This window comes from Colius striatus, chromosome 12 (genome assembly GCF_028858725.1).
Source record: "Colius striatus isolate bColStr4 chromosome 12, bColStr4.1.hap1, whole genome shotgun sequence".
In the NCBI taxonomy this organism is placed as follows: Eukaryota; Metazoa; Chordata; class Aves; order Coliiformes; family Coliidae; genus Colius; species Colius striatus.
Window position 1 is genome coordinate 16,059,371 of NC_084770.1, and position 63,537 is coordinate 16,122,907.

At 37.1% G+C, this 63,537-nt stretch overlaps 1 protein-coding gene across 3 annotated transcripts; it reads left to right on the forward strand.

Moving 5' to 3' along the window:
- The first annotated feature begins 23,123 nt into the window (after positions 1–23,123).
- On the forward strand, positions 23,124–60,540 carry PEX5L (peroxisomal biogenesis factor 5 like). 3 transcript variants are annotated; one of them, XM_062005503.1, is made up of 14 exons: positions 23,145–23,228; positions 24,662–24,700; positions 36,876–36,987; positions 38,807–39,016; positions 40,147–40,273; positions 41,409–41,505; positions 47,687–47,782; positions 54,202–54,318; positions 55,225–55,368; positions 56,187–56,257; positions 57,421–57,618; positions 58,911–59,076; positions 59,453–59,610; positions 60,336–60,540. In XM_062005503.1, the coding sequence occupies exons 1-14, from the start codon at positions 23,160–23,162 to the stop codon at positions 60,538–60,540; spliced, it is 1,809 nt and encodes a 602-aa protein (XP_061861487.1). In that variant the 5' UTR covers positions 23,145–23,159. The 3 variants fall into 3 exon arrangements, with proteins under 3 accessions (XP_010196013.1, XP_010196014.1, XP_061861487.1); XM_010197711.2 differs by lacking the exon at positions 24,662–24,700 and having other exon boundaries at positions 23,124–23,228; XM_010197712.2 differs by lacking the exons at positions 24,662–24,700; positions 38,807–39,016 and having other exon boundaries at positions 23,124–23,228.
- Positions 60,541–63,537: the final 2,997 nt, after the last annotated feature.

The window sequence follows — 63,537 nt, forward strand, 5'->3', positions numbered from 1 at the left end:
CCTCTAGTGCAAATCTATTATATCAGATGCAGAATAGAGATCAGAATCAGATTATAGCACTTGAGTTAACTGCAAATGATTTTTGTCATTTGTGCCTACAAACTAGGTATTGCATCAATAATATTTGTAAAGTTAGTTATAAACAATTTCAGAGGGAACGTTGTGCCAAGCTGCACACTGATAGAGCTGCCTGGGCCACCTCTTTGGCTGTATTTGCTGCAGATGCACACCAAGTACATTTGGGAAAAAGGAGATCAAAGGGACCAAAGCACCCAGGGACCAAAGCTCTCTCCATGGCAAAGCAGATTTAATAACTGCTTTGAAGAAAGCAGTTGAGGAAGTTAGAGGAGCCGCTAGTGTCTCATAAGTAGTACTTGCAATGACTCAATTCCAGCACCATGCTGTGGTGCCCTTTACTTCCTCCATTTAACACAAAGCCTGAATCACAATATTAGCAGGCAGATAATAGTTACATAAAGTGGGCTTAGACAGAAGGACAGTGAAAAGAAAGAGATTCTTTGTGCTTCTCTTGCTTGCATCAGTACCTAGAGCACTCCAAACTCAGTTCCTCCACAAACGGTATACAAAAGACAGGACTTCAGCTGTACCCAAAATCCAACATGGGCAGCTGATAACAGTGATGAGATTGCCTGGTGGCAGTACAGAATTGTCTTTCAGTGTGACTCATGAACACAGGGGCTGCACACAGCTCTATGCAGCTCAGACTTCAACCTTTCTATCAACAATTAGGTCCCAGTCCTGCTTCTCTATCAATATTGAAGTCCACCTACATTTGCCAAAAGAAGGATATGAGATTTTGCATACTTTGAACTGGTTTAAGAGATACTACAACACAAATACAAGTACATTTTCCTGGCAAAGATATAACAGACACATGGGAGCTACCCGCTCAAAGAAAGGCAGATTAAAAATCACTACCAACTGGGAGGAACAAGGCACCTGCCCTTCCAGGTGTAGCAGATTCCCATGAGACATCCCTTCACACCTTTCTAGAGACTTCTAGAAAGAGCATGCTGAATTTATAACATATTTAAGGCTGAAAGGCCACGCAATATGATGTGCCAAGGCACCCAAATAGTTTCAGAAGGTGCATAGACATAGAAAAAATAACATCAAACCTATTTCTATTTTAATTTATTAGGGTTTTTTCCCCACAAAACAAACTTTAGTCTTAGTCAATAAATGGTCCTCTTTGTTGAGGGTGGTGGGGGAGTTCCTAGAGCAGATTTTTAAATTTCAGGTTTTTGGTATTCTCCTTCAGGGTTTGGTCAGCTGCTAGATTCCATCATGAACAGCTGCTCCCAGTCACAGTACACTTACCCCTGCCAGACTGCACACAAAGCTGGGAATCTACAGTGAGAAGAGTATAGGGTAAAATTCCACAGGCTGCTTTTAAGGCTGATTTAGTACTCTAGAGCTTAATAATTTAATTCCAGTTCTTACTGGAATTTTACAATGTCACTAGAACTTTTGCTTCTGTGTTTGATTATGTGATAAATCATTAGTCTCAAAAAGAAAAGTTGCCTGCTCTGTGCAACTTGTCATTATTTGATATTTTACATATGCAATGGGTAGAATTTGCAAATAAAGTGACTTTTCAGCTGCAAAACCCTATACCTGTTTACATCCTTGTGTACATTCAGGAAAGCATGATGGATAAAAGGATTAATTGCAAATGACTGCATGTTGTTGAAACATGAACATCCAGTAGTTACAAGCTTTAAAACTCTCATACTGTGCTTACACAGTTGCTGAATCATTTTCCTAACTGGTCTTTTCAAAAGATTTCAGCCTAGAAACATTAAATGTCACACTTCGCTGAGTCTTTTCACTAATTTAAGCAGTAAAATAAGATCGCTATACAAGGTATATCACACATGTTTAAAAGCTTAATTCTCTATATTATAACTTTTAAGAGGATCAGCTAATGTATCCCTGCAGAAAACAGCCTCAGAGTACAATGCCTTTTGCAAGCAGTAGCAGGAGACAATAATTTCTAACCACGTGCAGTGCATAGAGATGCAGGGCTATAGCATTACTGCAGGCCATATTTGTACAATATAGTTTTGGAATTTAAGACAATCAAGTTCCACTGTTTACTACCAATTTGAACTTTGTATCTCAAAAGGAAGCCCAGGCTCATTTGTAGTCGAGAAACTGTCAAACACTGGACACAAGATGGTTTTGACCTTTAGCAAATCACAGCAAAGCTTCTGTTGAAAATTAGCTGATGGGAGAACTTGCAAAGATACCTTTAAGCATTCCAGTTCTTGCATGGTCCTGAACAAATATCATCCTTCCTTCCTTTTGAAAAGGTCTAGGGCACTTGGTACATAGCTTCATATAGTTGCATAAGACTGTCAAATATAGGAGATCTACATTCCTGAACACCCAACAACACAATTAGAAAATACCTAAGAAAGACTACAAAAGATAACAGAAAGACTGCGAGATAAAAAATAAAGCAGATAAGCATATGACAGTTACCAGCCCACTTTAATAGAATTACTACTTATTATTATGAAACATAACAGGGAAACATTACCAGGGAAACAGAAGCACTAATGCCAGCTACACATGTAACAACTCCAAAGCCAGCCAGCTCTATTTTACTTTCCCTCAAAATAAGTACACAGGACAAGCTGCAAGTGTAAGATGGTACAGGTCAAGCAACATGCTATGTTGGTATTTAGATTTCAAAACTGCAGTAAGACTGCTCTAATTTGAATGAAATGTCAGTTCTTACCTATAAATTATTATAAATAATAGTGAAAGTGCATTGTCATGATGAATTACTTATAACACAGCTATAGTTCTGAGCTTCACTTGCTGTAGCTCTTGACTGCTCCCATGCATTTCAAGCTCTCTGTGCTACAAATTCTGTGATAGACTCTTTGGAAAGATCAGGCTGTCAGAGTCCATGAGAAAACTATTTCTTTCCCTCTGAGCGTTTAATCACCAGCACACTCTAAAAAGTTCAGTGCTACAGACATGTGGGTGTATAAGAGAAACTTTAAATGTATAGTGTATGCTTATAATCTCACTCCATCATGTCTTACATGGCCTCTTATAAGTCCTTGCTTGAGTTTATCCCCTGGAATACTTTATGAGAGTTGATGACCTCATCAGCCTTTTCCTTCTCTTTACTTCTGACATTTTTCATTAACTATGTTCTCTCTCCTATCTGACCTCAGCACTTTTCACCTCAACAGCTGTCTTTATTCTCCTGAAACCAGCATCTCTCTATAAGTGTACTTAATCCCTGATGGCATTTCAAACAGGGAAATGTGGTGAAAATGTTAATAGGATTGTCATTTAAAAAAACAAAACAAAAACAATGTCTGCAGAGCCAGCTGATAAGGAGGTATTTACCATTCAGGAGTTCTGTGGCCTGCCTGCAGCTGTGCACATTAACTAGGGCTACCTCCAGGCTCTCCCATTTCATAGAATCATAGAATAGTTTGGGTTGGAAGTGACTTTTAAAGGTCACCAAGTCCAAACACCTTGCAATGAGCAGGGATATCTTCAACTAGATCAGGTTGCTCAGAGACTCATCCAACCTGACCTTGAATGTTTCCAGGGATGGGGCATCTATCACTTCTTCCAGTGTTTCATCATCCTCATTGTAAAAAATTTCTTCCTTATATCTGGTCTAAATCTATCTCCTTTTAGTTTGAAATGTACCCCAAAGTCCTTCTTGGACTGCTCTCTATCCCTTCATCCTCAAGCCTGTATCGATACCAGGACTTTCCTCAACCCAGGTGCAGCACTCTCTACACTTGGCCTTGTGAACCTCACAAGGTTCACACAAGCCCACTTCTCAAGTTTTTCCAGGTCACCATGGATGGCATGCTGTCCCTCAGCCATGTCAACTGCATCACTCAGCTATATGTCTTTTGCAAACTTGCTGATGGTGCACTCAAACCAACTATGTCATTGATGAAGATGTTACACAGTACTGGTCCCAGTGCAGACCCCTGAGGGACACCACTTATCACTAATCTCCATCTGGACATTGAGCCATTGATCAGTAGCAAGTTGGATGCAAACATCCAATTCCTCATTCACCAAATAGTCTGTCTCAAACCAATCTCTCCTACTTAGACAGAAGGATGCCGTGAGGGACCACGTCAAACATCTTACAGAATTCCAACATCTGAAATTTTTCCCTTGTCCACTGACACAGTCACTCCATTTCTGAATATTCAAGACATTGCATCATCATATTTCCCTATCATTCATACAACACAATTCTGAGCTGTCATTTGCTGCTTGAAACCAAGCTTACTCTAAAGCTAGAAATTTCAAATCAGATATGGTTTTATGCTGACTGAATATAAACTTTAGGCTGATTTTCAATGTTTATTTTTAATGGATTCTGAACGCTTCCACTAACTCGGGATGTGAACTGATTACATGAGGAAGATGACTTATTTTGCTAAATGTAATTCCTGCTTAGGGGATTTACTGGGTACCCCTTATAGCTGGAGAAGGCAATGGGATTGGGAGCATTTAACGTCTTACAGGGTCAGGCCATAACTAGTATAAACTAACACCCAGGTTAATGCTCTAAGGGCAGAGAACAAATGCTACACATAGGGCATTATATTTAGTATTCAAATGTGTCAGATTTAGTCTTTATGCATGTTAAAATAGATTGTTATATTTAGAACTTAGACAAGATTTTATCTTAATAAAAGTGTCACATGTAGCTATAACTAGAATTCGGGATACAGTTTCTGGTTTTAGAATTTAATTACTCAGATCTTAATAAAAGTGGAAAGAAATGAAAAACTATGTATTCCTGCTGTGAGCTACCAACAGTTTGGCGTTAAGATATACTTACAGAACACACTGTATTCGTGTTCTCATGGGCTCATAATGTAACAATACCAACATGGATGCGCAGCAGTATAAATCCTTACAAGAAGAGCAAAACCAGTATCACTTTTCAATAGCTTATTTTGTAGCACAAATTCCCAGCAACCTAGACACGTCAAAGCATCTGTATGATTTTTGTTGCTCTTCACTCTTATTGTAATAGTTTTATAGATGAAAGAAGTAAAATACTATAGACATTATTACTGTAAGAAGTGGAAGTCCAGTTTCATCTTCAATTTCACATCAATATTCAAAACTAGCTAAAACTGGACTACAGAAAAATATTTTCTCTTTAAAGTGACAAGGGACAGTTGTGCTTATTTATTAGCATTTGTGCCACAGTCCCTGATTTATTCCGATTTGCCTGTCACACTGCTGTCTTAGCAAGTACGACGCTACACAGCCTCTCGCCTTGGTTCACAATTCTGAACAACTTTTAAGAAGTTAATATTCCTTTATAAAAGTGTTTCTTCATATCCACCAACCCACCAGGACCCCAGGGAGAAAAACATCAAACTCTCAGATGTTGTTCTGTTCTACTGTAGAGATGACAACTGCATTGCAAAGATTTCCTGTTGAGCGCTGAGCCTTGCCATGAAATTCAGAAATTCCTTTACATCCCTTTAGTCCTGCTGGTTTTATTCCACTTGCTGCTAACATCAGGTAGTTTTTACAAAACGAACAACTGAGAAAGGAGATATGATTTTTTTCCGCCTTTGGAACTTATCCATGGAAATAGCAAGACCAACAAAGAAAATAAAAGATACATCTTTCAGTAAACACTGAAATAGCACTGCAAAAAACCCTCAAAAACAACAAAAGATTTAAAAATCCTATTGATTTAACATATATAAATTGGTTTTATATGTCCACATTTCTTTTCACTGAGGTTGAGCAATGTGACTGACAGTGGCATGCATTTTTTTTATAAACATCAAAGAAATGTAGATTTTTTTATCATGAAAAATATGGCAGATCTGGTCTGGCTGGCTAATGATGTCAGCAGTACACATCAAATGAATGTGCAATAAAGGTAGACATCTGAATAAGGTCAGGCCTATCTAGTCATCTTGTTTTCAGAGACATCTGTTCAGTTACACTATGAATTCAGGTATACCTCAGCAAAAAAAGAACAAATAGAATCATGCAGAAGCAGGTTCACCTAGATCAGGTCACATAGGAACATGTCCAAATGGGTCTTGAAGTCTTCCAAGGAAGGAGACTCCATAACCCCTCTGGGCAGCAAATATTGTTACTTATATAACTGTGGCCTGAGGAATAATAAAACATATGCTTTCTGAAGTAAAAAATATTCTTTCTCAAAGAGATTAATACAGCTTAGTTACTCCTGTGTTCAGGTTTTATAGTATTAGAAGTGTCAGCACTAAATTCAAGGAACAGGTAATCTCTCAGAGTACATCTGCCTGCTCTGGCGAGCTTCACCAAGTCACAAACACTATCACCCCATGAAAGCTGTTTTATGAGTTTCTCAAAAAACGTTTTGTCACATGATTTGTATGTGCCATAAAGCAAACTTCCATATTTGTTTTAATATCAAAATTATGTCATGGAAATATTTAGAAGATGAATCAGTAAGAGAATCTTTTCGTAGGTTCCTTCCTAAATCTAAACCAGGAAGTCTGCTGGTTTTGCAACGTGCACGTATCCTGCTGAGAGAGAAAGGAAAACACAGAGCTAAAGTTAAGACGGAATTTCTTAGACAATAAGTCATTCACTGAAGAAAGATGAGTCAGTGGGGTATATTTACCCAATACACAAGAAATCAGTTTCTTAGTTAAAAATTTGTTGAGAATTTTGGATCCTCACTTTGAAATGGCATTCTGTTCAAAACTGACATGAACTTATGGCAAAAATAAAGGTAAAATCCAGGAACATGGGTTCACATGAGTGTTGAGTACCTTACAATAATAATTTTTTTCCCCATTGCCTCTTTTAGACAGCTCTAGAAACTTTTCATTTCCAACCTGAGCCTACTCACTGTTCATCTTTATTCTACTAAAAAGATAACCTTTAATTTTTATAGTTCTTTTAAATAAAAGCTTTCATCTCCCTGACTGGCCCTTTTGTGCAACTTTTGGTGTCGATCAACCCTTCTTAAATGTTATTGCTATGATATTTAGATGAGGACCTAGAAATGTCTGTACAATAGCAAAAAATTCTATCTTGAACTCAAATACATATGAACAATTGACTTGCATAAGATTACTAGTTTGCAGTAGTCCTGACAGATGTTTTTTTCTTACTGATTATTTTCAAAGGCTACACTCCCAGATGACAGCAGAAGTTCCTAGTTATTAGAGGGACATTCATCTTGGTTCTATTATTCTGCTAAGCCTCTGTATTAATGATGACTTCAAGTCCTATATCATCCATAGGTATTTCAGCATCTCCAGCTTTTGGTGCCAGTCTTCCATGAACAATATTTGGAGATACCAGTCCCAGATGTTCAGCTACCGATTTCCTTCTGACCTAATTTTTTTCAGTTATCTCAGTAACTATATAGAAGGTTTGGACTTAATAAATCATTCAATTTGATTAAAAGTTAAACATTTACATAATTTCACACTGCATTTATAGTCACTTTGTTGTGGTTCAAACAAGAAGAACTTTTCCACTGTGATTTTTCCAGTTAGTCAATGAATCCAAGATAACTGCTCACACATCAGATGAGGCAGATGCAATCTGGATACAAACAGAACACTTACAAGGGTATATACACTGCTGCTGATGCTAACTGAGCAGAAGTTTTAGCAGTTCTCCTGCTAAATCTGTTTGGAGACTACTTTATTCAGATCATCTTGTAAGGTGCTCAATATTGCAGACCATTCGCTTCTCTTTTTCTAAATAATGACATTAAATCAATATATAAACAAGTTAGGAGAAATGTCAACATTGTACAATAGCTACTGCAATATAACATGCATTCTTAAGAAGCCACAGCTTAACTTGGCAGTTTCATTAGGGAGTATCTCACAATCTTCTTTACAAACACTTCCACTTGTTTCTAGGTATGATACTCAGGATGACAAACAGAATAGTGTGCAACATACATCAGGACATACCTCCTGTTAGTCAAAAAGTGAAACAAATATCTAAGTTTAGTTCTGCAACAGTGTTTGAGACTCAATGAACGTGTAATTCTCAGAGAATGAATTTCAAGTATTGATATATTTAAAGTAAAATTAAGGGTCAAAAACTAGTCTTCATTATCATTTTATAGATTATTTCCTAGGAAGGTTTATAGAAATCTCAACTTGAAAGGTAGCAGGTAATTATCTTAAATTCAATCATTGCATAAAATAGAACTCTGCTGTGGTAGCAACTTCTCTGCTGTTTTTTGGGCTATATTAGAAAGAATAGGAAAGTAACAGTAAAAAAAAATAGAAAGACCAGGAGAATTCTAAGGCCACTAAGGAGAAATGCAGAACAGGACTGAAAATTTGTGACATCCTTTCTGCACAATATCACACCTGGCCTGAAGCATGGACCCAGGAGAAGAGAAGTATCAGCTTTCCACAATAAAACTTTTCCCTCAAGATCAAGTAATACCACTTGAACAGGCTACTGAAGTCATTAACTGTGGGAGAACTCTGTGCCAGCTGCTCCCACTGGAGAAGTGAAGCACGGACACGATGCAGTGAATGGCAGGATGGTTTTTGTGGATGCATCTCATGAGACAGGAGTAGGGGGCAACTCAGTCTCAATCTGACTCACTTTTTCTCTGAACTGAGAGGTCATGTAGTCAACATGCTGCTCTCACTTAAGAAGAGCACTAGAGAAAAAGAATTCAGAAAAAGAATATTACGAATTCCGTGAATTGACTTAATTGTGAAATATATCTATTGAGGATATTACCTGTGAGATATAAGTGATGTAAAAAACAAAAGAATTTTGTGATATGAGTTATATATGAGTTCAACTACGATAAGCACATGCAATATTATAACCATAAAAGCTAGGAATTTCTACATCATGTGATCTCACACAGTCCAGGAATTTAAAGCTACTTTCTTAATGGTACAAAACCACCTGACTACGAAACCTTGCAAAGAAAGTCCTCCTTTGCTTAGCAACTATAGGATTTGTAACAATCCAGAGTCACCTATAATTTTCTGATCTGGTGGTATCTGTAATATTTCTCATTAGACTTAAATAGCTAACTTGAAATAGTCATAAACAAGTCCTGCTTTCACATGCACAGGAAACCACTTGTGCATATAGCATTTGGTTCACAAGTAAACAAGGAAATGTCAGACCGAAACTTCAAAATGCAGCACAAAATACAAGCACTTGCTTGTATTCATTGCATGGGTCTCTCATCCACACTTACTCTCAAAAAGCTCACTTTTGCACAGAAGATATAATGTCTCATTTTTATTAACAGTTGATTTCCAGCTATCTATCTATCTATATGGAAACTAACATGTGGCACATCTTGAAGACAGTTTCTAAAATCTCATTTATATTCTCTGATATAGTCAGGATGCTAATGGAGTGCAAAAATAAATTTCAAAATCTGTATACAGAAATGATACATAGTAAGTTAATAATATGTTGAGTTCTCACACTTGAAGAGTAAAACAGACAATAAAGAAATAAAAGGTCAGCATTTGACAGAAATGCCAACACAAAAAAAACAACCTTTCGATAAAACAGCCTCAGCAGGCACACAAGGAGTTATTCCTCTACTTGTGAGAGCACTGGGGCATGAAAGAATCAGGGTTTTTTCCAACACTTTCAGGATAACACAGTAACACTTGAAAGGAGGCGGCCTTTCATGTACTAGGAAATAAGAACAAGTTCTCCCGTCTACCTTAGCCAAACCATCTTCAATCATTGACACTGTTGCTGACCAAATAAATTTATTCTATTAATGACATGAGGCAAAATGTGTGACTCCAGTGTAGCTGAGAGGACAGTGCAATGCAGAAAGGAGTGCATGAAAATAGCTCCAAGCTATCCTTTCTACTTCACTGACCATGGATCAGCTGCTTGAATTTTTTATTGGCTGCTAATGACTCCAAGGGCACTTTATGTTAAAGCATAAACAGGAGAAGGAAATAGAAGATCCTGGCCATGCTGTGTATCTTCCTAGTTTAGCCTTTATAGATCAACCACAGCTTGGCAGGGTTTCAAACAGGGCAGCTCCTATGAGGGCCAGGTAACACCCTCCCTTACAGGAAAGCATTGGTATTTTCCAATTCTACCAGGCATCTTACATAATTATAAGTAACCCTTCCTTACCCTGTCCATGCAGCAGCTACACCATGCCAGTACCACAGGCTGCCTCACTCTGGAAATCCTTATTCCCTTGTCCCTGCCATATGGTCTCTGGCACTGATCCCATGGGACCAAACACACACATTTCTCACTTCACTTTTCTACTCACGAAATTCTCTCCATAGGAAGGAATGACTTGGTTCACTCTGTTCACAAATATGCAAGTTTAGGTAGTTAATAAGCATGTGTTACAGCCCGAGATTTTGTCAGTTGCTCTGGTGTGTTATCCTACCTCAGTAACTCCCCTGTAGCAAACTTTGGGTTGAAGTACATGTCACTGGGCCTCTCACTGCTATCACCATCTGCGACGGCTTTTTTCCTCAATTATGCTCATGCTATCGGGGCTGAAAAAAATCCTCCAGTCCTTGCAAGGTCTAAGCATATGCCTATGCATTTATTCAGGTAATTTTTATTGATCCAAGTTGACAATGCCATCTTTCACATCATTTCACTGGGCTCTCATTAACATGAATGGTAAAGAGTCAAGTTTGCATCGACAATTCCTTATTTGCAAGTTTCTCAGAAATGAATCAGCAGTGTGTTTCAGTGAATACAAAATTCAGAGTGCTGCCTGACAGACCTATTGCAGACAACTATTAAAACTATTCTAAACCCACCAGGAGTCAACATAGTGAATTCCTGCTACACTGTATCAATGGCAAGCTAATAACTCAAGTTGCACTCCTCAGTAAGTAGAAAGGAAAGTCAAGATATTTATAGGTACATATATTTGAAACTCCACCATTTATCCTCTGCACTCAGACCTAACACCTATCTCACCCACACTAGATTGCCAGAAACAGCCAGAGTTCCCTCCAAATGTTTGTCAGCTACATCCCTGTCTATTACTCAGTACAAACAGCAAACACGAGCAAGCTGCTGCACACTCTCTGATAATAAACACATTTATTGAGGCTGTCTGCAAGCAGTTCAGAAATGGTTAACTCATCCCTGTTCTTTCACTTGACCAAGATTTATTTTGATGTTCAAGAACAGTCCGTGCAAAATGAATGTGCTCTTGAGGAAGGGGACACAAGCAGCAATAACACTGGGCTACAAGATTAGTGCTGATAATTTTTTTTTACAGAACCTCTGAGGAGAAATATTTCCAATAGATGTCACGCTACTGTTAGGCAACTTGACCTCTGCAGCACAAGGCTACTATGCTCTGAACTACAGGGAAGACTTAGTTTAGCTTTAACCACATAGGACAGACTAGCACTAGATTTGACATCCAAGCTGAAAAGGCAGAATCCACTAATTAGCGAGACAGTACATCCAAAGGACTTTCTGTGTACCAGAAGCCAGTTTTGAAAAACAAGAGATATCAATTACATCCAAAGGAAGTAAGTGCTAAAGAAGCCTCACAGTAAGCATAATTGATGATTTAAGTCTTTGCCATAAAATCTTAATTAAGGTGTTTTGAGGATAAAGAACCTCTCTATAAGAGACATTTACTTCTTTTTACTACCTGGTCACAGATTTCATGCTATAAGTACCACAGAGATTTTATTAAGCAACATGACTACTCTTCTAGCCAATCTAAGCTGGTTTACATTGTTGCTGGAAAAAATGTGGATTCGACACCTTTTTAGTTATACTGTAGACACTTCTCCAAGCCGACAGCAAGTAACTGAATTTTTAAATGCTACTGAATAATAGGAAAAAAAATAAATAGACACTCTGCTTCTCTAATGAGAAATCTGACAACCTAAGCACACGTAGACCACAAAATGTAATGCATTTTATAAACGTTAGTAATGTCTCTTGTTACAGCATAGATTTTAATAGTATCTGCAAACCAAGTAAATAAGCACACTTTTTCTTTAATAGATGCTTCAGTATGCAAAAACAAAGCAGTAAAAAAATAAGTCTATGAAAGACAGTGCTTTTGATTGCTTTGGAGTAACCTATGTGGTAATCTATGTGGTTAAAGCCCCTCTAAACAGAGCAGAGTAAGCTCTGATACCAGAGATGGGCTGGCTATTAGAAACACAGATATTGCTTTCAATCCCTTGTAGAACAGGCCAAACCCTAGTCACTGTCATTGATGTAGAATGAAAGTAAATATACTGCAGCCAAAAAGAATACAGAGTACTTGCAAATATATCCAAAATAGCAGATTTATACAACTGTAACTGATGCAGCACATTATGCTAAAAAATCATCTTGAACATTAAGGACAGAACAAGCTTTTAACTATCCAAGACAGCTGAACTTCTGATAAGATCTGGAGGTAATTATCTGCTACTGCATCTACATTTTTTCATTTTGTAATTACAACATTTTTGTGGTATTACAGTAATACACTCCACATGAACAGTACACAACAAAGAATTAGCAGTATCTTTTAAGAGCACACTTGTAATACCTCAGTTTTAAGAACTTGCTTCCTGAAGGTTTCCAAGCTGTGGGATAAATGAGGGACTAAATGAAGGGATAGTAGTATAATCCTCTCTAAATGGGCTTATATGATGCTGCTAATGCTGCCTTTGTGGCATTAACATACTTCAGTACTTCAGATGAGATCATTCCAAAGCTGAAACTGTGTGCAGAGGCCATCTCTAGGTCAGGGACACAAAGTTATTTTGAAGTCACACTGTTATTCTGCTGCCTCATCTGCTATTGTCTGATAAATGGCAACCTGCTATTTTTATGGAATAAAAATAAGGGGGTAAACATATTCTACTATATTATGTTTAAAATGGAGTTTTATTCTAGCAAGTAAGTACACTAAGATTCAGAAACCTTTGTTACCTAGAACATGTAGCACAAGAGACAGAAAGAATTTTGGGTCAAGGATATAGCATAAAGCCCCTTTATTACCACAGGGCTATAACAGTTCCACTTTAGTCTCCATTGACTGTGGGAAGGACTCAAATCTAAAGACTGTAGAAGAAAAATGACATAATAAATCCAAGAGTATGGGATGTTTATATGATGGTGGGAATTAAATGTTTGTATTACAGAAAGTGCTAAATCTATCTTGGCTGCATTCAGAACAGTGGCTGGAGAGAATCCAAATAGGTCAAGAAAATAAGTCCTAAAATTACTTCTCAGTCATAAACTATCTTGACCTGTTGTTTTCAAATCTGTCATCTAGTACAATATGTTTTCATTTTTTCATATGTACAGGTCTAATCACAGGCCCGATGAGAAAGCGATGACAACTTGCTTCAAAACAAATTCAGATCACAAACTTCCATCTACCCTTTTTTACTTTTTTTGTTCCATTCATCATTTTGATCACATAATCATAGAATCATAGAACAGTAGGGGTTGGAAGGCACCTCTAAAGATCATCCAGTCCAATCCTCCTGCTCAAGAAGGTCAGCATAGATCAAGTCACACAGGAATGTGTCCAGACGGGTTTTGAAAACCTCCAGAGGAGACTCCATACCCTCCCTGGGCAGCCTGGGCTGGGGCTCCCTCATTCTCACAGTAAAGAAATTTTTTGCTTAAGTGGAACTTTTAGTGTTCCAACTTTTGTTCATTACCCTTAGTTATTTAGGTCAGATTTACAGAACTCAAATCCTGAGATTTTCATCCTAACCTTCAATAAGATTTAATACTGATGAGAGTACATTACAAACTGTTTTCTATGTCCGAGCTGCCTTCCTTCAGAAACAAAATCTGAACAATCAAAATAAGTCATTTTAGAAGGAAGTTTAAAATGGTTCTGAAATTAGGCACCATCAAGAGATATATACCAATTTGTTTCTTCAAATATGTATCTTATTATTCAGAACAGTACACAGAATTTTACCTGGCTCTGAAGTAACAGAGCATCTCAACAGTTGCCCTTATTCAATATTATTTCACCTGTACTAAATAATACCACCTTTCTCAAGGGCTTTCAAAACAAGAGTAAAATCACCCCTATGGTGACAATAAGCAACATAGATTTTTAATCCATTAATGTAAAAGGCAGAGGAAACAATAGACAACTGCTATGTCCATCCACCAGTTTTGATTTTAAAAATGTGTTATATTCTATACAGGTGTGCCAGTTCTTTTCTGTGCTGAAAGCTACAGCTTTAGGACTTAAATGATCTTAAGATTCTCACAGAATTGTAACTATAGGGAATGATTGGATTAGTATGCACACAGAGCCTCCTTTTAAGCCTACAAGAGATTTTTTTTTTTTTCTTTTCAATGATATTTGTTTCTTTGCCTCCCTCTTTCTCATTCAAAATGTGATGAGTCTCTGTGCAACCTGGAGAAAGTATTGACAAACAGGAGTGTTGGGCTAATGAGATCTATCTAGTTCCTTTTTTTAGCTACATAGGTCTACAGCTGTGAAGTAAATGGTTTTATAATGATATCTGGAACAAGAAGAACAAAGTACTTAAGCTTGCAAACTCTGGGAAAAAAATACACTTATCTTCTATGTCTAGGCAAGGAGAGCACAGTTTATACCACTTGAACATCAGAATCTGCATCATTTTCATTTTTTTAAAAGAATTGTGTCATATTCCAGGCACAGTTACACTTCTAGTTGTCTTTCACGCATACTTAAACATCTTGTCATGCACTTTTCAGAGTCTCATTGGGCATTGCCTTTTACGTGAGGCCAAAGCACTTCTATGTTGTCACATCTAAGTGTCTTTTGTTTGTTTGTTTTTGGAGAAATTTAGTGATATCAAGTAGGTACAAAAATTTCTGGAAACAGCTGTATCTGTCTTTATTTTAAAATAATTAAACAGGAACACTTAAGCTATGGCATGGCTCACTCCACACTTGGCTCTGATCAACAGTGTCTTTGCTACATTAATATCAATAAGTGAACACTCTGAATCCTCAGGACTCCACACCTGACAGGACAGGAGCCTCTAACAGCCACATAATTAAAGGCAGAGAAAGAACGAAAGCAGGTGCAAGCAAAACCATCAAAATCAAGATTCCAATCATCTATAAATATTTGTGACAAGCATGCAAAAAGTTAAATGCTTGTCTCAAACTCTGTAGCTCAAGCTATTGTATGAGGTTAAATAGGAACAGCTATTACTTGAGTTACCTCACCACTACACCTACAAAACATTTTATATACGACAGGCTCAGAAAGAGCTGTCTTGTAATCATCAATTAGAACAACCTGCTATATTCTGAATTTTCTATGAATTCTACTCTTTACTCCTGCCCTATGCTAAGCCTCTGATGTTTTTCCACACACACACAAAAAAGTATTTCTCAGTTTAATCTACATGTATTTATTTTTCTAACTGTCCTGATTACTCAGCTTACCATCAATCAATTCTGTGTTTACTCCAGCTGTGGCATTACATCTTGAACAGCATTAACACTAATACAAAGTTCTACATGTCCATAGATTACTTATAATCCAAATTTTGTTTCACTGTATTAAATGATTTACTCATCCTTCTGGATTAACACTCCCTGTATCTGGGGGAGAGGGTAAAAGAACAGAAATATAATTTTAAATTTGAGCCTCAAAACTAACAAATTCTAAGTTTTTAAAGTGAAAACTTTTAATAACTAAATAATTCTTAGGCAAACTTTTAAAATCCAATGCTGAAATCTTCACTGTCTGTTTTAAGACAGAACTCTCAACAAATCTTACTGACGACCAGACTTTAGCTCTCACACTCTCAAATCTCTCAGGAAATTAAATTTATCTAAAAGATGGGGGTGGGGGGCTGGGCACAGCAATGCAAATGACAGGCCAACACTTCACGTCTCCACACATTTAATTTTTAAGGCATGTTAAGAAGGGCATGTGGCAGATGGCATACTTCTGTATGCTGATAAGAAATCTTATGGATTTATCACAATTTCTGCCACTTGGTATTTATGGACCACTGACCAAACAGTGTCAGCTGAAACATCTGGGTTTGTCAACCAGCAACAGAATATAAGGAAACTTTGCTATTGTCTTCAATCCTATGCCATGAAAGCAAGCTCTACATTACAGATGAATTATAGCAGATCCTGCCTGCCAGACATCTGTTCCAGGAGCTCTCTGGTCCTAACTTTATCTTTAGTGTTTGCTGCTTCTGTAGCCCTTTACTCAACATGAACTGTATACTGGGAAACTCCACTAAAGATAACACACAAATATGTGCATAAAACTGGAAGCCATACCAGGAGTATTTGTTTCATCAGCTATAAGATGTGTATCAATGCAGCAAGTCCAATTGACTGTATAGCCTTTAATCTTGCTATGTTTGCTGTGGACTGTTAGTCTGAGGTCTCTGACCATTTCATGAAATGAAAGCATTAAAAATTATGTAGCAGCTTTCAAATGTGTGAAACCCCTACCACTTTAAGGAACAATATGTTATGTGCTGGGAGGAAGTGAATGAGCTTACACATCGTGTTTGCAGTAAACACACATTTAAGCAATGGATGGTATGTTAGTCTCCAATTAGTCACCAATCTGTTTTACTTTGAAAGTGATCTGAGCTCCTTGAATTTCCCTTCAACTAGTACTAAAGAAAGGCTTTCTTCGAGTTCAGCACATGCATTATCATCGTAATAAAGTAATTCTGTTATAATGTCTATGTTATGATTGAGAATCATGATATTGAAGTCAACAGAAAATGAACCTAAATTGAAAGAGAAAATACTTTGGTGTTAATTCCTGCTGAAGACTACCAAAAAAATTTGAAATTGCCAATTGGTAGTTCCAGTGATTTCATAGTGTTCCTTGACACAGGCTAAGCAGAAATGAAAGAAATTCTACAGCTATTCCCTGAAAATGTGTTAAATACCATTGTGCAGTCAAAAGATTGCCTCCTTTGATAATACATTTGCAAATTATCAAGAAATCAATCAAAGAAGTGCTAAAAATTGGTTTCTACATATTCACAATGGTCTTATGAAAGAAGTTTACATAGAAAGAAAGAGCTGCAAAAAATCTCATCCAAGTCTCCTATCACAAGCAGCTATATTATATAACTCGACCATAAAAGGACTAGAACCTTAAACAACCTTTAAGTAGTTAGTTCTGTCCCAGACCTCACTCTTCTTACCAGCCTTGCTCTGTATTACAGGCTGGATTCACTATTTACAGTTAGGTCAAAATTGTTTGAACAGAAGAGTTATCTCACTCAAAAGATACACTCCCTATGTATATTCCAAATAAACCTTTTTCACTTAAAAGGAAGAAAATCATCCTAGTTTCATTGCATCTCCCTCTTATTTATCTACAGGAAGCATACTAGTTTATAGAGAATGAGTTAAAATTGCAGAATTGGATTTCCAGTCATAATATGGGTTCAGGTGCACTAAGTGCAATAACTTTGCATAAGTTCTCAAGACTGAAACGAGTCTTGCAGAGCTTTCACCAGAGATGCTTTGGAAGCAGTCCCATTTGGCTTTCAGAATGAATCTGTAGGCATCAAACCAGACAACTTCTAAAGGGAGTACACATAATGCAACAGTTACAGATGGTCAATAAACAGAAAACCTAACAATATCACTTCAATGCAAATACTTCTGAAACTGGAATGCAATTTAATCACAGTATTGGCACTTAAATGGACATAAGACACAACCAATGAAGTTAAATGCAAATGTTTGTGCAGATTACTTCTTATCAGCCACTACCTCTTTCTTCGCCGATTTTCTTGTATGCAGTAAAAAGCCTTCCCATATTAATACTGAAATCTGTTATTCCATCAACATAAGAACAGAAAAAGAAAGGCATGAAAGATGAGTAATACACTTTGAACTCAGACAATATGGCTTTAGCTGCTTTACTGCAAAATACTTTTTAGGCAGCCTTCCTACACCCAGTTGCTTCTCTGTAGCCAACTCTATCTGTATTTCATCATAATTGCATAAGAATGAAGGTCATGAGTCAAGAGAGGTTTGTCCATAACTAAAAGAAAGCTTCATAAGAGGTTTCAAAGGATGCAAGTACAATATGGAAATACTATCTCAGGTACTGAAAGTTGGTCTACCTAGACAATACTGCTTCCAGTTCAGGACATATAGATTGTTCACGTGTCTCCACACCACAGTCAACTGAGCACTGTGTAAAGGAATAATGTTCCCATATGTCTTAGATATATACTTCATTTTGTTAATCTCATAATAAAGCAATACCAGGAGCTTTGATGAAATGGAGTTTTCTGTTTAAATATCCATCCTGTATTGGTTCATAAAACTGCCTCACCATATGGTTTCTCATTATTTTTAATGATACATAAGATGCAAGTTATAACACCATTAGAAAACTGTAGAAAAGCATAGATGATGAAAAGACAGACATATGGAGAAAACATGAAGAGAAAATCCTGATAAGAGAAAAATACAAACTAATAAACACAAATCTCATGTGAAATCAAGAGCTCACGGTCATATTGTGGACACTACAATTCCCATTGCATAGCTCTGTGTGCTCCTTTTGGGAGGTAAAAATATCAGCTCTGCATAATTTTAAACAGTAAAGCCAAGTTGGTCTCCTCATTTTTATTTTTAAATGGCACAAAGCACAGAGTTGTGCATCAAGCCATTGCAAATAGGCTGCTTAATTGGTACTGTAAGTCCAATACATCAGCTACCTGGGGCTCTGGACAGCAGCCAAGCATCCAAAGTTCAACACATACAGTAGCTCTATCTGTTCTTCTCCTAACATTGAAGGACTACAACTACCATAACTTAAAGTTACCATTAATACAGCTTTCATAAAGTTTGCTTCATAAAACTCCTTCCCAACTTACTAAAGATACCAAAAGTGCAAACCAGTACCTCAAGATATTCTGGACTGAAAACTAGTTGGGGTTTTTGTTTTTATACACAATTTAATTCAGTAGTCCAAAGCGAAAAGTTAGGATAGTTGGTCACTTTTTTTGTCACTATACTCATAAATACAATGAGTTGTTACTCTGTTTCTTCTCAACTAGAAAGGAGAGATGCCACATGAAATCAGTGATCATATCGTACGTGTACTAGCAGTGTCTGTATATCACTTTTTCCTGTCAAATTTCTTTACAAGTCAAGCTGTGTTAAAACTTCAGTTTTACAAAAGCTCAAATTGAAACCTGCCCATGTTGAGATGATTTCCAATAGCTTAGTGAATAGCAGTGCATTAGTGTGTCAAGTAAAGCTGAAACAGCTTAGTAAGACCTTTGGAAAATAAACAGAACAGCACAGCTTTACAGAAAGGCACAATTTCTTTCTCCCTGTGTGTGTATATATATTTATATTTAAAAATAATATTAATCAATTTATTTCTATTCACTTTCTCATGAGTGGTATTCATATTCCTGAAAGGTGAATTTGGGACTCAAGTTCCTTAAATATTTGTCACAAGCAAACTTCTAAGGATGTTACAAATTCAGATGAAATCCTTTTATGGCATAGAAGATGACAAAGTTTTTAAATTAAACATTACCATTTAAATACTGTTGTCAAAATGGTCGATATTTACAAGGCACCGGCCTTTGGCTTTTCATAGACAAGAACAAATTTGCAAACAACTATTATGAAGAAAAGAATTGCAGAACTATATAGAACTTCACCAAAAAGTAGTATTTCACGTATGACCACTCATTCCAAGTGATCTTCCAATCGTGACTTGAGGGTGATCCATTAGTCCCATGTATTTAAAGAAGAAAAGCTTTATCACAGATGAGCATCATTACAAAGCTATATGCAGCAGCACTGATATTAAAAAACAACCAGAACAAAATACTGTATGCTGTCCCAGAAATTTAATATGTTAATATGATCTTACAGTTGTTTAAATAATACTCAGTAGTAAGTGCCACATCTAAGAAGTGAGATTTGCAAAAAATGTAATTTAGAACTAGTTGGAAACACCAGTTTAAAAAAAAAAAAGAGACTATTTCCTTCCAAAATCCTGGCAAATCAACATACTGCTTTGGAAATATCAATCACTATCCATTATCTGACCTCAAAGTTTAAGCCTAGAGAAATCATTACTAAGTTTTTAACCCATTTATGTTATAAATATGTAGCATCATAGGAATTTCCTGACCTCTGCTCCTTATTTTGCTCTGGAGACATCACCTAAAGGAACCATTCCATTTTAAGTGTATCAAATAATGAAATACTGGTGTGTTTCTCTTTTTTTTTTTTTTTTTAAAGCAGCACATTCCACAAACAAGTAATATATTTTTCCTTCAACAATTTGTGTTTGTCTTGAATTGCACATAGGTTGTCATGCTCTGCATCACAATTTTTTCCACCTGTGTATTGCAGACAAACACATCAGACAATAACTTGCCTTGCAATTCTGTGCTATCAATAAACTGATCATTTTAAAGACCTGGCAAGTGTAAAATTAGCTGTTACAGAATTACAGGATTTGAGTGATAAGGTATTGTAACAGGTAAATACATACAACAACCCAAAATGATAAGAAACAACACTTAATATTGAAGGAGGACAAATAAATAGCACTTTAAAAAAAAAAGGAGGAGTAATCCTCCAATGGTTATTGTAATAAATATACTAGTAATTATTCTTTCAGCTTCAGTGCACAACAGTAACAGAGTTATCCTGGTCACAGAAAAACTGGTTATATTCCTCTCTAATTCTTGTGTCTAATTTTACAGGCAAGGACTGAATATATAGCATTCACTACAGTGTATTCAGAGATCAAAACTTTCAAGCTTACATACTTTACATTGGATGACAAAATCCATTTCTGGTCACCAGATTTTTCTTTTTTTAAAGGATTTTCCAGTGAATTGATCACTTGTGTATTTCTCCATCAGATTCTGAGATTTTAAGCTATTTCACTGCAGTGTCTTTCTCTTTGGTATGCTGGAAATTGCCTAGTAACTTCTAGTTTCAGAAGAATGTTTTTCACACCACAGGCTGAGTAGCCAGAAGTAAATCAACCTGGCTTACATGTAGCCTTTTAGGAAAGCTAAAAGATGATAAAAAAAGTATCAAACCACTTGCTCTGACTAGCAAATATAAATGCTCTTAAAAATTAGCACAAAGGTATTTATCAGGTTGTTATTCTACATTGTACTCTAGCCACTTTAAACTGATGAGACAGATTTTAGATATGGTACCAACCACATCCAGGGTTTTGCAGAGTTATGTTTATGAAAGGTTAACAGCAGGCACTAATATGAGTATCATGACTCTTTTCAGGCAGTAGGTGAAACCTTGAAGAAAAAGTGGCTCTCTCTTCAAAAAAGTGACCTGACCTTTGCTTTGGTGGGTTTTTACTCTGCAAGAAATAAAAAGCACTGCATGCTTTCAAATGCATCCTTTCTAGATGATAAACTATTTTGTTCTAGCACTCAGCACAAAAAGACTACATTTCATAAAGATCAATAGCATGTTACTGGTGCTACCTAATGATAGCACCATGTGCCATACTAGAAACAAGCTTCATAGGCCTGGGATATGTCATATGAATCACAAATAAATATGGAATTGGCCAAGAACCTTTGATATGCTTACTAATTAGAAGTAATTCTCATTGAATTCGATATATTTAATTTTACAATTACTTTGCAGTTCTTTGGATATCAAAGGCATCACAAATCCAGCATGCTTATCATTTATGACACTTCTGCTCTGAGAATTTCTTGCAGCATGCAAAGAACTCTGTAGGGTAACTGTGATGTGTTGCACAAGCAAGCTAACCTAAGATTGCCCTGATGGTTAAAAAAAAAGCTGTTTAAAAAATGCAATAGTATGTAATGTTTTTATCTGCAACTGGTGAAATGTTCCTGAAAGAACCTGTAGTTCAGTATAAGCAATAGCGGGTTTGTTTTGGACATGGAACACGGTGCTAGTGAAAGCAATTCGATATATGATGTGGTACTAAAGAATCTTTTCTACTAATAAACTTCTAAATATTTAAATATGTTTAAACCTAATGTAAGATACTGCTTTTATGGAGCCAGATCCTGCAGTCTCCGCACAGCTAAAGCTTCCATGGAAATCAATGGAAGCTTTTCAAGTACAATAGTAAGGACGTGCCCAGGGTTACTAGCATAACGCAGTCCTGCTGCTATGCTTTATGTGTACATTCAGATTTTCTCTGTCAATTGCAAGATTATAAGAGATCAAAACACAGAAATCTGTGAGAATTCAAGATGATAAATATCCTTTTCAAATAAAGAGTATGGCTTCAAAGAATGGGTGCCACATAACGGCAGTGCATTTTTTGTTTGGCTAAAATATTGAATAATATTAAATTACTTTACTTTTGTCTTGTATATTTACAACATCTTAAGTGACTTCTAAGAAAAATGAAGCTTAAAAAACTCCTTACAGTAAGTTCAATAACAATGACCACTTTGGGGAGAATTTTAGCAGTGTCTGTGATGGCAGAATTTGGCTCCACTTATTTTGTTGGCAAAAAACCCAAGACTGTTTATATGATGTAAATTGCTTTAAAAAATGTTACTAGAGCTATAAGAAACTGCAGGTGCAGCCCTACAGGTTATATACTAAAAGTTCAGAGAGAGTTTGCCTCAGTGAGCTACAAAAATCTGTGCTTTATTTGAAAACCAGCTTGACACTATTTTTAAGCAAAACACTGCTATTTTAGATGTAACCTTTTGGGCAACTAAAATTATGCCAAGAGGCTGATCCTCCAGACCTTAATCCTATGGAGATCCTGTCCAAACCCTTCTGTTTGCACTGGGCTATTTAAAGACAGTCTCGCACCAGCAAGGCTGTGCCATATTGCCGTTGACTTCATTGGGGCAACTCTAAGAGAGTCGCAGGAATACAGCTAGACCCCAAGTGCATCGGTAACTAAGGGGTTCACACATCATTTACTGTTATTACTGGGGTTTTTTTAAACGGTGTTTATGTTTTCTGCTTTCAACCAAGCTTTGCTTCCAGCCGTAAACGCCGTCAGTTTAATGACTGGATGGTTCTGGGGTGTGTTTTTGGGAAGCGGTTGTTGCCAGGCTCGCTGCTGACTCGCGCCATTGTTGATTTCGCTGTTGTAGGGGAAAGGCTCTAGGGCGGCAGATAAGGCTGTTGCCATGGTGATGAAGGAGATTCCGAGGGAGGAGTCTGCAGAAGAAAAGCCCCTCCTTACTATGACATCACAGGTGGGCGGAGCGCGGGGCTCTGAGGAGGCACGGATGTGGCGCACGGGAGATAGACAAGTCCCACGCGAAACACGGCACATACAGCCCGAGGGGAGCCTCACCCGTGCCCTGGCTTCCCCTCCGAGCAAACTCAGCTGTAGTGCTGCTGGCTGAACCCATCTGCCAGAGCATCTCACACTAGCATCACCACGTTCCCCCACTGACATGAGGTTCCCAAACAGTATGGGGTAAATAACGTAATTGCTGGGGGGTTTAGATGTTTTGGCATGACGACTTAAACATAACCACATTTTTTCCCCAAATAAAGAGATCTGTAGAAAGTGCAGCATATGTCAGTAACCAGAAAGTTATTTAAAACCAATTGGAAATTCCAATTATAATTCATGCCATCAATATTTCACACCACAAATATTAATTTGCAATGTATACACAAAATATTCAATGCATATACAAAACAAGAAACAACCACTTCACAGCAGTATCATTTGCAATATCTCAGATCCTATCCCTAAGCTCCCACTGCGATTTTACCCTTGGTCCAGATCACAACATGTTAGTTTGCATACCTCATTGCTTTCATTTCTACAACTTCAGTTGAAGGAGGGATGAAAGATCGTCATACTGAAGTTTATACCTTCGAGTAGCCATTGAACCTTAGGTAGTTTCTTGAAGAGAGTGATTGTATACTACTGTAAAATACAGTACTTCTATCTCACTGCAAGAATGGATATTATTCCTTCCTGTCAACTCACACACATTAATTCATTCCCCAAGCAAGTATATTTAGTTTACCTTTGATATATAGTGCACACAAGTTGTTCCTCGTCACCAGGATGTTTATTGAGGTAATATCACGATGTAACTGCTCTTATGTGATAGCAAAATCCATACTCCTGTTTAATTCCTTTCACATTTTAGGATACCAGCTACAATACTTCTTTAAAGTATTAAAGATGCACACAGGCACAGCACATACTTCTCTTACAGAGCATCACAGATGCACGTTATAGAAATATCATCCTCTACTTTGGAAACCAGGTCTGGCAATCTCCTCCTCAGCCCCAGTTGAGCACATATATTTTGTTTGTGGTAAACCCTAATGTCTATGAAGTAGTTGCATAAAGGAAAAGGATGCTCACTTTAATATATCATTTCTAGTTTTCCACTAAGCAATTAACAATCAGAAACCAACATAAAATGCTGCCTCCCCCTCTTATCCACTCAGCACTCAAAAAGTGCAAATTTTCTATCGGCTTCAACAGGGCCAGGAGTTCAGCCTGGGTTCATGCAGTGTTTAATGCACCATTTATAGTAGTTGTCTATCAGTCTCCTCAGTAGTAGTCTACAATTTATGAGTCAAATGTTTGTCTCTGTGAGTCAGTGTAATTTCTTACACTAAACACAAATACCTACTTCCCTGTTATGCACCAAAGGGGTGCAGAAGCCAAAAGGAAGCAGAAACAAGTGAAAAAGTGAGTATTTTCCATAGCCATCTCTGCATCATGTATGTGTGACGTGCAGTTATATGATCATACTGCATGCATCATCTGTATCCTGTGTGTCTGGCTGTAATGTTGTTTTGAGATGCTGTCTCTCGAGTGTGCCCATGCAAACCTCTCATTGAGACCATTCATTCAGAATAACACACTGCTATGTTCCGATACACGTTTAGCCATTGCCATCAGTATGTCTCTGCTCTTTACATGGTGAAACAGATGGATGTGGTTCCTGCTCACAGGGTGAAACACTCAAGTTCCAAATTGGCTACAAAACAGTAACTAAGGCCTGGTCTTTCCAAAGTTATCAGCACCTAACCCAGTATGGGCACATGTATATCTTAAGTAGTAATTATTTATTTAGGTACCTACGTTGCTCCATCCCTGCAACTAAGCAAGAAACCGGAAAGTAAAATACAAAGGTCAAGCCCAGACAGAGGAGTACTGGCTTTTCTAAAGGAGTAAGAAAAGATAAATCCTTGACAAATGGTGAATTAATCATGTCTGAGTGTGGAAGCAGCCTCCACAGAAAGCCTAAGTGAAATCTGACGCACAAAGATACTATAAATCCTCATTTTGAGATAGTTAGTTCATTATAATGTACAGAAGCCCCTGAATTTATATTTTAAGGGAGGTCTCTTCTCTGGAAGATGTTAAAAACATATCCAACACAGAACAAGTCAGATAAATGTACACACTTTCTTGTTACGCTCCTAGCAAAGCCCTCCTTGTAAAATATGACACTTATTTGTTGACATAAATACTGAGAGTTAAATTTTAATGACGTTTTCAACTCACAGATTATTTTAAATCATCAGATCTGGAGGCAAATCTTCAAATAACATGAAAGTAAAATGTACTGCAGACTCCAGTGGCGTTATGCCAATATATGGCAATTGGGAATCTTGATCATCATTCCATCAGTATCGAGTATAATACAATAAGCAGAGGAATATTCTTGGCAATTGAATAGGCTTTTTGGTATCTAATTTTTTTAATGATTGTCTCAATTACTTTCATTGAAAGTCACTTTATTGGTGTGAGAAAGCATTCAGTACCTGCAAAATTTAATACTCCAAGCATCAACAGACAGCGAGCTATCAGTACTAATGGAATTTTGTAGAACATAATTCTATACCATGCTGCTGTCTCCATCTTTTTAGAGAGGATCCAGAAGAGACTAGAAAAAATATTTTTTTATATTAATAGAACCTAGAAAAAGTGAAAGCTTTGCTGAAGGTTCAAAGATTAACTGAGAGTTAAGCTATGAACCAATACACTTCTAAGTGAAATCAGAGAAAGAAATCAAAAAATATCATGCTTGAGAGCTTGATTTGAATTCCAAAATAAATTTTTTTGTTTAATCTTTTCACAGCTTCTTTGAATTTGTCAGGAGAAGAAAAAGTTCGCTTCAGAATTACTTTCTAAAGAGAAATCTAAACCTAACTATCCCTCAGAGTCAAAGCTTAATTGTACAGTCAGCTATGAAATTCCCAATTTACTACAGGTCAGAGAACTTCAAAGGATCTGATTCAATAAAGTACTTCGATTCACACTTACGCTTTAAAATCTGATTTACTGCTTTATTGAACAGTAAAAAGGTGCATGCTTAAATGCCTTGTAAGCCTGATTTTAAACAAACAAATCGCACAGTATCACAAAAGTTATTTGTCCCAGATTCATCACAACTAATTTTGGTTCTTCATTAGAGTACAGAAATTGGAAAGCTGGTGATAGTAGGGTCCCTACAAAGACAACAGACAGAAGACAGACCTGCAGGAGGCAGTTCGTATCCAAGACGATTGTGTTGCACGGTCACTCTGTTATTATATAGAACAGAAAATGTAGCCCATGAAAAACTCACCAATGGGAATAAGAAACATCAAGTATATGTTGAAAGCTATGCCCACTTCTGCTTGTAATTCAAAAATATGGCAGCTGCCTACCTAGAATTTACATGGACTACACAGACATTACTCAGAGTACAATTTTAATATTGACTGCGTATCATTTTAAAAGTTAACCTACAGAAAATGTAATTTGAAATGGAAAGGGAAAAAAGTGGAATTTACAGTAAGAAGCACGTTGAAATTCATCCTATCCCATGAAAAATTCAGGCTACAACATACAAGCTGTCAAAAAAGATGTTTCATGACTACATCCCAATTAATTCCACCAGATGCTTAAGACTTTTTATGCTTATAGTCTCTGTATGAGGTACTAGTATTCACAGTGGGAACATTTTAAAATATAAGTGAGCTTCATTTGCATGCCATTAGTTGATCCAAGCATAGTTCTATTTGCTCAAGAGCTTATTAGTAAAATACTCAAAACATTTCCACTGCCTAAATTCCACTGGGGGTTTTTTTTGAGAGGGGGAGGTGTGGGTTATAGAGGCAGTGTGTGTTTGTTTTTCTTTTGGGGTTAGCTTGCTTGGTCACTTGGGGTTTTTGTTTTGTTAGAACTCTGAGACATCTTAAGGATGCTTCTGTTCAATTTGAAAAAAAGAAAACAGAGGAAAGATAGCTAACATTTGGCTCCCAGTGTCATTAGTAGATTTTGGTGTGTATCAAGGACTCACTACATGAATTTAATTACATAATCACAGTTTTCCATATAAAAGTTAACAGTCTGATCTGAATCAATCAAGTTTATTCTAAACTACTTAGACTTGCATTGACTTACAGCCCACTCCATAAATGTTTACTAAATAATATTATAACAGAATGCTGGAAACTTATAATGAATGTAATTAGCTTCTCTTCTCTTTTATACCAATCTAAACCAGAGTTAACTCCACTTTAACTAACTGAGATACATTAACATTTAAAAAAGGCAAAAATCATACTAGTTTTCAATAATGACAATAATTAAGTTTGAACTACAATAATTCACAATCCACTCTCCAAGAACAGTGGTGATTTACTCACTAATCTTAGGAGGACAAGACCCAAGATCATATTTTTATGGTCTTTTTAAGGCATTCACCATAAACTTAGCAGTAGCGGGTTTTGTACAATTCAAACAAGACAGATTTGAGATACTACAAAGTTTCGAGCAGTTTAGCAGGGAATGCTTCTTAAGTCCTACTGGTAACTGCCATCTATTATTAAAAGGGGGTAAATACAATAAGACTAAAGAAGAAATACAAGATGCAGAAATGCCTGCTTAGCGGTACAAATATTAGTTGGTTCTTTACCCCAAAGTTAAATATCATTCAACACTGTTATTGCTCTCAGGGTCGTATGCATAATTTCAGCAGAAATAGTCTCATGGGTATAATAAAGTTGCCTTGACAATATGCTTAAACTCGCTGCCTGCCTAAAGTTATACAGATTTATCTGTCACACAAATTAAATACTTTTTCCCCATGAAGTAATGTTTTTCATTTGAAATTACCATGGGAATTGATGGTGTCATTTTTTCATAAAATACAAAACCCCTATAGTTTCATACATTTTAAAATGTCTTACTACTCCATAAGCACGGAAAGATTTGTACAAACATTTGCTGCAAATAATATGCCAGTTCAACTCACTTTTTAATCTAAATTATTTATATAGGAATTATTTTTCAAACTCTTAGTTCTTCATTCATGAATACTCTAAGTACAACCATACCTGTTAAAGAGTTGCAAGCTGTGTCCTGAGGTTGTTTTATATTTGATTGCTATTTGTACAGTGAAACTGCTCTAAGGATTTGCAAGTCCAAAAAAAATTTCACAACCAGCTTTTGAGTCTCAAGCTTTTCAATCTGCAAATATATGTCAAAGCAAACACACACCATGACAGATCATTACAGGGAAAGGCTGTATAACTTGACAAGAAATTATGACTTGGTTCCTATGACTGTCCACAGGTAATGCATCCAGAACTACAGCTTATTCTGGATATGCCATATATATAGAACGCTGCTTTGAAGAAAAAATCATAGAAAGGACAAGAAAATTCTGTGTGACTTCAAAGTAATTACAACCTGTATGCAAAGGTACAGCAAAAGATGAGCTTTGTTGCACAGGAAATGAACAAAAGACACAACTGAAGATCAGCAGAAATGGCATAAGCTTCAAAAAAATTAGATTGTGTGACAAGCTGTGATATTTCCATTAATAGTTCTCTCATCATCATCTTTATGGTCTTCATACTGCAATAACATGAAGATTTGGTCTTAGAAAAGCAGCAGCTGTGCATCTTTCACCTAAATTAACATTTGATTATGTACCATACTCAGAATACTGCACAAGGCTGTATACAATCCACTACTGCTGAAACTCTTGAACTTGTGTGGGTCACTTGTGGTCCACAATAATTTGTACACTCAGCTCAGCTCCATTTGCTGGCAGTCACCTTTACTTTCAGCTCAGGAAAAAGATTAAATCATTTTCTAATATTTTGTAAGCATGACCATAGTTGCTCCCTGTGATGCTGCAAGAGTACAAATGTAATACCTGCAATGTGAGTGAATCAGGCCTCCTCTAGTTTCTTTCCTCTGCACCTTATTGAAAAGCATTTGAGAACTCTGTTTCTCAATGTCAGACTCTCTTCAGTTGGAGTTAAAATACAAAAAGTAAAAACAATGAATGAATGACACAGAAACCAGAATTAGAGCTACTATTTGTTCCTTGTAGATACTGTCACGACACTTGTGTCTCCTCCCCTAGGTTTCTTCAGAGCTTTCTCAACAAATAACTTCAGATTCTGTAGCTTTCCTGTTCTGCAAGATCTTCCTAACCTACATTTATTTAACTTGCACGTCAAGTTTGTTAATCCTTCAGTTAACAAGCAGGTCATTTTTGGAGTACAGACTAGGTATTTCCATAAACTAACATGAAGAAACCATTTCTTTAAAGGAATATTTTGTAATTTTTTAGTGACTACATTACTACAAGGATCTCTAAACATCTCGGATGAGTTAGTTTTGTCTTTGGTCACCATTGCACATTTTTCCTCCAGTTCAGATGGTTATATGGGGAAAGAGAGAGGCTAAAACATAAATAGCAAGGTAACACCACAAAGACAAGGCACAGCAAAGAGAGGGAATGTAAATAAATCAATCTAACATCCAGGAAAGGGAGGCACTCCATTTTCGTAACCAGCTTCCTCTAAAAGTGCACAGAGCATGCAGTTAATGCAACAGACAGAGTTACAGTAAATCACATTTTTATATGACTAGCAAAGGCCAAATTGTCAGTTACTGTCAAAATATGACAAGAGCAACTTTCCTCCCTTTTTCCCATGGCTCTGATCCAGCAAGACTGTTAAGTGCATGCTTAACCTTGAGTTTTGCAGAACACACTGAATTGCTTTGTTGGAGCGAGGCCAAAATGTAGGAGAAGGATACAACTACAACTCCCATGTTTTGTTTTCTTTAGACAAAGAGGAGCACAGAGAAAGAGATGGCAAACAGCAAAATATTTCTTTCCAGTGTGCAACAATACACCATAACTCATACAGCAGTTAGGAACACAGGATGCTGCTGTGACAGTGATCACAGAAGTGTTATCACCAGGCAATGCAACTGCTGTTTATGAAGACACAGCGTAAGCATGTTATCATTTACCAATGATAACTTAAACCAACACAAGCCAGGGTTTTTAACAACACAACTGGCCTATGAATTTAAATATCCAGCAGTGTGTGTCTAGTAATCCTATCACAGCTTATCTGACTTCACACAAGCCCTCTCTCAGCTGTTTTGCATTGAGTCCCTGAGGGTCACTTAGCTTGTGTGATTTCAGGGAAGATATTATCACCTCTGTTTCAGAGACCGTTCCGCACACTTCCTGCTACTTAGCAACAGAGTACCACTTATCACCTGCTGAGCAAGACTAGTCTTCAGAGAGGTGGCAACATGAAAGTACTCTTTGCAGGAGGGTGGAATGAGTTTGCCTCAGTTTTAGAGCTTCCCACTAATCATGTTAAGTGTAAGTCAGTTATACTTTGTGCCTTATTAATTGATTCTCTACTCTTGTGAAAAACAAACATTTGTCTGGCATGTCAGTTTTGTTAGGACATAGAAGAAGAGAAGAAATTAGCATCACCCTGGAACAAGGATGATGCAAAAAGTCAAGCAGAGGTCACCATTAATATATAACAGTAAATAAAGTGAGGTGGTAATTTTGATTGTGAAAGATTTATAAACTTGCAGAAAAGTGAGTGAAGAAAAACATAACTCATATAATTTGAGCTTTTAGCACAAGACCAGTGATTTTTGTCAGGAATTCTCTTTCTAAACCTCCTTCATCAAGCAGAAAAGGAGGTCTTCCAGTTCATATCCTGCCAAGATAATGATTTGAAGACACAACTGTCAGGATAGTCCTTCCAGTTATGCTCTAGAGAACAATAGCCTCAGTTTCTAGTTGTGATTCCCATTTATCAGTTTGTAGAAGTAGCTAATTAGTATAAATTAATTCACTTATTCAATTCACCAAAGATCACAATGTGACAGATGTGTGCACAGAGCACACAGAACTGTCAAGAAGCCATTGCTTTGTATTATACAAATAATTACTGATTAAAAGTTAGTTGATGCCTTAGTAAATGCCTCTGGCTAAATAAAAATACCAGTATAACACTTTCAGACTAACAAAATCATCTAACTAATTCACCTCTTTGTCTAGCCTCACCCAATTTTGTCAGTCAAGTTCAAAAATACAACTTCCCCCATGTTAAATTTCCATCCAAGTTAAAAGGTTCCTGCTTTCTCCCATGCTCATTACCACACCCTAAGCTTTCTAGGTCATATCCTTTCACTGATGTAGTCAGCAGCCCAAACACACTGAGCAGGCAGTACAGCAGGTGTACCCCCTTTGCTGTTTGGGGCTTCCTACATTAGTGCCTTGAGTAATTCTATCAGCCTCAGGTGACAAAATGGGTAGAATCAAATCCAATGAACTTGGGTAGCTAATTACATTTAAATTTTAGTTGCCTCTTGAACCAGTCCTTCTAAAATAAGTTCCATATATCACCAATGGGAAAGCTAGGTGCCTTTGAGAGCCTGCTGAGGGGCAGCCTAAATTAGGCAGACAGGATGTCCCTTTGGAGTTACTTTTCTAGGCATTTATCTCTACCTATTGAAAATGGACAGAATTCAGGCACTTAATTTAAGAGAACTAGTTCACTATGTGCTCAAAACATACATTCTAATTAGCTGTCAATGCCTGACTGGAACCCCTCCATTTAGCTCCCACAAAATTTATCATAAAGACCAGCATTATATTGTGCCCTACTAACATTAAAAAAAAGAAACAAAACAGCAAGCATTATGACTGAAAACAGATCAAGATCAGGAATGCAGTAAGAGAGAACATAGAATGAAATATCAGGTCCGTGCCTTACTTACAGCCTCAGTATGCTCCAGCACTCCCACAGTAAGAACTTGATCCTCTCACTCTTCCCCTGAGCACCATGTGTGCTCCGGCTTCCGCCGCCTTAAGGCCCAGTTAAGCTCCTCTGGGGAAACTCTACACAACCCAGCCCTGTTAACTGCCCCTCTCTTTTTCTTTTCTTGTTTTTTAAATTTTAAATCAGGCTACTCCCTAGGTATTTCAGAACTCTCTTACTACAACACAAGGTGTAGACCAAGAGCAGCATGGAGACCACTAGCCAAAACCAAGCTCTGAGGAAAGGAAAATTTGATCCCAGGTGCAGTTAATAAAGTACATCAGCTGAATAAATGCAGACAGCTGAGGATGGGGCAGGTGGCGAGGAACAGAAAATTGAGATGAGGTAATTGCCCTCAGCCCAGGCTGAGCAGCCCTGCAGCCCAGAGCATGGTGGGGATATATGGCAGACAGGGCCCTCCAGCACAGCAACTGCCCCTGCCTGACTCAGCCTCTGTGTGTTGTCTCAGATTTTTCACTAAATAATTCTTCTTTGGCTATATTTAAGCATTGGGGTTGACACCAGCTACCAGATGACACAAGTATGTTTCCAAGAGCAACAAAAAGCACCACATATATGTGTTTTGCAGCCAAAAAATTCTAATAGCGTTACTTGAGTGAGAAAAAGGAACATTTTTTTGTAGTGCTAAAAGCAGAGGTCAGTCACAGAAAATTAATTTTCACTTAGAAGGAATATTTTATACTATGGATGAGTCTCTTCACACGTATTAGTAGTAGGGAATATCTCTCTCCACAGATAGTAGATATCCTTCAGTTAAAGGAGCGTGGGGGCTTTTTTTGTAATTAAAATGAGTTTTATAAAGGAAAAATTAAGCTCTTAGAGACGTTATGAGAATTTCTGGCTTTCACTGTCTAAATTACCACTCAGAAATCAATAGTTTCCCAGGCTGAGTCTACACCACTTGGCAGGTGTACAAATATTGCACACAGAAATACCGTGTGGCAGCGCAGCACCGGCTGCCTGCCTCCTGCTCCCGGCACTGCTTCCTCCAGCACTGGGTGATGTTGGGCAGCTTTCTTAATCTCACTTTGCTTCTCTCATCTGTAACATAGAGATAATACTTCTCAGCTCGGTGGTGGTGCAAGGATTGATTCATGAATGTTTTAAAGCATTCTGTGATATTTACCCTGAAAGGTGCTTGAGAACCATAAATTATTACTTTAATATAGATAATAGTTTTCATCTCATGAATGTTTTATAACACTACTCCAAATTCATGCCTGATATAACTCTAATATTAAACTTGAGCAGAGTCAAAATAGGGATAAATTTGGCACAATATATGAGGCAGCAAAATTAAAGTGTGAGACTCTGAGGGCTTTACCGAGTGACACTGCATACACAGTAATGTCACAAACTTACCCCACTACTGGCTTACCTACAGCAAAAACAGCATCTCATGGCATTCTTAAACCTCTTAAGCTTTGATTCATCATGAAATATCTGCTTCACATCAAAACCATATTTTTCTAATATGTTCTATTGCTATATATATAATACACTTGATCATGTATTTGATATCTGTTTTGACCCAGATATTTCAGTTGAAAGCAGATTGTTTTTTACAGGAAAAATTCTTTTAATAAGATACTGCTACAACTTCCAGTTCTTAGTCATGGGAGCATAGGATACAGAACTAGGAAGGATCCTGTGGGCCACAGTTCGCTTCTCAAAAAGAATCAGATCATAAACAGCCTTATAGAAAATTTGTCATAAGCTATTTTAAATAGGTAGGCTTTTTGTCCCTCTACCCTAAAAACAAATACTATTCATATACTTCACTGCTGTGATCATTAGAAAGATTCTTTTAATTCCCAGACCAGATCTATTCATGGATTTCTTTGTTGTCGTGAAGCCTTTCTCTATAACTGAAGTAACTTTCCTCCTCCAATGTCATCTAACCACTCTCCGTTTATGTATACATACATAATAATTATATTCCTACTCAGACTTCTTTTTGTTTGCCTAAGCAAGTCAAACTGTTTTAGTCTCCCTGTAAAGTCTGTTCTTTGTTCCTCTGACTGAGTGGCCCATCTCTGATTAATTTAATGTGTATGTCCACAAAATAAGAGAGTCAGAGGAACATGTTTGTTTTTTCATTAAACAAAAATGCCGCAAATGCAGCACAAACATTTTTTGTTTTTTACAACTTAGTAAAAATTATATCTTGGTGCTTCCTGGCAAAACTGATGAAGTGGATATTACCATCAGTCTTCTTTCAGTTTGCCGGTAGAACTTTATCAAGGGACTTTGAACAATACACAGCTGGTATCAAGCTCATGAAGGCTTGTTGCTGAGCAGGTCTTCCTTATGCAAACAACATAATAAATTTCTGGGGGTGTGATAACCAGCTTTGAAAAGAAAAAGTATTCACCAGACATCTGCTACTTCATACTTCAGTTGAACCTTGGAGAAAATCATATCTTTGTTGATTCCACTCTCCTTCCTGTCCAGAACTCTGATTCTCAGCACTACTTCTGGCCTTCACAGAGTTTATCCTTTCACCTTCACAACAGGTTTGGACAATAACATGCCTTTCCAGTTGGTCTTCAGTTTCTCTAAACTTCAGTGTCTGCAGTGAATGATCTTGCCTGCCTTCATTCCTTCCTTTCCCCATTCTTTCCTATTAAAAAAATTTTCCATGGAATGTAATGGGAAACTTAATAACCATCGACATCTTAGGTGATAATGAACCTTATTGATACCCTCATAGATACAGAAACAGAATATTTCCTCTTAAGTTTTTACATTTACAGTAATTCCTATAGAACTTTTTTTGTCCCTCCTGATATTCTTCAAATGGTGTGCATTTATGCAGTTAGGCTATCACAGAAGAGATCATAGAAGATTCGGCTGATGCAGAGGCTTTGCCAGTCTTTCTGCTGGATGCAATGTTCACCCGAATATGCAACTTCTTGCAAAAGTACAGCAGCTGTTACTAATGCTAGTTCCTAGAACAGGATGTCTAAAGGCAAAAAAGAAAATGTCTTCAAGCATTTTTGCTGATATCCCAATTTGATTTTTCAAATATTAACAGCAATTTGGATAAGAATTAACTAGATATCCACTTTTCACCAACAGAAATAAGGAAAGATTGTCACCAAATCATAAACAGAAAAATAAAGTCCTCCGAAGTCTTAAATATCAGTAAAAGTATAAACCTGCAGAGCCACCATTAATGGGAATCAAAGGTGTGCAGCTGATATAAATGCAATTTCCAATCAAATGCTGAGATTTACCAAATCAAGTAACTTGCGTTGAATGAGCGAGCAATCTGGACAATAAATTCAGAATGTTAGAAAACCACATGATTAAGCCACTTGGAAAGTGCATCTGCAGTCTGGATTTAGCATATGTGGAATGAGAGTTTGGGACAGTATCATTGCCAGATTTCTAAATCAAGTGCCCACTTTCGCACATTGCGCTACACACCATTGGGCAGGCAATCACTCATCCGTCTTCCATGTTACTCATGTAAATTGATATTGCAATGCAAAACTGTAAGGTCGTGGGCAAATGAGTCAGTGCACATATTAAACAGTTAGCATTAGGTACCAGCTTGGTTGTTTGATCCATCAAAATAGTGGGCTTTTTTATTTCAATAGATCCAGTATTTTGTTGCAACCTTGTATTAGAGAAATCAAGTACTGAACAAACCTAAGCTGTTTTGCTGTAATACCTTTAGAGGCAATCCTGCTACTGGAGTAGCTAAATGCCGGTACTTAACAAATACAAAATGAGGATGTGTAAATACCAGGTTTTATCATTTTTAGTCCATGTTAGTTAGCATCCTAAATTCACAAGTCCAAATATATCCGAGAACAAGTTTGGAAAATTCAACAACGGGAGGGAGAAGAGAGCAGGAGGGATAAAAGTCAGTTGAATAGCTCCAGATGAAAACAACAGACAGAGGGAAAACACTTTTCCACATTATTAAATATAAAGGAAATGCAGGCCATGCCATCAGACATCCAGCTCAGATTAGGTCTTGCTCCTCCAATCAGAGACAGATTGCAGAGAGGAGACATTTATTTCTGAGTCTGTTTTACTGTTTTGTCTTTTTAATCCCTAGTACATGAAACAGCCTGTAATACAGAGACTTCTTTCAGGTGGCACACCAATGCATTCATGCAATTACAATAAAAAGGGAAAACTACTCATAAATAAAAATGATATAATGAGTCTTCACACAGTAAAAACTAACACAGGAAATTGATACATTCACCAGACTCCATCCACTGTCATTCATGTGTCTTCGTATCACAGAGAAGTGTTTTCTGTCTCAGTGGGTTATTGTTTAATGGGCTAATCTATATTTGCTAGCCAAAATGGTACTGTGGAATCTCTGTGTTACTTGTGGAAAAAAAAGAAAAGACCCCTTGCAAATACTAAAGACAGACCTGTTTAGTCTCCTGGTGATAGGGAAAGCCAGCTTCACCCATTGATTTGAAGGAATTTACATCAGGCCTTGTATACTTTAGCCCTATAAGCAATAGTATGCAATAATCACTATGGGAGAATCACCTTGCTGCTTTATTTTTGTGCAATTTGTAAAACTTTAATATAATTTTGCCCCTAGAAGAGACTAATTTTTTATTTGAAGCCCAGAGCTATTTGTACATCTTTGAATTGTAATATTTTATTCTCTCACAATCAAAAATAAAGCATGATACTGTGAGCATATGTTTTATTTCTTTAAATTCTGCAACCCAACAACACTCTGTGACCCTGAATTTTTTTGTTGCTAGCTGGTGAATGAGCAACAAGAAAGCAGACCCCTTCTGAGCCCCTCCATTGATGACTTTCTCTGTGAAACTAAACCAGAAGCTGTTGCAAGGCCTGTAACTTCAAATACTGCAGGTAAAGAAAATTCTTTATTATCCCTCACTGGACAGAAATAATTGTAGTTTTCATCATGGTACATTTTTGTCAAGTGATTTCTTGATTTGTTACTATTTGCACAAAATTACAAGCTGCTATTAAATTATAATTGCTTGATCTATTAAGAGAAAAAAAAATTGTCCGTTACCCTTGAGGGCAAATCTGATGTAATCAAAATCACATGTCCTAGCAGATCTCTCATGTTCAGGTTCACCAGGAAGCACATATTAGTTTGACTAATTCTCAACTTTTATTCTTGCAACATTTTAACCTATGAAAAAGATGTATTTAGTCTAGATTTAATCAAACTCACTCATTACTCTAGAAAGATTTTCTTGAATAAAAACTTGGATGGGATGTTAAAGAAAAAGGAAAGAGATATCAAAGCAGTTTACCTAGGCTGAGTTCTGACACTTTATTAGTGAAAGGATACAAAATATTTCTTAGCTCCTTTGTGGTCTGAGGAGAAATCAGACCAAAATAGTAAAAATTAATAGTGAATCCTGAAAGCCTTTTGAATTATATTAGATTGTGTTTCAAGTATATTGTCATTTGGAAGTGTTTTAGAAATTGGCCTCCTCCTATGTGATATTTATGCAAAGGTAATCAAAGTGGTTGAGCAGATCAGCTGAGATACAATAAAATCAGCACCGCACTACTGTGTTCTATTGCTGTCTCATAAAATGACTTAGCTTGTTATAAGCCATTTAATTAAAATCTATATACATGCAAATTATTAAATGAAGAATTGACAGCTGGGTGATTATCCTCACATCTAATTAATATGTGTCGGGCTAAAGCAATATGCAAGTTCTAATAACAAAACCTGGAACATTGAATTAAATAACAATTGTAAAGAATATATTTTCTTTTTATATATAGCTAAAGATACTACAGAGGTGAACAGAAATATTTCAAGTTGTTTAAGAGTGTTGTTTGTTGTAAAAAAGTAGGTACCTATAGATCCTGTATCTGCCTTGAATATGTCAGATTTGGAGTGTTGATTAGATTTATTTAATAACAGAATAAGAAATTATTTTTCTATGAATATTGATGAAAATCAGTGATTTACCAAGAATACAGATAAAACACTGCAAGAGAAAATACAAATTGATCTGTCAAAACCACCTGCCCTGTAAAGCAATGAAGGAAGTTTTTCTGTTCTTTGTGTGTTAAAGAAATTTAAGTGTTACTCTTTAAGCAACTTTTAAATGAAGAACTGAGGTTGAACAAGCATTTTACGCTGACATAGTCCTTAATAGAAAGAGCAGTAGAATGTATCATTAAATTCAATATTTATCCCCCAAAAGACAAACAGCAACAACAGTAGATACCATTACTAATCATACCATTATTCTTTATGATCAAAGAAGTCCACCCAAGAACCTGTCCCCTCCTCAGCTTTTTCTGTAATGGCACATGGCGCAACAGTACTGTCCTGAGCAGCTGTTACCAGTGCTTGATAAATCATAAGAGTAAAAAAAGCTTAGTTGTGCAGGGAACCCTCATGACATAAGAAAATCTGTGGAGTCAGGCCACAGCCTTAAGACCTAAGATGTCTTTAATATTTTCAGAGGAAAATCCTTTTATTAGGCTTTTCTTTTTTAAATTGCACCCAATCAAGCATCTGAAATCCCTAGTGATATTTGAATATGCTGGGCATGTCTTTAGCCAGGAAGTACACATCTACTCTAGTCAAATGCAAACACATTAGTAATTTTTCTCCAATTAAAACAAATTATTTAAAATGAGCTATTTTAATGAAAACAACATTGAATTCTAATATTTTGTCTCTAAGTATTATCAACAGGTCTGGATCTCTTGGATCTCAGTGAACCTGTCTCACAAACCCAAAACAAAGCAAAGAAATCAGAAAATCCATCAAGAAGTGAAGGCTTAAAAGCTTCAACCCACAGAAAGAAGACAGACAATTCTGACCTTATCAGTGTGGATACTGAACAGAAAGTCCAGGCTGTCAGAGTTTCAGACAAATCTTCACTAGATTTAGGTAAGAGTGTAGCAATTTTATCAGTGCTACATAGCCTTGCTTAGCACAAGTTTCTCTGTAGTCCTATCACAAAATAACCAGCCACACCAGAATTCTTCTAGCACCACATTTTAGCAGGGAGTTTAACTTGTTCCACCTTATAAACTACTAGAAATGCTTTAAACTTGAAACCCTGTGAACACATTTTGCCTTTTCACCTATTAAGTTGTTACTAAATGGGCAAGAAAAGTTTTGAAAGTATTCTTTCAAAAAATAATTTAGTCAGAGTGAGTAAAATGGTAGAAATATCTAGAAGGGTATCATGAGAAGTTGGTATAGGACACACATCAGAGGCAGCCCAAACTGGATGTCCTTTTCAGGACAGCGCCTGACAGAAATCCACATTATATTTGTAGATACTGCTTTATCTATGCATGTGAGACAAAAAAACCCCAAACCAAACCAAACAAAATATTCTTGACAAAAGAGCTAAATTTATACAGATTGAAAATAAGTCTCAAACACAACTCAATATCCTGCCAAGCATGATCTACAGATGAGCTTTGGAAAAGGTGAATTTAATTTAGTTCCATCCAAACTAAATTACTCGCACTGCAACTGAGAAATTTGCAAGGTAAATGTAATTTATACCAAGGCAGCAAATTTTCCTTTCATCAGAAATTCTTTTAGAGAACTTCATCTTCAAACAGGAGCTGAACATCTGATTTTTGCAAAGCAAGTCTAACAGGTGACTGAATATCAGATGCCTATTCAGTCATTTCTAAATGGTAGTCACTAGAAATTTTCTTTTTACAATTTGATTACAATTAGGAAATCTAAAATATCTAGAACTAACAAATAATTAGTATAAGTTTATCAACAGATCTAAATTACATACAAATCACTGATTTAAAATCAAGAATTCCACTGACACTCTGACCTTGAATGCTAAGAGCTTTATAAAATGTTGTGAATTCTCAAATGTTTTCCCAGAATATCAGGTAGAAAGGTGCAGAACATCTCTGTAACTTGGATCTTGACTAAGATATAGCTTTTGATGGCACCATTTTTTCTATAGCCAGCATTTAAAGGAAGTGAGAAAATTTTCTGCAGTAGTTTCTTTAAAAGACTCATGTTTTCTTATTTTTCAGTTGATATTCAGACACAGATAGAGAAATGGGATGATGTCAGTTTTCATGGAGACAGGAGTAGCAAAGTCCAGCCTTCTTCTGAGCGAACATCATCATCATCTAGGGCTCCATCAAAAGAGCTTTTATGGTACAACATTTTGCTTTCCTTACAAAAATATTTCTAGTCCAGCTTTCTTACTTCACAGAAATGCTCACTTGATGAAAAGTCATATTATTAAATCTGTTATGGTTACAGTAAATGTGCTCAAGCAGACATTTTGGACAGTGTGTCATAAGCAAATGACTACAAAATTACATTTTCTCAGCAATTTTTAATGTTGTGAAAAGTAGCAGGTGCAATTACTAAATAAATGGTGGTGAGAATTCTACAAGGCATGCAGTGATCCAAAACCAACTACTAACATGTGAGTGAAATGTGTAAAAATGGATACTTGGCAGTGATTTACAGTCACTGGATATCCAGTACCTTTTGGTTTTGCTACCAAGAGGATAGAATTTCTGTTTAAAACTGGAAGAGGCAAGATAAAACATTCAAGCCAAGTACCACCTCTTTCACATAGTTCAACTAAAATTGCAGGGGATGTAAATGTGGGAAGAATTGGACTTTGCCTTTGGGAACGGTTCATGTAGATTAATTTTGCTGCCCTCCTGATATGTAAGCAACACTCATTCACTCCATTATGCGTGACCATAATTAGCATTTTCATACACTAGAAGCAGCTTTCTGAACAATGATGCTTATCCTGTATCTTAACCTACCATTTATTTATGTGTTTCATTAACTTAGAGCTTTACACAGTTTTGCTCAGTTACATTGATTTTAGTCTTACAAGGTTTCATTTTCTAAGAAGAAATAAGATTAGAATATCATGGCACAAAAAATGCACCTATGCCAAGGTCAAGTTCTGTCATGTGGTGGTTGATTCTTAGACACTGACTGCAGGTACAGTCTTGTGTCATTGCCTAACCTCATTTTGCCTGGCTATGAAATGGAAGTCTAGTGCTAGAAGCAGAGTTTCATGCCAATATATATACAAGACTCTACTGGAGAATCTGGACTAACTGTTCTGTTGTATTAACTGTTGTCTGCATGCGACTGAAAAGCATTTGAGAGGGAACACCGAGAAGGGTCCAGGCACCTTTGAAAAACAATTCAGTTCAAAGAAATAACCTAATTAATCAGTATGTGCTTATAAGCTTGAAAGACACAAGGCAGCATGTCTTAGTGTGCAGTGATGAGTATGTAAATGCACTGTTTCTAGGTCCACAGAAAGCAGATCACAGCCTGAGCTGGCTAATGTTAAGAATGCGTTGGACTCAGATTCAACATCAGAATTAGAGCTTGCACCTGCAACACAGGTAAGAGGATTGGGTAAATTTATCAACAATAAAAAGGCAAGTCAGAATGCTCTCACTGGCTAAGTGGTCACATTCCAGAACTATTTAAGGGACATTTTCAAGATCATCAGTTAAAAGATTCATACAGATGAATCTTTACACAGCTTCTAAGTTCATATGTTACAAAAATACCTGTCAGCATCTCAGAGTTAAAAACTGCAGTGAACTTTCATCTTCCCCTACAGAGAGAAAAACTTCAAACTATATTTTACAGCAGCTCTTCTTCCATTTCTGAAATGCAAACATCGGTGGTTCCCTCTCCCTGTATTCCTTAGATGTTTCCCAGTCCTGGGGATTCCTGGCCAAGAAACCTTATGAATTGGGAAATAAAATAATAAGGAATACTGGAAGGTATCATTAGACCAATGTTCATTAGCAGTTTATCTCCACAGGTGGGAGAGCAGTGTGGTCAAAGGAGTTTTTCCTGCTGGAAAAGGAACTCTAATACGGAGGGCTCTGGGCTGAAGGTTTGTAGATTTGCCCAATTCCATATTGTATATTGGACAAGTCCTTGTGGAAATGATTGCTTAGAATTGTGTGGCTTTAGGTATGCATGATGCACATATATGTACAAACATACAGTTATACATGCATTCACATAGATCAAGTTGCTTATAAGCCTTCTTTCCTGATTCTTATTTTTAACTGAAAGATTTCAAGTTTTGCCAATGCCACTGGCAGGGGGAAGACAGTTGTTTCAACTTTTAGTTGAAAATCATTTTCTTGTCTTCCACAGCTATTTTTAGGCCTAGACTTCAAAACCTTTCTGTCAGATGGAAAATCTGAAAATTAATGGAAAATAATAACCTCATTGGAAAATGGAAAAATGAGGCAGTAAAATGCCAAGTGTCTTTCCTGAGATTATGCACAGTTTTTGCAGAAAATAGACGTAGAACTCAGTTACCAGGATCCATTCCTTTGCTTTGATTAGGAAAAAAACCTCCTTTACTTCTCTGCCATCTCTACATTACAAACAGGATTTTTCTTTCCCTTTGGAAAGCCTTACAGTAATTGTAATGCTTGATATCTTTCCCTTCTGTGCAATAGATTTATACATCTTAGTAATGGAAAAGATCTATTGCATAATATCATCCATTTGAGATGGACAGTGTATTTTCACCTGCTTTGTCCAGCTTATCTTTATGTACCTCTAACTCCTCTTTAGGAGGCTGTTTCTCAGCCTAATAGATCTAAATGCCAGGAAGTTTGTGCTCAACTGAGATGTGTGTAAATCAAGTAGACAGTCACAGAATTTAAGTGCCATGGCTTTCTGTAAAAGCAGTTACAAATTTAGTATCTAATGTTTTTATTTTATATGGTCTGTTTCCCATTTATCTTCCACTAGAATAACTGCAGAAGCAAAAATCTACACTTTTAATTCAGTATAAATTCAGTCAATTGAGGCTTCATACTATTTTGTAAAATGACTGTGTTTCAAAATGGAAAAAAACCATGAAGTTGAATCAACCAACTTGAAAAAGAAGCAGAGTAAAAATTTCTTATCTGTCATTCTGGTATATTTCCTGTTTTGTTTTGTTTCTCGTAAGCTGCTTTTTTTCAAACTTGTGATCCATTCAAGTCATGAAATGTTAAACTGGTAATCCATAGTGCAGATAAATGGCCTGAAGTGAGATTGGCTTTTTATTCTAGATAGTTTACTTAGAAATTTCGTATTTTCATTCACCGTCTCCTTCATCCAGCTTATACTTGGACTGTCAAAGTTGTCCGTTCCCAGCAAACAGGCTCATCTGTCTTGGCTAAGTTCTTTATCTGCTTGTTAAAGAAATCACGTTAGAGCTTTTATCAAAGCATATGTTTTCCATACTTTGTCCTCTATAGCTCTCGTCTGTCTCATTTAAGGGTAACCTTTGCATATGCCACAGATTCTGCCATACCCTAAAGATTTCATCTTGTGTAACTTGCTGCAGATTTCCATCAGCAGTTTCTCAGACAATCACCTTCATCATTTATCTTTGACACGTCAGATTTAGTTCCTCAAAGTGAAACGTTGAAGTGACTAGGTCATATTTTCATTAAGATTTTGCAATCTTCTTAACACAATCCTGTGTCTACCAGTACAAAATCACAAAGGCAAGCTTTACTTTAAAACGGAAGAAATGTGTTGGAAGGCTGGAACAGGCAACAGCGTGGTGGCTGTCATTGGATGTGGCTGTCTTGCTTCTCATTATTCTACTCACATCATACGTTAACTATTATTAATTCTTGAACTTCATTGGCCCAAAGTATCTTTGTTCTTTCTTTTATCTGCCGTTCTGGAAACATTCCTTGTTACACTTTTATTAGTACTGAGACATCCTACAGTGTTTGGGGTTTTTTTGAAGGTTTATGTTTTCTCTTATAATTACAAACTGCAGAGGCAGATAATATGTTCAATTATATACACATAAAGTCTGCTCTTGTTTTTAACTCTCTAAATGCTTCCCTGGGATATTTTAGGTATTTTATTGCTCACCCAGAATGCATACAGAAATATCCTGAGATGCTAAAAAAATATAACTAATTCTAATATGTCAGCAGTCTTAGGCAAAGTGCAAAGCCTGTAAACCTTAGAAATCTGCAGTTTGGTGCAACAAGATTTAGAATTCAAAATTCGTTTCCCACTTCTCCCAAATAGCTGCAGTAAGACTAAAGGCCCTGTCGCTCTTTGGATGTGCCACTCACTCTAATGAAATGAAGAGTTACAAGGGACAGATTTAGCTCATTATTTCGAGACCTGCTCAAAAGTTGACTATATTTAAGCCTCTCACCACCCCTTAAGGTGCAACTGCACACAAGCAGACTACAAGCACAGGAAAATGTGTGTAGATGCATTAGAATAGAAGATTTTGTCCCTAAAGACAGCAGCCAGTGATCAGCTACAGCACTTCTGTTGTAGAGAGACAAGTGTATGGAACCACAGCGTTTGCAGTGTCCACACCTCAGAGACACCCATTCCGGCCTCACCTCTAAACCACCTTGGACTCCCCTTCAAAGCAGCAGCTGGAGGGTCCCACTCCATCACCAGCTGGAGATGTGAAGCTCTCCAGTGCTGGTACTCCATTCCCATCCCCTCCTCCTGTGCCACTGAAAATCAGCACATTTGTTATACATGGGGTCTTTCATTTCTGGGTATCACAACTCAGAATGTGACTCTGCATTGTCCATATGCAAATGCACCTTATGTGGGTTTTGTTAATTATTTCATTTTTCTCTCTCTTTGTGCATGAAAAGTGTCCCTGCCTATGGCAGGGGTGTTGAAACTAGATGATCTTTAAGGTCCCTTCCAAGCCACACCATTCTGTGATTCTATGATTTGATGGAGGAGAAATACATTTCTGTGGGGATTATCTGGGGTCTATATGTATACTCTGACATGTGGCAGAGAAAGGGGGCTTCTGTGCTTCTTGTCCTCTTCCCCCTTGCCTTTTACTGCCCCAGCAAACTCACTCTCCCCTCCTGCAGTACAATTCAGTCTGAACATCATGGTTTACAGTATTGTCCTTGACCTAAGGAAACTGCAGTCACTGGAAAGAAAAGATTAAAAAGCGTAAGTAATCAAACAGTTTGCAAGAGCCAACTTGTAAATAATGAAAAGGCTAGGAACATAATTACTGTCTATCAACAGAGTCTTGTGTCAAGAAAACCAGACTTAATTCTTTGATCAGATTACAGGTCAGGCTGATAAATGCTGTGTGATATTCTGCAAGATGTTTGAATTAACATACCATCTTCTGAGTTTAAAATTAGCACCATCCAATGTGAATAAGGCAGCTGTTAAACAGATTAAACCTGACTAACCTGAGATCTTGAGAACAGTTGTTATTTATTAGGAATTGTAATCACATGAGGGTTCTTCTGTGATTGCAAAGAGAAACTATGGTCTTCAATATTATTGATCTGAAAACAAACATGCAAGTCATTCCTGATAAAATTTGCCCACGATGCAAGAGTGTAACAAAAAATTATAAACAAAGGAGTCATAAAAATGAGCTGGTAACTAAGATATCTCTACAAATACAGTCACTTGCAAAATCAGACATTTCAGAATAAGAATGCAGGATCTACTTACTACACCATGCTGGGAGGCAATTTGAAAAGAATCTATGGCTCAGACTGTATGAGGATGTCAATGTGAGTGCTCCCTGTGCAGCAGAGTGGCAAGAAGAGCATGTAGAAGCAGAAATAATTAGTGGGAGATAAGAGATCACCTGATTTCTGTATAGAGAACTGGCAAGACAGGAACTGGAATATAGGGTTCACTTTGGCTGTCTCTACAGTTATGAAAAATTAAAGCTACAAAAAAAGAAAGAGGGAAAATAAGAGAGATCAAAAAAAGGTTGGAATCTGAATAAAATGCCTCATCATGAGAAAATTTAAGATTGCAGTCTCTTTATATCATTTAAAAGACAATTAAAACCTGTCATCAGTATCTCTCCACAGATAAAGAAAATGAAGGCTACTAAAAAGTGCTTTCAACTACTGGAAAAAGAGTAAGAAGTGATAGTTTGAAACTGCAACTCAAATTAATAAGAGAAACAAGGAGGGCAATTAAACACATTTGCAAACAAAATAATAACATTAAGGTCTCTTGATAACTTTAAATCCAAGCACCTTCCTCAAAGATATATATTCCAGATAACCTGAGTTTATTCTCTGTGAGATATCAGTCTGATCCTGCAGTGACAAACACCATCATGATATATATAGACAAATGGATTATTTGAACTAGTGAGCTCTTCTGCCCTCAGTTCTACTTGTCAGTAAAAGAATTGTTTTGTGTACAGGACTGGTTTTCAGTATGTTTTCAATGACAACGTGAAACCTCTTCCTGGCTCCAACAAAGAAAATAACTATTTTCCAAGTGACATGAACCAGAGGTAGTGGATGTGAAAACAGAACCAGCATATTCTCACTGAAACCTCATGCTCTGTGCTTCCTGTCTCGTGCAGCAAAGTCCAGAGGCCAATGCAGGAGAATGTACATAGAGCCTCCTCCTGCTATGTGCTTCTCATAGAAGTTGTTCTTTACTGTTCTTTTTCAACTGTATGTCTATCATCAACCCAATATATGTTTCACTCATCAGTCTCTACCCAAGAGATCAAAGACTCGGGAACAAATCAGAAACTTTAGGGCCAGACTGACAAACAAAAGTAATGTTTCTAAATCCATGTGTGTGCACACACAGACATCCATGTTTGATATGTGTTGCACATTACTGATGCGAAAACCCAGGAATATATTGGATGTTTCATCTCAGCAGTGCACATTCCAATACTTGCAGATAAAGCCCAATGAGTCTGAAGTGTGTAAAATTAGCCTTTTAGCAATGTGGCTCATTGGAATTGAACATTGCAAACACAGTCATCAGAGATATAATTACATAAATGAATTGGGACCTTGGTCATGCAAATGGCTAATGAGTTTAACCTCTAACAAACATGAGAGAAGAGATTAGCAGTCAGAGCTCTGTTTAGCAACATTAGGCAACTTGGTGCTTTTATGTGCCATCATTGAATACTGGTTGGTTTTGTATTGTGCCTTTTGTGAAAAAAAGAAACAAACAACAAAGTAGTTTTTAATAAAAGAACAGGGAGAAACTTGTTATGTAATTCCAATGGGATCAACTGACAGCAAGGCACAGAAGACAGAACTGCTGGCTGTAAAAAACATTTGTCCTTCCAGTGAAATCCATAGCAAACCTGGCTCTCCAACGTGACCACAAAACAGAAACTGAAAGCAAAATACAGAAGGTACAGGGAAATTAGATGTTTTTTTACTGGAGCATATTGAGTGGCTTGCATTGCCACAGTCATAATACAGGTGAAGGAATGATTAAGATAAAGGTCTTACATGAACTAGTCAGCTCTTCCCTTTGTTGCTCAATTCTTGCATTGTCTTGTGGATGTCTCTTTATCTTTCATGTATCTTGAGTGAAAAGAAAATCTGGAAAAGATAAATTACTCTGCTTCCTGTGAGGAATTATCTCTGCTACAGAGGAAGAGAATTCAGAGGAATTCATGCAGGCACACAACTAGTCTTCCCAAGAAAAAGACCATTTGGGACTCCAGGGAATTAAGGAAATAACTCAGAAACGTGGCAGAGAGTATATAATCTCTTTCTGATTTATTCCTTTATTTTTTAGGCACGATTAACTAAGGAGCAGCGCTGGGGAGGACCTCTGCTCTCCAGAAATCACTCCTTGGAGGAGGAATTTGAAAGAGCAAAGGCAGCTGTTGAGGTATTACTTAATTTACTGTTTTCATTCTCCACTAATGTTCTATGGATTTCTTACTCATCTTGCAGCAAATATATAGGAGAAAGTTGGAACTGGATTATTTAAGGCAGAGAAAGATATGTTTCCTGGAGTTACTCAGTTAGAATAGTAGTTTCTCTCTTAATAGAAAAAAAATAAATAACAACTATAAATGAAGTTTAGACAGCACCAACTTTTCAAGCTCGATTATTATTGCTATAGCAATTGGGTCAAGAAAAAAATCCCCACAAATACAAGTACTTCCAATCTTAAAGTTTAAGAGAGAAATATGTTTTTACCCAGCAACTGAATGTGTGCAATCAGTTATTTAAGTTCAGATACAAAACAATTCTCCACAGTGCAAATGGAATTTAGAGTCACTGATATACAGTACAATTACCTGCTGTCAAGTATAATTGCATGTATACCAGTAATTATACACCAGTGCATTTTTATAATTAATAGCAGAATGTTAAACACAAGAGTACTCTTATTTCCTGACAAGTGTTGTCCTGAACAACTAGTCCCAGTTGAAGCCCTGGTCCTATCTAGAGACCAAGGTGGCATAGAGCTTTTATAACAGAATCCAATGAAAAATTATCTATAAGCATCAATTTTGAGCATCATAGCTTCTCAGGGGTTCAGTCAGTAACCCTTGAAAATCTCATTGCTACAGAGCCAAAACAGCTGCATCCCACCAAGGACAAAGGTTCAGGATGAATTATGTAACAGCCACCGAAATGAGTTTTTAGGGTGGAAAGGATAAGGCTGTGAAACTGATTCCTCAGAAATGGTTATTTTTAGGATGAACTGCAGTCTCATTAATCTCCAAAAATCTAGAACACTTTAGGGATATTTGGGGTTAGATTTAAATTTTAATGCCTGTATTTTAATACTCCTCTAGCTCAAGTTATACCATTGCCATTCCAGTGTTGGCAGCTGAACTAGTCTACATTGCAAATAAAACTAGGCCTAAATCATATGTTGGCTTCTAGCTAAAAATAGAATTTCTTATATAAGAAAGTAATTTGATTTGTAGGGATTTTTCATGATACGCTAACATAAGACTGCATGGTTTCTACTAAGGCTTCTTATGATCCTATTGCACGCACAAATATCCTTCTTACAGCATATAAGGTTGAAATGGACAGAATAAGTGAGCTGGTTTAGAAACTACACACTGATGACATTTTTCTTCCATTGGTTTTTCGTAATCAAATAGATTCTTTGTAGACAAATGCTCGTGACTCCTGATAGATTTTTTTTGATGCCATATATCATACACATTTGCCCTAACAGAAATTTGGCTTTCAAATTGCCACTGCCTAAAATGTTCCAAATGTTCTTAATTGCACTGCAGACTGACCCTTAGGGTGGGAGAGTTGTGCTGTGATCTGTGATTCTGACACAGGGAATCTAATGATGAACATCTCTGTGTTACAGATAGTGGTTAAGCAAATTATGGGAGTACTCTTGCAGTTGCCAGAAACTATGTGTGATGGGAAGTTCCCTGACACCCAGCACACAGAAAAATCAGTCGAGTCCAATGACAGATTACACGACATGATTGAATTACTTTACAGAATAAAGTAAAGAGGACAGTATGTTGCAAAAAAAACCCTGCACAACAAAAGGTCATTCTGATGCAACAAAGACAGGTTGTTAAAATGCTTTAATGTAATCTCAAAAACAGCTATTAAAAGGAATCTAATTGAATGTTTCCCTAACTGTGTAGCTGGCAATATTAAATTATTCTTTCTGCTTAAAATAGAAACTTGGACTGGGTAGTTAAAACTGTAAAGGAAAGGATCCTTCATGGCCTTATTTCCATTTGCATATGAAGAGAGATGAATTTTCATCCTAGTTAAAATGAAGTGGTAAGAAAGCTCGAGTGATTGAAATAAATTGCAGCCCATCTCAGACAGATTAGTGCTTTCTTAAGCAGAGAATAGATACAGTTCAAAAATTCATTGTTTAGGCTTTGGATGTTTCTGTAATATTCTTCAACTGGGAAAGCTCCAAGTGTTAAGATTAGCCATAAAAATGATCAAGAAAACGAAGCAAATCTCAGATTCTTTGTGGCCTAGTTCGAAAGGAATTAATTAACACTTCAGTAAATGAAGACAGCAAACTTTATCATCCACCCAGTATTCACGTTAGAGCTTTGGGAATGGTTTTAAGATGTCAAACTTTGAGATTAATGAAGATCTGTGAGGTAATTCTTTCTTAAGAAGGTTTAAAGATGTCTATGCCATTGGGGAATCTCTTAAGAAAAAAGAGGTAAGTAAATTATCTTTGCTACGAGAGAGGGTCTTGATTCACTTGCAGCAATTGGGTACTTGCACATTTCCCTCCCTTTTCTGGAAACTGGATTTGATTTTTGCCTCATCCCTTTGGTGTATACATGAGGAAAGCACAAATAACCTAAAGTCCTTATGATTTCCAAGTGCCATACCAAATATGTTTTAACGTAATCTATCAAATAATTAGCTATATTTTACTAAAAGTCATAACTTTTGAATTTCTCAAAAATGACATCATGGAGATTGAGAATCCATCCATGAGTTAGGATAAATGAAACCAAGAAAGTGCAAACACATCTAACTGAGAAATGTCTCAGAGAAGGAAAAAAAAAAAAAAGCAACATCAATAATTTCTTATTCTACATTTTGCTGATGGAGAGATTAAACCACAGATACCACACTGTTTTGTGAGCTTATGCAAAAGAAATCATTTTATTTGTAACACCGTGTCACATGAGCCACCTGCTCTGTAATATACTGTCATGAAGCACTGGAACACATTACAGCTAAATTATCTGACTATAGTAGGAAGAAGATTGGATTAATTTATATTAGCTGAGGAGAACATAGTCCAGAACCACCAGCTTTGTGGCTCACATGAATACCCTTTAGACCTCCTTCGGTACATGTGATATCCTGTCTCACCATTCAACATGGCTTTTGGATGTGCCTAAGAGTGCCAAACCGCATTTTAAATTGGGATCTAGGAGCTGGAGTCATTTAGATGTATTTTATTTGGTACTCTCTCAAAACACAATGGGAATCTTTGCCTTGATGGATGTTTTTTATCTTTGAACTTCACTAAAAAGGAGCATTTCAGATTCTATTTTGAGAAGACACCAGCTAAGGAAATCTGATGTAGTTAGCACATAAGTTTTTACTCTTCCTTTCACATGGAAGAGTATGTTGACACGGGAATTCAAATAAGGAACAACAACCACAGAACCTTTCTTTCCCGTGGATTGGTCAAGAGGAAACATTGCAGATTCATTTTTGGCAGTACAGGACAGGCAAAATTCTATTCCAAAAGTTATGACAAGTGGTAAGTTTAAAAACTAGCCAGCAATATTCAGAAAGTACACTCTCCATCCCAACTTTTTTCACTCTATCATAGGAAGTAAAGAGCCTGGTTCTATTTTGCCTCCCATTTGTTTAACTGCTTCAGCATATTTTTAAATACTAAGAATAAAAATAGCCTCTTTGAAAAAATGCAAAATATTCTGCTTGGAAGTAGTCAGATGGTAAGAACATTTTTCCTGGTTGTCATTCCACTTGACTGCTGCAGATGATCTGAGAACGTGTTAAATGTGTTCGACTGGTCTGAAAACTTTCAGTATGTCCAAAGTAATTCACCAGCATTAAGGCAGCAAAAACATTGAAATGAGGTAATTGGCAGCAGTCACATAGCAAATAGTTACAATTAGATCTAGAAGTCTTGATCCAAATACAGGTTTTCAGAAACACTCAATTTAACCCTCCCACCACTGAAGTCAATGAAAAAAATTGCTACTAACAACAGAGTTTAGACCTTTAGCCTTTAGGCCTTTAACAAAGAGTCTAACATTTACAATTCTCAAGACATTAAACTGCGCTGCTATTGACGTTGATATTTGCCACAGCAATATTACGGCATTGTATCAACTGCCAGAATTGTGCATGACTGATTGCTCAGTGCAGCTTTGCCATACCAGTTTCAGAAACCCCTGTGCTGGAGGTAATTCAAAAGGTGTAGCCAAGACTTAAATCCATTTGGCCCAAACAAAAAAAATCTTTGCTTAGAGTTACAAAATAACAGTTGGGTAGCAAATGATGAGTTGAAAGATGTTATAGCAAAGCAGCTCTTCTCCCCATTACATTTTTCCTCCACCTTTGGCTCACTGTGGACAGACATTAAGCACGGCTACTTGAATGCATAGTAATTCATTAGCTTCTTCAGTGGAGTATGCACACAGACAACTTCTGTGGGGGTTATAAATAGCTAATTAAGCAGCAGAATTTGAACTTAAGACCTAAAACCACTCATGTGCTTGCTTATAATCTGCAGAAATGTAATTTGAAATGCTTCCAAACCACTGATTCATAAGGGATTTTTGTGGGAAAAATTCAAACAAAAATTCTAATAAAAACTCACATATATATCTATATAAAATTATTTCTATAAGTTAATCTGTTTAAAAGGGTATTACTAATTACTTTTCAGTAGGTTAATTAATATTAATCCATAGGAAAGGGAAATTTCCACTCCTTTACCTCATCATGAATCTCAGAATTATTGCTAATAAAAACATGGCCAAGTAATTCTTTCTTCAAGGCACTGCAGATTCGCACTGAATGCAAAAGAGTTGACAGAGATAGCTGTTGAACAGGATGGTTAAAGGGATTCAAGTGCCTCTGGTCATGGCTGATAATAGAGGAAGTGATCTGATTTGTTATCCTAGCCTTTTCAAACCTGAAATGGACATTTCACCACAATCTCACAACTATTTAAAAGGCTTTATTTCCCTCAAATTTGGAGTGAAAGCAAATCTTGAAACCTCGGAAGTTATTGTGTAACAGACTTGTCAAGTTCTATTCACTCCTGTTACATAGAGTGAAACTTCCTCTCCAGAAGTGAATGATTCACATTTATTTTCTTGTACACAGAGGAATGTAGCAGGTATCTTCACAGAGCAAATAATTCAGACAATTTTGTCTGAATAAGACATAAGTCTCCTGGAAGAAAGTGCTGGCTATCAGGAGGCACATGCTACCGTAAGAGCAGAAGGGAAATGCCTGCTAGATTTCTAGGGAGAGAGTGCACTTACTGTTGGCCAGTGCAAGTCCTTGTGGTAATGCACATCTAGTCTCAAATGTTCTCATCCCAGGTAAGTTAAGTAGACTGTGCTTGCCTTTTTCCAGGTGCCTAAGAAGGAGAGTTGTAGCAAGTCATGCAATCCCAGACTGCGCTCTGTTTTTGCAAATCCTACCTGTCTGTGGAGCAGTGGCAGAGCAGTCACTCTTGTAATGAACATTCAAACAAAATAATCTGGATCAGTTTATAAAACCTTCAATTCACTTTGAGTATCACCTCACTCTCAAATAGTCCTGTCTAAATCTGAGTAAAACTATCTGTGCTGTTGTCTTTGACATAAATAAGCTGAGAAAATATGCCCTCAGTAGCGCCAGTTTACTGATGTTCTGGCCATGACCCTGTAGGAACAAGAGAACTTTGCAAAGGCTCACAGTGCTGTGCATATATTCTGCTGTGGAACTCCTTTTCAGGGCTTATGACTAATGTGTGGAGGCTGAAAAAATAGCACCTTAACTTGGATTCTCCCCTCTTTTTTTTTCTTTTAATCCTATTTCTGGGTTTTGGCATCACTTTCTAGTAGCTACAGTGGTTCCCTCATTGTGGTCATTACACATCCCACATCTCTTTCTTTTGTCACCATTTCTGTTTCTGTTGTTACATGCATTTTTTACCACTTGTCTTTGAGCTGAATGTTAATCTTACTGTACAATTTTGTAATCTCTTATAGTTTCCTTTCACCAGCACAGTACATGATGCAATAGGATTTCTCTGCTATGACAGAAAGCCCAATTGGTACTAATTGTCTTATGCAAACAGGCACTGTCTGAGCTTTGCCATTACTCTTCACATAGTTGAAACTAATGCTGAATAACCCAAAGCAGGATGCTTGCTCTCTTTTAAACTGTTTTATCTATTGTTATTCTATAGCATTTTTGCTAAAGTGATTTTTTTTTCTCTCCTTTTTTCTTTGGCCAGAGACTAGGAGCATTCATTTCCTGCAAATTTTATGTAACAATTTGCTGCTAGCATCACTAAGATGCTGTGTAAGCTGCTGAAAATCCTGCTTCAAATAGAACATACGCTGCCTGTGAGATAAAGAGTTTTCTGTTGGCAAAACACAGGCCAATAGAAGAAATGAAATTTAATTATATAGAATTCCAAATTTGTGCAGGAGTATTTCAGTTAGTGTGATTATTAATAGAATTAATACTGCTCTGCAAAATTGCCAGACTCCGACCACTAGCAGCAAGCTTGCCATTTTAATGTTTTGTCATTCCTTTTCTTCTCTTTTTTCTCTCTTTTTCTTCTAGTCAGACACGGAGTTTTGGGATAAAATGCAAGCAGAATGGGAAGAAATGGCTCGCAGGAACTGGATTTCAGAGAACCAGGAAGCACCAGGGCAAGTCACCATCTCAACCATTGAGAAGGTAACACAAAGTTTTTTAATACAGTACATCCTTCCTAGGAAACCTGGAGATGAGCCTCAGCTGTTGAAGGGAACCCAAGAAAACTCTTTGGTCATGGAAGTTAATTTTACCCAAAAGCTCTCATCTTCTTTAAGGATATCTGACTGGGGTAGACTTAAAAGACCTTACCACAGGGAGAATGCATTTAGACTTGCCTGAATTCATCTGAAAGGATCACTAAGCAAACTGCTGGATCATGGCCACTTAAGGAAAAGCACCAAATAAAAAATCTGGGCTGGCACGTTCAAATACTGTTGAGGACAGAAAAGTCAGAGATTCTGTCTCCTACTTTGCCCCTCCATTGTGCATTTTAATTTGATTTCTGTTCTGTAGCTGATGGTACACTCTTTACACTGCAGTGGCATGAAGAGAGAAAGGCAACATTTAAGGCAAATGCTGAAATAAACTCAGGCACTTGAGACACTGTTCTGCACCCTGAAGGTTAATTGGAGATTTCAGGGTATTAACTGAACAGACATCAGGTTACAGTCCTGCAGGGAGTCAATTGCTTGATGTGTGCTCTTTACCATTAAATTGGAGGCACTAGGCTCATGCTAGGTTCATTTCTGCAGTTATTGCAGTCAGAGGGAGTTGTTGGCACTATCTTTGATGGAGCAGGAGAACCCAACATGAATACCAGTAACTATAGAGCTCAAGTAAAAATAAAGAGAGTGGAAGCATTTGTGTCCAGTGATGCTGTTTTTTTTTTACACTTTTTGTCAGGGAAATCTCATGAAGGAACTCAGGCTTTTTCACAGAACAAAGGATATTTACATCCACTTGGAAAACAAGAAGTCATTTAAATTTACAGAGTTGCCATTCCTTGCTTCAGTGCTTCATCACAGTTCCATTATCTTTCTTCTCCAGGGTTATTATTTCCATACTGAAAATCCCTTCAAAGACTGGCCTGGTGCTTTTGAGGAAGGACTGAAAAAAATGAAAGAAGGTGACCTGCCAGTTACAATCTTATACCTGGAGGCTGCTATTCTGCAAGAACCCAACGATGCAGAGGTATTCACTCACGTGCCTTTTACTGATAAGGGAAAAGGGGACTCCATTTAGCAGGCTGTGATGGAATGATTTTGGAGCTCAAACCTTTGCTAGTCATGACTGACTGAAAGAGATTGAATGCTAACCGTGGCTTTGGAATAGTGTATGCCCTGAAGTAGATAAAGGTGACTTCCTCTTAATATGAGAATCTATTATTGAAATGAAATAATTTCCAAGCTGTCATTTAAAAGCATTCAAAAGAGACAATATTTCAAACCTTTCCTTCTTTTCCTGGTGTTTTCAAATTATTTTTTAAACAATGCTATTGAAAAGTTGAACTTACTTTATTTTAAAAGTTATATCCATTTCTGCAACCTTGATATTTTCAATGAGTATATATTTTGTTTACTGTGAAACACAAAAAATATTTACAGTGTAATTGTTTAGGTTTCTCTGAAGCTCTTGCTATGTTAAATCAAGCAGCATTAAGTAAAAAACCTGACAGAATTCCTTAAACCTGTACAGCTTAATAACTATTTTTCCATAAAATTATAGGAACTTTTAAAATGTACAGTGATTCCAATTTGAGAAATCAGTATGTGATCATACAGTGAGAGAAAGACTTTGCATTCATTGACTATACATATTATAAGGCCCAAAGACATTCAAAGCTGCATTGATTTGTACTCCTGGTATCCACGCTAGAGAAAAATCTGCAGTTACTGCTGGACAGATCTGCTGTTTTTATTCACCCCACTGCTTAACAGTGTTATTAGTTGTAACTCTGCTTGCAGTTGGATATATACAATGAAATAACACGCCGATGATTGTTTTTGCAGGCCTGGCAGTTCCTGGGCATAACACAGGCAGAGAATGAAAATGAGCAGGCAGCCATTGTCGCCCTCCAAAGGTAGAGGAAGATAATTGCTACATACGGGCTCTGATGAGTTTTAGGGAATGGCAGCCTGGGTATATTGAACAGCACACTTGCCTTGTAAAGCCAAGAATTTATTTAACTAAGTAAAATGTTGACATAGATGTAGAAATCTTCCCAGTGACTTCAGAGGGATGACTTTCGATTAATATTTCTGTTTTATTAAATAAGTGCAATATTTAATCTAGTAAAGTAAGCACACACACAAAAGTTAGATAGCCTGATAAACATCAGTTGGGCATAATGCAAATTAAGTGCCTTTTTGATATTCTAGGTACTTGGCACATTTTCTGTAGTCTGTCCTTTAATGACAAGGTTTTCTTAATTGGAATGAGTTGCCTTCAGCTGCTGAATACTAAACTGACAACACTTTTAAGTTGGTAGAGAAGTGAAGATCACGGTGTGCTTGTGTGTAAAATGTCAGTTCCAAAATATCAGCATTATTATTATCTCTCCACAGTGGGTTTTCATGTTTCCATTTGAAGCAAGTACCCACTCCATATTCAATTGCATTGGTAATGTTAAACATCAAGTCAAAGGCATGCTCTAACTTACTTATATGTCACATTTGAACTTACCTGCATCAAAAGCTGAGGAGTTGCCTGATTTGGGGCTTGCTCATCCACACTTTTGAAACAAGCAACAATGATGTTCACAAAATAGAACAGATTCCATTTTTAGGCCATGGTATATAACCACAGAAAGACTACTGGAGTTGATTGGGTCCATCTTTTTCAAAGAGAATCTGCACATTCAAGGTATATGGGAAGACTCATAGGGATGGAAGGAATTTTGTTTTCCAAACACTTTCTTTTGTATGGCTGCAAACCATATTAAACTGTTGAATTTACAAGAAGCTTCTCTTTGTTTAGATACTATAAAAATGAATATACTTATATTTACCCATAACCAGAATGATGAAAACAAAACCTGTATGCAAATGTTTATGTACATGTATGTGCACGTGTCTATACATATGCACAATGCACTTATCACAGAAAAAATAATGCTAAGTCCTTTATTGTGGGTAAATCTTACTTATGTGAGTGGGTTTTTTACACAGATTATTTTGTAAGTACTCAAAGACTGTGTTTGGCTACAAAAATACCTCAATATATGTTTATTTTTTTTCTGCCTAGGTGCTTAGAACTACAGCCAAACAACTTAAAAGCTCTGATGGCCCTGGCTGTAAGTTATACAAACACTGGTCATCAACAAGAAGCCTATCAAGCCCTAAGAAACTGGATAAAGCAAAATCCAAAATACAAGTATATAGCAAAAAGCAAAAAAGGTTCCCCAGCACTTACCAGGAGGATGTCTAAGACATCAGATGAAAGGTAAATGCAGTGTCAATCCTGACGTGGAAATTTTAAGGACATCAGTAGAAATGACAGTGCATGATGGTGCCCCCTCACTCTGCAGAAGTGCAGCCTGTTCCCTGTGATGGAACGCTCAATGTCTCTAGTGGCAGGATTGCAAGGCCAACACAGGACATTTGGTTTAGCAACTGAATGATCTATCTTATGCCATCCAGCTAAAAGAGATGCTTCCTCTAAGCTCCTGTTGGTTTTCTCTGACCCTGTCCTGCTGCTCCTGTATTCCCACAAGCCATATCCTCTTTCTTCAGCTGCTTCCAAGACTATACCAGGGCTGTATCCTGTTCTACATGTGTGTGTTCTTCCTACTGTTTGTCGTATTTCCTATATCCCAGTCAAGCTACTAGAACCCAGGAATGATGGTCATTTTGCAGTGGGATATGGCTTCAGTTCACTGAAAATATTGGGAGGTAGCATCTGCTTGTTTGAAAGCCATTCTGTCTCTAAGCAATGAGACACTGTAGTTGTTTTATCTGACTTCAGCCTAGCATACTGCAATGGGACCTGGCAGACATTCTAAACAACAAAACCATTCATGAATTGGCAGCCCTTTGTCGTGATTTCATGAGGTCGATAAAACTGAAGTATCTCTGAATTGTGAGATGAAGCATAAAGTCATTAAAAGCATAAACATGATTTGTAGAAGTAAAACACCAAGGCTATCTCCCTGCTTGTCATTTTGAAGACAGGCCTTAGGTTTTTACGTCTACCACTATCAAGCACTGGGTCTACAAGATAATTTAGTATACGCAAAAATAAAACATGCAAGTTCTGCTTAATTGATGAGTGTGTTATTCCACTTTGGCTTCAGCCTGCTGACATGTGTTGGTGCAAAGGTTTTATGGAGCCTACAGTGCAGACAGAAGTCTTACATTTCAGATTCTTTTTTCAGCGGTCTTGGCCAGTCACTTGATCTGTTCCTCCCAAGAGTCCCGACAATTTTTGCCAGTAAAGAAATCCTTTAGATCTTAGAAACTCATCCAATTTTAATAGTTTTGAGAAGCCTTCATGTTATCTCACTTGGGCTTGTAGCTGCACTTTGACTTCATTATATGGATGAACTTTTTTATTCCAGATGTGAGTTTACAACAACACCTGGAAGTAAATCTTTGTCATGATGAAGTTGAAGAAGCTTATTTTTAAATTTTAGGAGTATATCACTTCTGAGGAGTCCATTACAGAGACTTTCATTTTCCCTTAGCAATCAATATTACCATATTTGTAAAGAACTTTCTTTTTTCACCCTTGTCTAGCTCATTACTTGAAGAAGTAAAAGATTTGTACCTGGAGGCAGCTCACCAGAATGGTGATATGATAGACCCTGACTTGCAGACGGGACTTGGAGTTCTTTTCCACCTGAATGGAGAATTTAATAGAGCAATAGATGCATTTAGTGCTGCTTTAACTGTTCGGCCAGAGGTACATTTTATGCTTTTACATTTTATGCTTTTCCATTTTTAAAAATTTCACATTGCAGGCCATGTTCTTTCTCCCCTCTTGAACAGGCTAATATGAATGAGATGTCACTTCAGCCATTACAATTTTAATACCTGAAATAGAAATTTTAATTACAGGACAGTCCCATTTAGAAGCAGATTTATACATGTCCAATTTCTAGCTGTGTGCTGATTAATTGTACTAGTTATATAAAGCACAGGGCAAAAACTTACATCCTGTGTCAATTAAGAGCAGATCCGATATCATTCTTTTCTGCAGCCCCCCTTACTTTGCAAGCAAAAATGAGCTATTATTTCCCTTTTTGACACCTACAGTAGAAAACTCATTTTCTCACCAGGACTATACATTATGGAACCGTCTTGGAGCAACCTTGGCAAATGGGGATCGAAGCGAAGAAGCTGTCGAGGCCTATACACGTGCTTTAGAAATACAACCTGGCTTCATTAGATCCAGATACAATTTAGGGATAAGTTGCATCAACCTAGGGGCCTACAGGTAAGTTACAAAAATGTATAAACAAAAAGTCAAGGATCGTAACTACCAAGTGAAAATTCATTTCCTAGCTGGAGCTATCTAAGAAAAAAAGCCCAACAGAATATAGCTGCATAACCTCAGCTATTGTAAAATCCTGTAATCATTTTGACAAAGTACTAACAAAGCAATGATACTTTTCCTATAGCCACAAATTCTACATAACAGACCTACTTGATTAAAAGCAAATGCATCCCTCATTCAGCAAGCTGCTTAAGCATATTTTCATCTCTAAGCACAAGCACTCTCATTATCATCAGTGGGATTGTTCTCAAACTTAGTTCTGCGCTTAAGAGCTTTTCAAAAAGAAAAGAAAATGTAAGAGCCTGTCTTTAGAAAGGAAACTTTAGTTAAACTGCTTCAAGTAGCTAATGCTGTCAAAGACACTCTCAGTGCTTTAGGAACTGAGGTTGATATTCCAAGGTCCCAATGGTCTGTTTTAGGCAGTTAAGATGAAGGAGAGCTACACAGCAATGAAGATAATATTCCCAGACACATGAACAGACTAAGCTCTGCATTACTACAAGCCATGTCCACTTGTTTAAAGAAAATCAAGCAAATGTAACAAAGAGTCTGATGAACCACACTGTAAAATAATATTCTAGAGTCTAGTATAGAAATTTAGGAAGTTTTACTGTAGGCTGGTCAACAAAATATATTGCTTCTTTCTTTTTTCTTCTTCCCTACAGAGAGGCTGTCAGCAATTTTCTCACTGCTCTCAGTTTGCAGAGAAAAAGCAGGAATCAGCAACAGGTTCCCCATCCTGCTCTATCAGGCAATATTTGGGCAGCACTTCGAATTGCTCTGTCTATGATGGACCAGCCAGAACTATTTCAAGCTGCCAATGTGGGTGATCTAGACATTCTGTTAAGAGCCTTTAATCTAGAGCCGTAATAAAAAGTAGTCAGAAATTGGTTAAATTGTATTAGGAAACAGAGAACTCTTTTATTACTCATCTCAAAATAATGACATTTTCCAAAAGATCGTGGCTGTAGATCAGTAGGGGAATTTTTTCAGACATGATTCCAAACAAGAGAAGTTCAAAAGCACAAAGTATTGTAAATTCAAACCCAAAGGATTGAAACGAGCTGCAACTAATCTGACCAAGCCCTGAACTAGATGAAACAACCATTTCTGAAGAATCTTCATTCCATGCAAGCTATATCTCTCTCTATATACACAGCTATACAAAGAAAAATATATTAAGAACAAACCTAGATAATTGTTATTGCCCATTAGAATGGCAAAGATGCATCCAAGGAACTTGCTTAGGAGCTCATCACACTGTGCTGACGTCACTTTGCCCTACAACATGGATTCCCCAGCCCTTGGTTTCTTTGTTGAAAAGTCTTCTCAAGGTTCATTTTTAACTCTGAAAATAGATGCATGTAAAATGGATGTATTTTGTTTTGAATATATTTATTAGTTGGCAGACAAGAAAGTTTTTGCTTCCAAAGGTACCTTGATTAATATGGGCCCAATTCTGCAGGCTCATAGAGCTGTAAACCATGTGCAATGCAAAGAGGAACATTGTACTTGGAGGTCTGTAGGATTAGGCCATGTACATACAGGATGGCCAAGTGTTGCCAGCAGAAGCGGTAATTTGCACTAGAATTGTTGCTGTTTAAACCAGCAATTCCTGATCTTGGACAGAGTTATGTCTGCTTCAAGGGAGCTCATAGCAGAGTCCACACCTATCTATGTACTTATGCACTTTAATCTTTCTTTTTGTAAAATAGTGCTGTGCTTTTATTTTAGTTACCAACGACAGAATGTACAGGATAGCCTTGTTGGCATAAAGGACCAAATACCATTTCCTGAAAGGTGATGAGAGGGTTTTCAATATTCTTGTTTAAAAAATGCAAATAAAGTATAAACTGCAATATCTATTTGATAGATTATTCTATTATGCATCCATCAGGTACCACAGACGTAGACGCATGTGCATGCACATACATGTTGTATGTGATCTATGTCATTTCAGAACATAAGAGATCTTTATTGCAAATAAAGAAAAGTCTTCATAGAAGTTAATGCCTGCAGACCATGCTCAAGGGAAGATCTTCCCTGAAAAGATTGGTCTATATGCTGCTTGGAGGATTAAGACTAAGATTTGATCCTGCTGTAATGGCAAGCAGCAGCAAAAGTCTCAGTGACCTCCGTGACTTTTAACAGACTAAATTCTTAGGTAACATCAGTATTTGTAGCTGCTTAAAAAATGTGTTTGCGTATGTGTGTATATATGTATCTATATATACACACACACACAACCCATCTTAATTTTCCTTGATTAGGTGAATGAGGAAGAGTACTGGGGACAGCACAGTGCCACACGGTAAATGGAGTGACTCAGCTACAGTCCAGCACATTTAGCTCAAGGTGAATGTCAATCAGTGACAGCAATAGACATTTTTAAAGAGGTAATTTTCAGCTGCTGATATTTTTCATATTTTTCCTAAATAGTGGGAGATAAAAAGTGTAATTATATGGCTACTCTGTTGATCTGTGGTCAGGAATTCAATGTACAGGGTAGCTATTGGAATGTGTTGAAGTGGGACAAATAGCACATTTCCTATAAACAGCATGAAAAGAAGAATCCAGCTTCATCAGCTGGATTTAAAAAATCCAGCTGTACAGATCACAGGGAAACAAGCTCTGTGGGAATAGGACAGTTTCACCAGTGCAAACCTAAAGTTTCCTGCAGCTGTCTGTTATTTTGAGCAACCACTTAAAGGAAAATTCCATCTAAGTGTAATCACTGCATCTAATCACCAACTACAGTTTGTTAAATAAAAATAATCAATTCTCATTAAAAATTAAAAGGTTTACCCCTTCACTGTCTCCCACAGAACTGAGATGCTGAAACAGGGATTTTTTTTGAATAGTGCTTTATAAATTCATTGTTTACATATATATTCCCATTTATCTATCAAGCATACCATAACCGATTTCTGCACCTTTCTCTCTGGATTGGTTATCAAGGACTGTCTGGGGATGTCATTTTAGCTAAGTGGGCTGCTGTATGCATATCTGCTGACAACAGTTTGCTCTTCTGCTTTGACAGCGATGTGTGATGACAGCTCTTTATTGATAAGGCAGAGCAGAAGGTGCAGTGCAATTGAATCTGGAAAGTGATAAGAGAGAGGCAGGCAGCTTTGAGAAGAGGTTGTAAAGCAAAGGCATATGTGCTTAGATTTTGCTTGATGCCCTGCCATCACACAAGTTCTTCTACAATACCCTCCGTGCTGTGGGGTAGGATAATCAGCACTTATTCAGAAGAATGAGCTGTTTAGGAGCTTTATTCTTATACCTTCCAAATAGAATAAAAAAAAACTTAACTGCTTGACTTCACAGAGTCAGAATGACAAGGGGCATTTGACACTGATGGCAGTTCACTAAACCTCATCTTCTCTAGCATGTGGATGACTAACACAGTAATTCAGTTCTGTTAGGAAAAACTAACGCAACGCCCAGGCTCACCAAAAAGTGCAGACAAAGTAGGTAGTGTTTGATTTGTCCCAGGATGCACTGCTAACTATTGCATTCCTCTGCAGAGACACATCTACACCCACACAATTGGTAGGGAAGTTGTGTATAGGTAGGGACAAATCACCAGGGCTGAGCTCTGCCTCCCAAGGGGACACTCAGGCCCCCCATTCATCACAAGCATTGTGGCTCTGCTGTATGGGACATTGGCTACAAAGCCTCTCCAAAGAGATTGTGCCCTATCTTGATGATTATCATGACAGCTCTCTCCTGTTCTAGATAGCGTGTGTCCAGTTAACCACATACCACTGACTGACACTGCCTGAGGGAAGGACTAACACAGACTTACAGGGGATGGTAACATATCTCCTCCTATGAGACACCTACTCTGGCCTCTTCTGTGTG

Excerpts from the sequence above, each read along its gene's own strand:
- PEX5L (XM_062005503.1), top strand. The coding sequence starts at position 23,160 with ATGGTGATGAAGGAGATTCCGAGGGAGGAGTCTGCAGAAGAAAAGCCC. Across the intron at positions 39,017-40,146 it reads CAAATCTTCACTAGATTTAG|TTGATATTCAGACACAGATA; the intron begins GTAAGAGTGTAG and ends CTTATTTTTCAG. Across the intron at positions 56,258-57,420 it reads GCCATTGTCGCCCTCCAAAG|GTGCTTAGAACTACAGCCAA; the intron begins GTAGAGGAAGAT and ends TTTTCTGCCTAG.